At 35.6% G+C, this 72,089-nt stretch overlaps 1 long non-coding RNA gene across 1 annotated transcript; it reads left to right on the top strand.

The window, feature by feature from the left end:
* The first annotated feature begins 23,742 nt into the window (after nt 1-23,742).
* Nucleotides 23,743-58,559, top strand: LOC140614422 (uncharacterized). The gene is made up of 4 exons (XR_012015283.1): nt 23,743-23,965; nt 32,698-32,853; nt 35,302-35,441; nt 58,233-58,559. It is a non-coding gene; the product is annotated as an uncharacterized lncRNA (long non-coding RNA).
* Nucleotides 58,560-72,089: the final 13,530 nt, after the last annotated feature.

The following is a 72,089-nucleotide window of genomic DNA, read 5'->3' as shown; positions in this document are numbered from 1 at the left end:
ATGCCTCAGGACTTAACTTATTTTTGAGTTACTCTAGATAATATTACATTTCTAATTGACCTCCATGTATTGATCACTATGGTGTAGTAATGCACATAATTTTTGCATGTTAATTTTGTTACCTGAGAATTTACTGCGCTCACTTATAGGTTTAAGAGTTTTCTGGTAGACTCCTTAGAATTTTCTACGAGACAATCATATCATTTACAAATAGGCACCATTTTATTTCTTCCTTTACCATCTGTATATTAGTTATTTCTTCTCCTTGCCTTTTCACACTAGCTATAACTCTAGAACTGGGTCAGATAAAGTGGTGAGAATGGACATTTTTGTCTAATCCCTGGGCATAGTGGGGAAACTTTCAGTTTTTCACTATTAGATATAATATTAGCTGTAGGTTTTTTGGTAGATATTCTTTATCAAGTAGAAGTTTCTCTTTATTTTTATTTTTTCCGAGAGTTTAATCATGAGTAGGCTTTGAAATTTATCAAGAGCTTTTTCTGTATCAACAGCATAGTCATGTGAAATTTCTTCATTCCTTTTAATATGAGGGATTACACTAATTTTTTTTTTACAAATGTTGAACCAGCTTGCATCCCTGGAATAAACTCCACTTGGTCATGGTGCATAATTTTTATATATATTGATGAATACTATTTGCTAATATTCTGCTGAAGATTTTATTATGCCTACATTAATGAGGGATATTAGTCTTTAGTTTTCTTTTTTGTACTGATTTGATATCACAGCAGTATTTGTTTCATAAAATTGTTTTCCGTAATTACAGTCGAGTTCTTGGATAGTCTGTTTTGTTTCTTTTTTCTCTTTTTAGAAATTTCTATAGGCATGCTCACTGTTACCTTGCTCGTGTCCAATCATTCATGAACCTAATACAATCATTCTTCATTTCTCTTATAGTGTTTTTGAATTTAGGACCTAAACCGCTGAGCCACCCAGGCTGCCCTCTGTTCTTTTTTTAAACTAGTTTTAGCAGTTCAAAATTATAACTTTTATCGAATCACAATTTACCTACTTGTATTTTTTTTTCCTGGGAGAATGTCATGACACAGAGAGAAGATAGATATTAATCTTTGGGATTAGAAATCATGTAGTTCACAGTAAAGTTCACTGTTTGTTGGCCTGTTACTAGGGGCTCAGGTGTATGTGTATCTTGTCTGGTTCTTGAGTGTTTGGAACTTTGTTCGGAAGTGCTGGTTAAAGGACAAGAGTACGTTTTAGGGTCTGCAGTTGGGTCCACAGACAGTGGACCTGTTACTAGGTGTGTGTATGGTGTGACCCTGTAAAGTCCCCAAGAGGACTCCTGCTGGGCCACTGGGTAGGTCCCTGAGTCAGCAGAACTAGCCTTGAAGTTGCTGAGAGGGTCAGGAATTGAGTCCCAGGGCTGCTTCAGGATTAATAGCCAAGACCAAAGTCTATAGACCTGGCTTTAGGGGCACAAATGGGCATGTCTCCTGCCAGGTTCCTAGCTAACAAGACTACCCCTGACCACAGCAGGGAGGTCCTGAAGCTAAGTTATAAGACTGTTTCAGGATCTGCAATCAACCAAGGTTTGTGAGTGTATCTGCAAGGGCATAGCTGGGGAGTCTCTAAGGGAGCCAAATTGCTCAGGGATCACAGCTGAAAGTGGCTGGAGCTGAGTCACTGGCCATTTCAGGATCTGCTGTCATATGGAGGTTGGTTGGCTATTCTCCAGGGGCACCGTCGGAGGCCTCCCAGAGGGTCCCCAGGCTGGTAGGACTGCATATGGGCTATGGCTGGGAGGACCAGAGTCCAGTTACAAGGGCTATTTCAGAACCCAAAGTCAGATTGAGTTTTGTGGGCTTGCTTCCAGATCATAGTGGAGTGGGGCCAGAGCTGGGTCACAAAGTCACTTCATGATCCATAACACAGGCTAGCAACCACAAGTCTACTGCCTAAGACATGAACATGCTTGCCCCCTCCTCGGTTCCTCCAGCATAAGTCAGGATCAAAGGCAAATCAGGTTGTAGCTAGTCCACAGAGGGATGGAACTGTTTTCCAGTTTGTAACTGGAACCACAGTCATCAAGTCAGCCACTTGGGCACAGACCTGCCTTATCAAAAGAGCCCTCCATGATCTTGGACTCCACTAGTATTACAATCTCTTACCCATATTGCAGAGCTCCCACAAAGGCTTTTTAAAGGGACTTTTTGCTTTGTTTTGGTTTTCCTTTTGGTTTTGGTTTTTGGGTTTTTGGTGGATGGCTGACAAAATATCATTGTGCAGCGGGGATATGAGTAAGGAATATCTTATTCCATTATCTTGCTGACATCACTCCCTCTGGAGAAACTCAAATCTTAGTAAATGAAAGAGGCCAATCTGAAAAGCTGTATACTATATGATCCCAACTATATGACATTCTGGAAATGGAAAAACTATGGAAGGAGTAAATATATCAGAGGTTAAAAATTGCCAGAGGTTAGGGGAGAGGAAGGGATGAATAGGAGAAACTACCATGTATGATACCATAATGATGGATGCATGTCGTTATACACTTCTCCAAACCTATAGAATATATGACATAAGGAGTTTACCCTGATGCAAACTACAGACTCTAGATGATAATAATTGTGTCAGTGTAGGTTCATCAACTATAATCATTGTAGGCTCACTATCTGGTGGGGAGTTACCGTTGGGGAAGCTATACATTTCTGTGAGAAGAAGGATATATGGGAAACTCTGTACCTTCATTTTTGCTGTGAACCTGAAACTTCCTTAAAAATGAAAGTCTATTAAAAATAATCTAGTCTGAAAGTTTCTATAAAAAGTTCTTGCAAAAAAAAGTTCTTGTATATTTGTCAAGATGCTAATATATTGAAAAATTATGAAAATATAGATTTCCTAAATATTGCATCATCCTTGCATTTCTTTTTCAGAAAGCTCAACTAGGTGATGTTGAAATAATGATATTTTAATACATTTCTTGATTAATTCAAATTATTTCTATAGTTCTTGGACATTTTACTGAACAAAAATTAACTTTGTTTTCCTGGAGAAAGAATCAAATTATTGATTAATAAAAAGTGTGAATTTTTTATGTTTATCTATATGTAATTATGTACCAGAGTGTTTTTGAACTATCCTCCTTATAATTTATTATTTTGGTTTTGAAAATAAATGATGAACTTTTAATTTGTAAAAAAGTCTCTCAAAGAGCTTAAATAGATAAAAACTTGTGGTCTTTCAATGTTTGAAAGAACTTAGCCAGAACTTAGCCAACTCTGTGTCCAGTGCCTTGTGGAAGGTTTTTACTTGGTTTTGTTTTTTTTTGTTTTTTGTTTTTTTGTTTTTTGTTTTTTGTTTTATTTTTGTCAATTCCATCTATTATGGTGGTTTTTTTTCTACTGTTTTTTTTTAATGTCTTACTAAGGATTTAAGGTATTTTTAGGTATTTAAGGTATTTGTATTTTGCTACAAATATGGTCAATCTGCTTAACCACTGTGATCACATTTACTTAGGATATCCATGGTATTTCACCAAAGAGATGTTGACTGTACTGGAGTGAATAGGTGCCTCTTCCCTGGATCAGAGAGGAAGTCCAGTCTCATATGCTCTGCTTCCTGTGGTGGTGGGGAGGTGGTCTCTCAATATTGTGTCAAAAGCTAGAAGCAAAAACTAAAGACAGTGACATTGCACCAAATACAAAGGTTTGGACACCAACATGAGGGTCGTATAACCAAAATGAGGTATGGTGATAAAAGGCAGCATTGCCAGGCTTTTTAGATTTTTTTTTTTTAATTTATTGATTGCAAGAGAATACTAGCATTGTAACTGACATATTTGTTATTTTGAGCTATATTTGCCTTTCATTTACTCTGCACTCCATAATTCTAATTTTGGGGGCATTGAATAAGGGTTTGCCTTTACTGGCTTTGCTCATGCAGTCATATTTTAGAAGCTATAATTTGACAAGCAGTACTTCTGAGTAAGCTTCATTATGACTCCTATTTTATAGTGTGATAAAGCAGTGACTTAATCGTGCTTGCAATTCATATACAACCACTGTTCACAATAAGAGTACCTTTTGATTGTATTTCCTTCTTCTCTCTGTTGAAGTATATTTTTGGTTGCTGATAAGAGAAACTTAAAAACTTGGGACGGAAGGGTCTTCAAACCTGCCACATGGCAGTGTTGAGTGCTTAAGTGGTCATCAGATAGATCCTGTAACAGCGTCTTCCCCGGCTATGGAGAATTTGAATGCAACTAGAAGTTGAATGGAAAGAGACTCTGTCAATCAAGTCTGGAGGTCTAAAGTCATTGGAGATGAGGATCCATCCTAAGGGAATCACCTCAGCTTCCATGCCAACTGTGGATTACCTCAACCCCCATATCTCATCTTCACCAATTGACTGCAGCTGGTAAACCAGAGGAGCCAAAGTCCCATATATGAGTGCCACACAGATAGAGCTGCATATGTCACTGCACATTGTTTTAAGGACAGTAAGGATGCTTACCATCTCAAGTTAGTTGACATTTCCCTGAATACAAACCAGAGTTTATGAACTTCTATACTATTCTATTTACTTCCTTCAATGTTAGCCCATTCTATACTAAAATGGACTGCAAATTTGGCTTCTGACTGATGGCCTAAGAAGGAGAAGGCCAAAATGCAATTTTGAATAATGGGAACTTATCCTGTGGCCAAAAATCCCAGGAATTAACATAGACAAGTGAAGGTTCTTATTTTCCTAACTAGAAAATGACTGATTATAAGGATAAACATGTCAATAAATTCTTACCACACTACTAAATCAGGAAAATAAAAGTGCATCCTTCTCTTCATGTCGTTAGGACATATTTGTTTTATTTTAGCTAACATGTTGATATGATCACTGTAGCTAGATGATAAACAACAGACCAGGCAGCAAAATCATTTTAGGGAAGTGGTTATTTTTTTAAGTAGCAAAATATTTCTGGAATCTTTGCTGGCTATATCCAGAGCAAATTTAACAAAAATCGTGTTTATTAAAAGTCCCTTTGGTTTATCCCAGATTACTTTTCAAGATCTAGTATTTTACTCCCCTTATTATTTCCTCTTCACCATGTTTTCCCTCATTTTAAATTCTCCATTGAGACTGCTTACCAAGTCGATTATCCCCAAACTCTCACTTTATAAGTTAAAAAATAGTATATTCAATAATCCTAGAACAAATATAATTTATAAAAATAATAATTTGCAGTGCCAGTGCTTTGAAAGGATTTTTTTTTCCCTCCTCTGTGAATGTGTCTAATGAGAGAATGTGTATCAGGAGGGGAATATACCATTTGGGTTCCCAGATTGCTTGCCCTATTTAGCATTATTATTTTTTTTAAGTTGCAATTAGTATTAGCCTTAAGAAATGAATGAAAATTGGTGATGAATGAAAAAGTTAATAGATGTTGGTATTGTAATTAGCAAGGGTCTGATCTTGCAAGAGCCGTTTTACAACTGCAGTCTTTGGAGGACATGCAAGTCTCCAGCCTGTCTGCCTGGAGCTTTGCACCACATGTGAGGGAAGGGTTTCAGTGGAGAGAGAATGAATTGCCCTCCTCTGCCACCCATGATGATGAGGATGTAAGGAAATGATATGAAGCCTGAGCCTCACTCAGCCTCATAGACATAGTCCATCTTTTCCCCAGACAAGTGAGAACAGAATACAATAGAAACTTAAATGGGCTGTGGAAGTAGACATAATGCAATTGAGAAAATATTTTTATTTCAACACATACACAAAAAATGGGGCTGTTAGACTGAAGAAAAGAAGCATCTAAATATGTTGTAGAAAAGAGTGATCCTCTTACTTGAAAAAGTAGCAACCTGAATTTTTCTTTGTGCAATTTCCCTACCATTTGCCCAGGGGGCATCTTTATCCTTGGAGCCAGTCTTTTGTCTGAGTGGCACAGAAAACAAACTAAGTTTAGAGTAAAAAGTACTGGAAAAGATGTCTAAAGAAAAAGACAAACAACTGGGGATGAATAATGTAATTATTTGTGCTGAGATAAGTTTGACCATAAAATTTACTATTGGAAAATATATTTAAGACTAACAATACTCAACCTTAGTAAGGATGTCAAAAAAAAAATGACAGTTTACACATATTGCTTGTGGGCATGTAAATTGTTATAATGTTCATGGAGGGCCATTTGGCAGGCTACAAATGTAAAATATTAAACATAATTCTATTTGACACTGTAATTATAATGGAAAATAATCTATAATTAGGAAACAGTCATGGCTATAATAATGGATGTAAAACATATGGATATTCTTCCCAACACTGTCCAGAATTTTTTTTTAAAAAAGGAATTAAACCAAACAATCAAATAGCCAGTGGTAATGGGTAGTCTAAAAACTTATGATGCATTAATACCATGGGATACTGTGCAGTATTTTTAATAGAGTTTAAATACAGAGGAAATTATGAGAAGTCAAAACAGAATTACAGAAGAAGAAAGTCTTTCTAATTTAGTCACAGAGTACTTTTCACTACATTACAGTTAAAAAGCTTTGCCTACAGAAGCGGAAAGGAACTGCATCAATAAAGAAACTAATCTGAGAGAGACTAATTGTAACACATATGACATGCAAAAATATTGATTTACTTAATATGTAAAGAGCTCTTGTAAATCAATATGAAAATAATAATCACCCAATAATAAAACGAGAGATGTTCATAAACAGTCAATTTTCAGAAAGAAATGCAAGGTGTCAGTAGGGATGCTCAGCCTTATAATTTAAAAATTTTAGATAACAAGTAAATACAACTCTTTCACCTATTATATTGGAGGAGATTTTTCTTTTTAAATGGTATGCACAGTGTGGTGAGGGTAAAAGAATATAAATGGCTTCATTCTATTTTCCTCAATATGGAAAATGGTTACAAATTTGGAATCATATGTAATAGTTGTAAAAAAATTTAAATGTGCCTAAATTTTTACTCCACAGTTGCATTTCTGGGCATTTATCTCACAGAAATACTAGCACATATCTTACATTAATATGTAAGATATCTACTGCAATGCTGTTGGAAAAGCTAAAGATAAAAAATAAGCTAACAGTATACTTAAGAAACATAGTACCTTCTTTTAATGTGATGCCATATGGCCATCAAAAAGAGTGAAGTAGACTTATATTGCTCATGTTTGATCCTTTGAAAATCTGTAAATAAATGTATTATTAATGGGAAAAATGTCCAAACTTTGTTTATAGTATGTTACCATTCGTGTGAAGACCTGAAAAGATACAAGAGAATAACAGCCTGAGATGGGAAAATGATTAATTTTTCACTCTACATAATTTTGTTCTGTGTAATTTTGTTTTTATCATAATCATGAAAGTGTTTTTCAATATAAATTTTAGATTAGAATTAAAAATGGGTTTAAGTATAAAAATGGGTTTAAATTAAAAATGGTTTTAAAATGTTTACTGTAAAAACACGTCTAATTTTTATATATATTAAATATTTTATTGTATATTTTATCACATATAATATTAAATTATGTATTATATTGTATGCATAGTTAAGTACAGAAAATTTGAAGCAGATATAACAAATGTTAATAATTAGCATCTATGATGGAGTTATGAGTAAATTATATTTTGGTCTTTATATTCTTTAATTATTTTTATAATCAAACATTTATGTAAAGAAAGATTATTGGTAGATGTTGACATGACTAATTTTGACATTTTCAGTATGCTAATTTAAATCTTTATTTCACAAAAGTTTTCTTGAATTATATATGTAAATATTTCTTCTGTTCCACTGTTTTAGGTTATTTTCAATATTTATTTATGTTGTTAATCCCTTCCACTTCTCGTCTATAACAATCACTCTTTCTAAGACATTTAAGCTACTTAAAATTTCTGTTTAAGTTTGGTTACTTTTTAAATTCTTCTGTGCACTTTGCTGCATTTTACTTAATTCCCATTTTCCTTTGTTTTCCTCTCCTTTAAAAAAATTTCTTTTATATTCTTTTACATCATTTTCCTCTTAATCTTTTGGAACTTCTGGCAGGTCATGTTTCATTTTATTTTATTGTCTTTCCATTTACTCCCTGAATTTTTGCATTTCTACTTTGAGGTCTTCCTTCAAAGAAGCAATTGCTTCATTATTTTTTTTTTAAAAAGGGGGTAATTATTGCTTATATTTTTAATAAGCTGATTAACAACATTTTTCTGGTGAGTAGCCTTCATCTATTGGAAAGTTATACTACTTCTCTCTTTTCTTTTATAATGTTGGTGAGTTTTTAATCCAAGTTCTGGTAGTGTCTAATTTTTAAAGTCCATTGTTAAGTTAGTTGGGTTTTTTCTGGATCAGCCAGGGGCAAGAATTTCCTTTGAGAGAGACATAGCTTAGTAGTAACCCAGATGATTGGCTTTCTTTTTTATTTCCTTCTTTTTTAAAAAAAGATTTTTTTTATTTATTTGAGAGAGAGAGAACACAAGCCAGGAGGAGGAGCAGAAGGAGAGCGAAAGCTGCCCCCTCCAATGAGCAGGGAGCTGATGTGGGACTCTATCTCAGGACCCTGGGATCATGACCTGAGTTGAAGGCAGATGCTTAACTGACTGAGCCACCCAGGTGCCCAATGGTTGATTTTCATAATGCAAGTCTAAGTTCTCTGTTGTCCCACACTCTATGTCTATAAGATACTTCAAATAAATCCACCTTCTCTGTTTTTCTAAACCAAACCCAGTCTAGGGCTCAGTAGTTTACCTCTGTTCCTGGTCTTGCTGTTAAAAAAAAGAAATACAGATATTTCAACTTTGGTTATGCCTCTCATCTTCAGAAAGTATACATTTGCTACTGCTTCCGAAATCTATAATGACAGCCCTATCACAGTCCTTTTTCTCTCCTCTTCCTTCCATGAAGCTCTCTTATCACATTTTCAGACATCTCGAAACTGACTCAAGCTCATGACTGGAATTGAAAGAACTAACAGATTAATGTAATAGACATTGACCAAAAAATTATTGAGTAAGCGTCAATGCTCATCATTCATCCTTGTATTTCATTGGTTTGCAATGTGTCTAAGGCAGCTGGATCATTGTCCAATTACTAATAGCTTCAGGGAGAATATATGGATACTGTTCAGATCCTGCCTATTTAGGAATGCATATAATGGGTTTTATTTTCCCTGAAAATACAGAAGGCACTCTTTGTTGATTTCTTGTATTTAAAATGCAAGAGGGAGGGCACCTTGGGTGACTCAGTTGGTTAAGTGTCTGCCTTCAGCTCAGGTCATGATCTCCAGGTCCTGGGATCAAGCCCTGAGTCAGGCTGCCTGCTTGGTGGGGAGTCTGCTTTTCCCTCTACCCCTCCCACCTGCTCATCTCTCTCTCTCTCTCTCTCTCTGTCAAATAAATAAATAAATAAATAAATAAATAAATAAATAAATAAAATAAAATGCAAGGGCAAGATTTCTTAACACATAGAGAAATGTTTTAAACTCAAGATGTCTGTATTTATTAGTAGCCTAATTTATTCACCCATCACATTGTTGTTTTTAAAGATGGACAGATTAGAGTAATTATATTTAATATGATTCTATTGCTGATATATTCACAGAACTTTATCAAAATTTCCAATCTCCAGGACTTTTGCTGATTTTTACCCTATCATTGGAGTCATTGATTACATTGGTGATGATGTGGGTGGGGATCAGTAAATGCATACATTCTTAATGGTATACACCTGACATCTAGAAATGTATTCAGATGAGGATGCTAAACCTCAAAACATTTATGTAGCTTCTATTGTATAGTAACCATTTTTTATGATAGTTGAATTACCTGTGATTTTTTTCCCCAAACCACTGTGAATTTTCTAATTTTAATAAGAAAACAAAAAAGTTAGTAAAGAACTCAGGAAATCACATTTTAGTCCACGAAAAGGAATTTATGACAAAAATGTTCAGGAGATTTCATGTGTGACCAATAACCTTACTTTGAAACTATTTCCAAAAGAGGATTCTCAAATTTTCTTAATTGCTGCAATCATTATTGAAGTAAACATACACTATCTCAAGATTAGTCTCTTTACAAATAGCAGTTACGAGGGTTTTTATGTTCAAATATGCACCTAAAAATCAATCTCCATACTTGACAGTCAGATCTCAGGTAAAATTATACAGAAACAAATTATTTAATACTTATTGAATCAGATTCTTCTTCTAGTTCATACACTATTCACTGTTTCAGTGAAATAAATAGACTTCTAGTTGCCTGAGTTATTCAGCTTCCAAAGTGCTTGGCTTCTTCCCAGAAAGTAGTTTACACAGTGACACTTTACAAGCGTTAAAGAGATATGAAGAGGTACTTGTATACTCACAAGAGCATACATCTGCTAATAACTGGAATTGCCCTCAGAGCCTGAGGCTCTTTATTGACCGTCTTTGATAGTGCAAATTTTCATCTTTTTAGGGTAGGTCTGCTTTTTATGTAGCCAACTAAGAATTGTCCAATAGCATTGTCTGATGTCCAAAATTCACAGAAAATCATCTAGTAAACTAAAATTAAATGTATCTTACACTAAATTGCAACTTTATGATTTTACTGAAAATGCAAACTAAGAAACCATAGACATCTAGGAATATAGAGCAAATAATTCTTGGTGTTTGAATAAATTTCTAGAACATGATACAATATTTTAAATTGTAATAAATATTTATTTGCATCTTATCTAGTAATAGTTTTAATGCCTATGCCCCTATAAACTATATAGCCAGTCACAGTTAAAAATAATTGAATTGGAAGCAATTATGAAAGTACATATTCATATTTAAATTTAACTTTTTACCCTTTTTTGTTTACTAGTAAGTTGTGTCTTTTCTCTTTTAATTGGGTAAGCTATCCCTATTTACTCCTACTACTAAGCTCTTGATTCTTTTATTACTACCTTTCTTTTTTAGATACCTTTAATCCATTTCTCTCTCCTAGATCTTGTCTTCCCATGTTCAAGAGTGTAGACTTCTCTTTATCTTGAAATATCTTTCACTTGACTCAACTTTGAAGTTATTGCTTTTATGTCTTTTGGGGTTATAGACAGGTAGGAAAGAGACAAATCATTATTAGTTTTGAATGTTCTATTAAATATTTTAATCATTATTACAAAAATAATTAAACACTTAAAGTAGGAGCGATAAGGTGCTGACAATGGAAGACATTATATGATGAGTTTTGAATTTTCAAAAAGCATTCTTTCCATGTGCAGAGAATGAATTTGGTGGTAGGGGGAATAGATGGTTGGAGACACTTAGAAACAGAAATTGACAGGACTTAGTGATGGATTAGATATAGGATGACTTGAGTTTCTGACTTCAGGAACTGGATAGATGGTGTATCTATTTTCTGTAATTGGGAATTTAGGTTTTGGAAGTTAAGATTCTAGAAAATGCCATGAGTTGAAGTATGTTGGAAACATCTAGGTGGAGCTGTTTAGTAGGTAGCTGTGTTTACAGGCCTGAAGCTCAAAACTAAAGTGTAAGATAGAGATAAATATTTGGGATTCATTTGGGTATAATTAATTACATCATAGACAAAAATAAGATTTCATGGGAAGAGATTATAAAGTAACATGAGGGTAGGGCCTAAGCTCAAAAGAATAATTACATAGTGAATGGTCAGCATAGGAGGATGTCTGCAACAGAGAGTTACAAGTAGCCAGAGTTAGAACAATAGAAATGTTAGTGTAAATCAAACCCAGGGTAAATGAATTTCCAAGAAAAAAGTTTTCAACAGTCCCATATCTGGCTTAGAGTTCAAGAAAAATTAAAAACTTCCATTGAATATTGGAACATGGATATCCAGGTGGATCTCAGCCACAGCTATTTTGGTGGAGTGAATATCCAGTCTTACTAACTCTTGTAGATGGTCTTAGACTACTATGCAAAAATTTATTCATATTGGCTGACAATGACTTACTGGTCAAATTCAATTTCCTGTCTTTAGTCTTATTGCTACTGAACTCTGTTGATGATGTTGATTACCACCTTTTCCTTGGTTATTATTTCTTTTTAAGGCCTTATTGCCTGCTCTTCCTCCCTTGGTTCTTTTTTGGGGGGGTTCTAGGGTGTACTCCTCCATTTGACTGTTCTAGTCTCTTTTCCAGTTTTGCTTTGTATTTGCAGAGATACATTGAAAACCATACAAATTGCTTAGAACAGTACTGTCACGACAGGAGGGACACATACTAGTGGCAGGGCAACCAGTCTGACACTGATAATGTTTTTCTAAAAGTTTTAATTTTAGCCACAGGAATGTAGTTTTCATTTTATTTCTTATTAGTTAATGATTTGTGGATAAAATTGTAAATTGTTCTAACAAAAATCTTAATAACACGAGTCCAACTTTAAGAAGATCTAGTGTTCTAATCAACCAAGATAATTTATAAATTAGAATCCATGATTTAGAAAAATATTCCTTCAGATTTTCAATTATGACAACAAAGTTTGAAAACAGATGTAATATTGTATTTGGAGGGAATGTGAACAGAAAGAGTGACATTGAACTCGTAGTCTATGGCAGACTTTGTGCTAGCTTTTCTATGTGTTTTCTCATTTAGTTCTCAAAAACCTCTCTTTTAGGTAAATTTTATTATCCTTTTTCATTTCAATTCAGGAAATTGAGACTGGTTAATCACTTTTACTTGGGATATAAAGCTAATAGATGATAGAAACAGGATTTAAATTTAGGTCACTAAAACTTCTAATTACATGCTTTTCTCACCAAAATATCCAGTAGTGTTTTTCAAAGTTGTGCAATATCCCCAAAGACAAGAAAGTATAGATGGTCACATTTAGATCTTAATACTTTATTCAATAACTGAATTATAAAATAATTGCCATGAATCATAATTTTAAATAATTTAATTTTGTTATATATTTGGTAACCTTCTGGTATCTCTGTATACTTAGAAATGAAAATGCATGGTTTCCTTTTGAGGATGCAACTAACCATGGCTTTCACTGACTTTCAAATACAATGAAGTCATGCATCAAACTTTGGCTCTGAAATCACAATACAAATTATTCCATAAATAATCTTTTCCAGCTATCAAATTCTAAACATCAGTTTTAAACCTTTCAGTTTCATTAATGATAGACTCTTGAAAGACCAACCCTCTATTTGCCTGATTACAGTAGCTTGTTCATGGATAGTGACTAACTAATAAAATGGCCTTTTAAAATACACACATAAAAGAAAGGCTTGTGATGTCAAGTTTCCTTAGTTCATGATGCTTTTGTTAGATCAAGATTCTGTAAAAGTGAACTCATTATTATTATTTGAATCACTATTCCTGAAAATCAGGCATTATCAATAACTTGACAAATTCAGTTTATCCCTTAGAAGGGCAAAAATACACACATAACCTAAAGTAGATCAGAGTATTCAGTAGATATTATTTGAATATCTACCCTAAGTTTTAAAATTGTGTTTATAAATGCTGATTTTACTTCAAAAATAAAACAAAGAGACTGGTGCAATTGCACTTCTTTAGAAAAGACAATAGGTGAAATTTAGGACTGTTTGCTCTTTCTTTTGTCTTTTTTAAAGATTTTATTTATTTGATAGAGAGAGAGAGAGAGGGCATGAGCAGGGAGGAGGGGCAGAGGAAGAGAGAGAAGCAGACTCGGTGCTGAGCAGGGAGCCTGACCCAAGGCTGGATCCCAGAACCCTGAGATCATGACCTAAGCCAAGGACATACGTTTAACTGACTGAACCAAACAGGCACCCCACTTTTTGCTTTTTTAAAGACAAGTATTGTTATTGCTTCAAAAGTTTGATGATTCTTGCACCAATGTATACTTAGATTTTCCATATTTCCCTTATTTAATAGAAAATAAGTGTTTTCTAAAATTTACCAAGTGCCGAATTTAAAAGTTTATCTGTTTTAAAATGTGAAATAGACAAAATAATGAATCCATAAGCAATGCTTCCATGAGTGAAATCTATATTACCTTCCTGACACTACTGACTTCTTGAATAGCAATAAGTTGTTTCATTGTGTCTGTCTTCAGGAATTTGAATGATTCATCATTTTTTGGTCATAGGCATAAGAGGTCACTTAACATGTGTAATACATACAGTTTCCTCAGGGACAAACAATAATTATGTGTTTAAAGCAAATTATAAATTAGCACACATGTTTAAAATATACTTAGTTTCCATTTTTGCCATTTTAAAGTGAAACTAAATCTTTCAGGTTAAGAATGATTTTACATTTAGGGTCAATTACAATTTATGACTTCATTCCACTTCTTTGTTTTGCTTTTCTGTTCCCCAGTTACTTAAGGAATGTGAATCTCAGTAAGTTACATTTATTTTGAAATAAAAATATAATTCAAAACAAGTTTCACTGCCAGTGGAAATTTTCTAAAGGTGTCTGTATTTTTTTAGGAAGCTGTGATTTATTTACACATTCCCTCTCTGTAAGCCACTCTGTTCTATCATAATAAAACGTACAAATAAAGGATCAGCTCTATGGAGCAATGTTGATATAATACTGAGTACAAGCACAGTACTTGTTTATCAAGAGAGTGTCCAAAGATTATTTCATCAAAGTAAAAATATAACACTTAACAGTAATTTCCATTATACACTTGAAACTTTGAAAATATTCATGGAAGATTAAAATAATATACATTTTCTGGCATATCTAAGTAAACATTGCTATAGATCAGAAAAATTAATTTGTTGTAAGTGATAATGACCTTGAAAAATAACTTAGTTTTTTACCATTTTATTTTCTTATTGAATTCACTTCTTAAACCACTCATATTATTTTTTGCCATTTATCTAAATACTTAAATTTTATTTTCTGATTTGGAGAGAAAAATCATAGACCCAACTTCATTCTCTAATCCACATTACATACATATAATAATATGTATGTGTGTGTGTATGTATTTAAAACATGAGTAGTATAATAGGCTGATTGTTTTTATTCTGAACAAGAAATTAGCTAACTCCTATTCTTTTTAATCTGAGGAATATCAAAAGTAATTTTTTATAGTTGCTAGTTTATGATTAAAATTTTCAGCTCAACTAACAAATATTTCTTTTTATGTTTCATAAAACAATTATACATCACTCTTGGTGATTAAATTTATATCATTTTTAATGTGGTATTTGCACAAAATCTTTAGAAAATCTTTAGAAATCTATTTAGACTGATACTGATGAGTAAAGAAGGCAAAGAAAAATGTAAAATCTCCTTTTACAAACATAAATCATAGCAGAATGTGAAAATGTGAAGCTCTTTTATAAGGTTTGTTTGAGATGTGCAAGATTTTAAAGAGTCTGGGTAAAATATTAACAAAGAGAAGTTGAGAATCAAAGTGACATGGAAAATCACCTAGCACAAGAATCTGGAATATGGTAGCTCCTCAATAAATATTTGTTGAATCACTTGGAAAAAATCAGATTAGTAATGAAGGAGAAATATTTGTATGTATTTTGAATAGAGTAACTTGATATAGTTTTAATATGTTTGTATTTTGAGAGTTTCAGTGAAGGAGCTTCCTTTCATTTAATTTACTTAACTTTGCTTTAATTGATTTTTCAGAGAATTCCTTATGGTGGTGATGATTCCCCAGGGTGCCAATTTTGAATCATGCTATGCTTAATTTTTAAAAAAATAAACTGGCTCAGGCAAATGAATTTATCTAGAAAGAAAAATATTGAAATATTTCCTTTAGTCTGATCTAAATGCTGTAGCATTTTCTATTGCTGTTTTAATATTACTAATTATATATTATATGATCATATATCTTACAACTTAATATAGCTAATTAGATATTAAAATTTAAGCTTTAAAGAAGTTTTAGTATGATGTTCCTAGCATTTATATCTCATATAGTCATCAAAGGTGGAGTTAAAATTATTAATGAAGGCAATATTAAGTCGACTGATACTGAAATATGATGTGAGAGGTTATGCTTTTGGAGAATTAAATCTTTTCTAGATTGAGTTGTGTCTTATAGTGGGCTTTATTTATTTGTTTTTGTGTGTTTCTTTTTTTTGATATTTTCATCTATTTTCCCTACCTGACTCAGACAAAAGCAATAATCCATTGTATTGTGGCAAAGAAATCTATGTGTCGGAATGCCTGGATGGCTCAGTGGTTGAGCATCTGCCTTCAGCCCAGGGCGTGGGCGTGATCTTGGAGTCCTGGGATCGAGTCCCACATCAGGCTCCCTGTATAGAGCCTGCTTCTCCCTCTGCCTATGTCTCTGCCTCTCTCTGTGTCTTTCATGAATAAATAAATAAATTCTTAAAAAAAGAAATCTATGTGTAAACAAGTCATGACAAATAAATATAAAATGCTTTATATTTATATAGATAAGGATATATGTAGCTTGCAAAGTGCTTTGTTAAAAAAGAAATCAACGTAGGTGCTTTTGCCAGTATTATCTAATTAAATCTTCTTGCACTGTTGTCCTGGAGCCAGCTCCTCTTGGCTCACAGGAAACAATGGTTAAATTTACAAGACTACTGAGAGCTGAGTTGCTGAATGTAACTCTTAATATAAAAAAGTAAATTATAAAATTTTATCATGAAATAAATTATACCAAAAATGATACTATTCAAAATTCATTAATTCCTAATTATGATACAATATTTAACTAATGCCCCTGCTTTTGATGTTGTTTACAGTCATTGAATCCATATGGGGGAAATAATATCATGAAATGAAATAATATAATGAGAAACACTATAACATATATATATATATATATATATATATATATATATATATATATATATACTGCTTACCCAGAAAACCTTCAAATGATGTGCAGTTGTACATCTCTTCCCAACTCTGTGTTGGAAGCTTGAATTTGGCCTTTGTGGGAGAATTTACACCAAAGAAATCATCAAATGCAAATTAGATATTTATAAGCATTTACTACCATAGCATAGATTTTGTGCCTCTATCAAATATATAGACTATTTCATAGCACTAGAAATTTAAACTCAGAGAATTAGTTGATTTACCAAATGCCACTCCTCTTACAAGTGTTAGAATCAACATATTCTATCTGATTGTAAACCTGCATGTGTGTTTGGGGGGGGGGGGTGGGGACTGGTGATGCTTTGTTGTCTGGCAAATACTAATAACAGTATAAAGGCCAACTTTGTTGAACTCTTCCTGGATGCCAGTTTATCTGGTAGGTATTTGATAGGCCTTACTTTAATTGTTACAGAATAGTTATGACTCTCAGCCTTATTTGATAGATGAATGAAGGGTGACTTTGAGAATTTATTTATCTTTTCTAGAGTCAAGATATGAATGAACTCCAACCTTTCTAACTCTGAAGCTAGAACTCGACTCAAACTGCTTACCCAAAAACCCTTCAAATGTTGGTTTAAAACAATCAAAAAATGGATGGAGAAAGTATACACATGAACTTTTCTAATATTGACACCAGACTTGAGTCTACTTTTATTTTTACCTTACTTCTTACTTATTTTTAAATATTATAAAGTTGCTGTAAAATTCATCTACTAACTTTGTTTCTTTTTGATGTTGGTTAAAAGAAAAGAAAAGTAAATACTGCGTCTCCTCATCTTCCATTCTATAAGAGCAAAGACTTCTGCTCAGGATTTTTCAACTTAAATATGCCTGATGAAGAGGAAATCAAATTATTATAAATTCAGACATTAAATAGAGGCTTGAGTATGATTTCAGGAAGTATTTACAAGGGGCACAATATTATTTAAATATGAAATGTAAGTGTTTTTTACTCACTTTTCTAAGCTACTTAAAGTGGTCTCATTAAATATCGAGCTTAAATAATAAAGACTAACATGTGAACTTATCAATAATGTTATTAAAGATTGTTATTAAAGGAAGAGAGGCCCTAAGAAGATACCAAGGTTAGGCAAAAGAGAGACACAGAAATAAGAGAGATAAAATGCAATGATGGAAGGCGAACAAAATTACTTCAAGTAAATTAGTCTTGGCAAGAGAAAAAGAAAAGAGCATTAAAAGAAATGGGATCTCAGTCTGATAAGAGCAAAGAAGTGAAGATGATGTCTTTATAGTTTCCAAAAAGGCTATACCATCCAATGAAGATGTTGCTATTTTAACATATTTTAAGATATTTCAACATATTTAAGATATTCTTTTAAAATTACATATGCATTCACTTACAAATGAGCCAAATTCAAATATTTTCTGAAAATACATATTTACTCTTTGGTTGTTATCACATTCCTCAGCTATTTTATTCTGTTATTAAATGGAGTTCTATCAGTAGAAAAATTTCTATTTAAAGATAGCTTAATAATACTTAATTTAGCAATTTTTAACCCAAAGGTGGCCAGGATTTGAAAGCAACAAGATTATTATCTGATGGGAGATCTACTTTGCTTATTACTATCACTTTATATCAATAACCCTATGTAATTTTTAGAGTCGAAATTCAAATAACAGAATGTTGATTTTTCCACCCTTCAAGGCATTATTTTATTAATATGTCAGGAAATTTAAAGAAAATCTATGTTTTGTTTTGTTTTTCCCCTCAGATCTGATGGGAAAAGTCTTCATAAATAAACTGTGAAATCCCTATGAATATTTCACTTTAACCAACGCTTCACTAAAGACTGATATGTGAGATAATATAAAAAGCATCCAAACATTCAGAAACTTAGGTAGCAGTACTAAAAGAGAAGCAAGCCATTCTTTTAAAGCATGTATAAAATTTTGCAACAAAATGAATGAAACTGATTCTTGAAGCCCTAAAAAGATAGATAAATAAAATCCATTTTTTGTTTTTTTACAGCTTGAAAAATCTGTTCTTCAAATGCTGCAATGAAAATGGAAAACTTATTCAAGTTTTATATACTATGCTCTTTGTTTACTTGATTTTTAGATAGTACAAATGTAAGCAGAGTTATAAAGGGACTCCATTATTTCAACTTAAATTATGTTAAAAGAATGGCTTTCATATAAAACTGAGATTCTAACTTTTTTAACCATTCAAATGTTTTGGCTTATATGACGTACATCTCTGTTTAGAATATCATGAAGTCTGAAAATGCTACAAATAATACACTCATAAGTAGGAATATTTCTTTAAACGGAAAGTTGATTTCAGTAACATTTTCAAAGTTATAGTTTTATATTTAAAATTTTTCCATAAAAGTATTTTTAAATTGTCACCATTATGATTAAATCAAAATTAAGGTATGCTGTCTTCTCAGTAGATTTATTATTTATCTTTCCATACAAGTCCAAAATTTTTTTGTAGAATTTAAGTCCTAAGTTCTATTGAAAATAGTAAGCTGTGATGCAGATTCAAGGAACATTTTGAGTTTATAATTATGTCATTATTTTTTCTTACTTTGTTGCTTTAAAATATTTGATGACAGTAAGTTATTGGTATAATTTAAAATATGAAAAAGAAAAGATTTTAATTTTAAAAATTAAGATGATCTAGTCAAGAATTTTGATTACTTCATAACATTTTACTCAATCTTTATTAACAAATACTACCAATAACTAATAAGAGAATATGACAAGAGTCATCTTTCTAAAACATACATTATTAGACTAATTCTCCTTATGCTTTCTTAAACATTATAGGTTTTTTTTTTCCCATTTGGTGCAGTTATTACTATTAATGAAAAATGAATTATTCCTATCTTTTAAAAAATGATTGTACTAGGGTATGTATTTCAATTTTCATTAGTAGCTGAAGAAATAGAACCTGGATAAATATTGTAGAATTTTATATTCAGAAATTGGAATGAAAACATGTTGAAACTCTAGTCAGTAGAAGAAATGAGCCTCTTGAAGAGATAGAAAGAATTGTATATAATTGTATCAATCCAACATCTTTGGGAAGCTGTTTCTGTTCATGGAGTACTTTATTTGGCTGAAAACATTCTTCAGAAAACAATGCTAGTCGCCCTTATTCATATTATTCACAGATCTACTTGAAGATGACCACAATTGGTAAAAGAATAAATAGTGGATTCTGTAAAGTGGAAAGTGAATTTGACAAGCAGAAATTACCTCCCAGAATCACTCACTTTATAATAAATTTAGATATAGTATGATTGCTCTAAAAAGAATAAAAAGCATGATTTGAGAATCTGGAGGCAGGATGGGAGTGGAGAGGGGAAGGAAATATTCTCAATTGTCACTTGAACCAGATGACAACAACATATCAAATGAGTGTATTATTCATCAAAGATACTGTCTTTTTCTTATGGAATGTTCATTAATGGGTTTCCGTTTGTTGTTTATTTCCTGAGTGCAAAGGAGTAGTTAAAAATCCAAGATGACACAAAACCTTGCTGAATTAACTTAGTCCCAATCTGATGAACTCTTTTGCTACTCATTTGTCAAAAGTGAAAAGATTATAGTACTTAGAAAATACAACTGCCCGGATTCTTAATTTGGTACAGTAAATCTTAAGCAAAATGCTGCATATCTTATTGAATATTAATCATACTGTGAAAATCTTGTCAATTCTGTTATTTTTTCTTAATAAAAATAGTTGCTTTCAAAATATTAGACATTTATAAAAATTGAAAACCTTTTATGAATGTAACTGCCTTTTGGGATTGAAAGAGCCCTCAGAGGTTACCTAAACCTATCCCTACATTTTCCTGGACAGGGAACTGAGGCCATACAAATTAAATAATGTATCTAGATCGCATAGTCATGTAAAGGCACTTCGAGGATTTTCATCCCAAGAAATTTAGGGAAAAAATGATACAGTGCAGCACCCATTTCCTTTTACTTGTCTCATTAGAATTACTCTGAATCTGTAAAGCTACAAAACATCTAGGGTGACATAGATGTCCTTTTGGGGACAAAGCAGTGAAACTCAATGCATGTAAGTTTGTGTGTATGTGCATGCTTGTTTATCTTTGTGAATTACTGGACTTCTCCAATCGGTTTTCTCAGTCCCCTTGTTTACAGCTTCAAGTATAAGTGACAAGTATTAGTTTTTGTTGGCCTATTTTAAAGCTCAGCATACTTTTTGTTGGGGATTTGATTTTGATTCTTTTAGATAACTCTTTATCTGAGATAATATAAGAAACAAGAGGTTAAAAATAGAAAGGAGACATATACCCAATACGTTCTATAACAGAGCACTAGACCTATACTTCAGCTGTTCCAAGGATTGTGTTCCAAGACACAGAAAATCATCTCAGAGCAACGTGGTAAAACTTCATTGTATATTGTGATTCCCCTGTTGTAACCATCGCTGATGCCAACACATGTTCTGCATAAGTAGAGAAACACACATTGAACTCAAAATGCCCCGAGAGTATTGTCCTTCATAACACCCTGGTGTCTCGTGTGTAGCTGAATGAATAACAAATGACCGAGCTATTAAGATACTAAACAAAAGTCATCTAGGCCCATAATATTGATGTAACAGCATCTCAGCACTGTATTTGCTTTCATTAGTTTGTCTAGACTAAATCTTTCTATCTTAAAAAAAAAAAAAAAACACACGCACTGAGCTTGGTGGTAATTTGCTCCAGGAATTTTTAAAAAAGGGAATCCTGCTGCAGCTCTTTTTAGTAGTTGCACATGTTTAATATCACAGACATACCTACAAATGTGTGACTGCGCAGCTTCCAGGGATTTTGTTTTTGTTTTTTAAAAGGTCTAGTTCTCAATGTTGCCCTTTATAAGTTTATCTTCCTCATACACTGCCAAATATGCAATGAAAGTGGAATCTGCCCAAGAGTTGAAGTATATAGCATTCGTGGCTCTACACCTCTTCTCAGCATGATTAAAATCAAATTTTCAAATTGATTTGAGAGGGCATGAATCAAGGAAAGTCAAAGTTTGCCATATATGTATATACATACATATATGGCAAACTTCCTCCACAAAGCCAAGCGGGAGTTATCGTTGTCCCATTGTCCTTTCAAATGTGAGCTCCAGTCTAAGTGTGGCTCTTGTGCATATACACATGGGTCATACATGCTCACAGAGATATTAGAAAATGGGTCATGGTACTGTGCTTTCATTCATATTTCATCAATATCCAAATCAAGATCCAATAAATTGTAAATAAAGAACGTCCCATCGTCCAACATTTATAACAGTTCATCTAAGTTTTAACATAAGTGGCACTCTCTACCATGAATACTTCCTATAAAATAGTATTTGAGATGAATTAATGTGGCTAGTTTCTGAAAGCCCCAAGATAGCTGCCCAATTTCCAGAGTGCGGGCAGATGTGATGTGAGCACCCCATTATGTGCGTGTAATTTTATATACCTCCCGATCACCTTTTATACTGAAAGAAGCATCCTCTTTTTAAAATTACTTAATTATTACTTAGGTTCCATGTTCACTTTTTAAAATCTTTCTATCAAGGGGGGAAATATTTTTTCCCTCAACACAGATATAAAACAGACTACGGCGCATAAAGGCCATGGACGCATTTTGTGGGGGATAGGTTCTGGTTGAATGAGATCTGGGATGTGTGCCAAATTAATAGAAAAAAAAAATCCTGTTCTTCCTCTCCAATAGCCACAATGTTCATTATTAAGAAAAGCATATGAACCACAGGATTTGATTTTAATAACACCAATGTCTTCATTAATCTGTACATTCCATTTAGCCTCATTATTGGGCAAATGCTGAATTAATGCAGAACATATTATTGTCAGACTTCCCTTGGAAAACCTCTCTCCCTTCTTTTATCATTCATTCAAGGACCATCAGGTGTGTTATGTCATGTTTTTAAATAGGCCGGTGGCCCTCGACAGCTGTTTTCTTAGCTCAGGTCTAAGAGGAGACTTTACGCTTGGGGTGTCTACAAAGGGGTGTGGGAAACAGAACTGCGGATTCTCATTCAAAACCATCATTATTTTTCTGTCATTTTAATGCTGTCACGTCAAGAAGGCCTCTCCGTCACCTGCAACTGAGATGATGTTTCCTCGATGGTCTCCGGGCCTCCTTCTAAATCAAGAGTGGTGATAGCCAACACCGCTTTGTATCTGCGGAACAAATAGTGGCCTTTGTCCAGCACAAGTCCCTAAACAAACTTAATCTCTCTAACACGGTGACAGATGACATTTAGATGTCCTTGTTACCCTTAAAATGAGTTTTATTGACAATCAGAGAACAAAAAGAAGGCCCAGAGAAAGCCCAATGTTTTATAGGCTTGCTAACAACATCTTAGTGCAGAGGGTGAGGAGAAAGCCTGAAGTCGCCCCCATTTCCCCCTGCTTTGCTATATCACCATGACAACAGATATAGAAATCACTTAGTGACTCCTAGAAAGAAAACACAGTGACACAGTACCCCTTGTATGGCGAATCAAACTAAAGCCTGCATTCAAATAGCTATTCAGCTTGGGCATTCATGTAGAGGATAGGGTGGATTTTACACAGGTAACTACAAGGGAAAGGCCAGCAGAGCCTCCAGCCGCAGCATATGGCACAGTCTCTGTCTAATTAATGCATCCTCAATAGAATTGATCCATTTTAAATTTGTTTTCTTTTACTTGAAACATCATTAATGTAAAGGGCAACATTAATCAACATCGTGGAACTTAAAAGGGCATTAAAGAGTGATCTTTTTCCCTATGCAACAAGAATCTTTTCAAGTAGTTGTGTTAACCGCAGCGGATTCCAGGCTCATTCCAGAGTTCTCAGGCAGAAGGCAAATCTAGAGAGGCCTCTACTGGCGAGTCCCTCTCAGTGCACTTGTCCTATGGAACCGCCTTAGAGAAAAGCCCGCAAGAGGATGACTTCTAGCTCTGACCGGCAAGTTGCACACGAGGTGGATCACTGATGAACACACCGTACAAAACATTGAATAATGGCGTGTTCACACTTTTGAAGTGGTCATGTCTAACTGCTTCTTTTCAGGTAATAAAAAGAATCATAAAGCTCTGATGCATGAGCTGCTTGGACACTTTTGAGATATGTTCAGATTGTTCAACAAGGATATCACAGGTAATTTCTCTCTCTCTCTCTCTCTCTCTCTTTTTTTACTTTGTACATCAGAATCTCGTGCAAATGTGAGATTTAAAGCCATTCAAACAGGGAATTTTATTTCTTAACATTGTGTGCAAGGGGTGGTGGACGGGGCACCCTGCTGACACACATACTCCTACAATATTTCCCTCAATTTGCAAATTTAAGAAAAAGTTGAATCTTTAGATAGAACTAAAGTATCCAAAAATTACTTTTTGCTTAATTGCAAAGCAGAAGATTACTGCCAAGCTTTCCCACTTATAGTGAAGGAATATGGACCAAACATAGTCTCCCCAAGTGAGATTAAACATGAAAATATCATTGCAGCACGTTTTCATCAAATTAAGCCAAGAATAGACTCATTGCTCTTTCTAGAGGAAAAAACTTTGGGAGGAAAAAAGAGAGAAGATTTAATCTTCCCACCAGAAGCTTAAAATTATTTAGTATTTCTTAGGATAAGGATATATGTGATGTGTTTCTGCATGGGGAAACTTGGGGGTGTTTTTCTCTTTGAAAAAATCACCCGACTCCACAAGTGTCATTTAACTTTGAAAGTTTTCAAAAGACAAAACCCTCTTTTCTTGTTTTACAACATTTATATTTTTATATTCAATATTATTTGAAATGGGAGCATACCAAGAAAACACCTCAATTGCCTTTCAAAAATCCCATGGGTTATTTTTTGTTGCAATGACCAATCTCTTGAACCTTAGGATTTCTCCCTGCTTGCTTTCTGCAGGGTCATTTCATATTTCAAATCATTTCGTGTTTATTTGAGATAGAATTTTAGTCAAGCAATGTTTCGTAGGATAGTTTGGTGAGCACGTCAGTAAATTACCTTCTGGATTATACAGGTAATGCATGATCTTCTCTCAAGTAAATTTTGTTAGATGTCTTGGGATCGCTACCTTGTAGTCCCAATAGTGACACCTTCTGGTAGAAAGAGAACCAAAAATAGTTTTAGTTTTCTTTTTGCTTATTGTTTTGGAGAATGCTACCAGGGACTCTGCTGGTATAAATATACCTTTTCAACATGATCTTTTCAGGTCTTTTAAACCTAGAACTATACATTCCCAAACCTTGTGAGAGGAAAAGCTCAAGCAGTGTAATCTAAATTTTTATTTGTGAAAATGAAAAAAGTTACTAGCAGAGGAATGTTGTCTAAATTGCTATGGAATAGTGTATAGATACATAATTACAACCTTTTGGATTCTTATGTAACATAGAAAAGGAGAAGCCAAAATTTAGCAGTTGTCACTCTGGAAAGTGCCATGTTTCACAGAACTAGAAGGTGGATGGTCAGAATGCTTAACAGAAACCTTTAACATTTCTTTAAAGTTTCCTGAAATATTTATTAAACGTTTTACATTTAAGAAAGAGCAGAATTGATCCATGAACGGAGAGATCAGATCAAATACTTCACAGCAAACCTAATTGTCAACAATCTTTGGGGTTTTATCCTAGCTTAACTAGAATTGCTCCTAAACTAGAATTGCTTAACTAGAATTGGATTTTATTTTTTTCGCAAATCAGAATACTGGAATCACGTTGGAATGTGATAATTTCCTGACTGAGCTAGAAGCACATGGTTTGCAGAACATTGTATACAATAAATACATGCCCCGCCTGAGAGAGGATTGGATATTACAAACAAACTTTACCAAAGCAGAGTTAAAGCTTTGAGGAGAGATCTTCAGTTCCCTGTGAGGCTTCAGTGATGCTCTTCTCTAAATTATATCTGTTCTTAATTTTTAATATTATCACCTAGCACATCAGAGAATTTTCAGTTCTCCATACAACACAGGAAGACTGTGGTAAGAAAGCACTTTAGATAATTACCTGAAGACCCATGTAACACCTGTGTAAGTCTTGTTTTTTTTTTTTGTTTGTTTGTTTTTTGTTTGTTTTTTTTGACCAGGTAGCAATTTACTTGTTACACTATAAAACTATACTATCAATAATTCAAGGGCTTTGCAGTCACATAGATAAAAATGGCAAATTAGAAAGAAATCATTTCAACCCAGGATTAAATGGAGTGAGCGTTTCCCTGCAAAATGCGCCTGGTATTTCTTTCAGAAAACTTGGGATCTTTGTTGATATTTCAGATTACAAAGAAAATATGGCTATCAGTTCCCCCAAATATTGTTTTTCCTTGGGGATTGTGGTCAGCCATATGGTAAACCAGCGAATCGTTTAATCCCTGATACACATTTATGACTACTTTTGTGATATCACTGTGAGGAAACGTGAAAATGTCTCACAAATTATGCGGCAGACAGTTATATTGGTGTCTTTGAAACCATCTTTGGCTCTGCTGTGTGCCTTTGTTTGTACAACTTGAGCACATGCTTCAAAATGTCATCCAGATTACAAGCATGCAGGGAATGAAGTATTACTTCTGTATCAATATCAGAAGCACGCTACTTCGTTTCATTAAATAGTTCATCAACCCATGGCCCAGGGAATTCACGAAATTCTTTCTTTGCATTTTCTACAAGACTTCTTTCATAATGTTATTTATGATCTGAGAAAAAAAATCGTCAAAAATTATTTATGATGATGGATATGGGGGGAAACAAAGGACTTTTAAAAATCACATAAATTACAACATAAAAATCACAAAGCGCAGCATTTATACAAAATCATTTGGCCAACCCCCTGGCAATTAGGTTGGGATACAATGTGCTGAGAGGGAAAACAAGAACAGAAAGGAGAACAAAATACCCACAAGGACTGGAAAAGTTTGGGTTTGGGTTTTCCTGAGTACCTGCAATAGCAGTTCAGTTGATCATCAGGCACAACTATAAAGAAAGGCCCTATTTTGCCTTTGGAGAGTTCATCCAGAGATTGCACAAGGGATTTGCACAGAATAAAGCTTCACAAAACCCAAGGGCTGTCAGAGGGAAATGGTATCCAGGAGGACAGGGCAGGCCAAGCATCCCTTCAACAGCAAAGCCACACAAGAGAGCCAGAGGCAGCGCAGCGGCTGCCAACACAACTGCCTACCACGTCTGCCAAGGAGCCAGAAGCCGCTTGTGGGAAAATATCACTTACCCTTAGCATCTGGGTCCTGTGATTGTTATCCAAAGAGACAGAGTGGTAAGATATAGTGGGATAAACAGCATCCCATTAAACACACACACACACACACACACACACACACACACACACACGACATTCCGTCTCTGTGTACAGAGGGAGATAAGCCATACATGGCCTTGAATTAGAAAGGCTTTCTGTAGTTGGAATTCTGTGAAGCAAGATTCATTCTTAGTTATACATTCATACTTCATAATGAGGTGAGCTTTAGTAATTGCTTTTCACCAATAGCTCTGGTTTGCAAAAACCAGGAATTAGTTGCATTTGTGGATATTTGAGGGTGTGTATAGTCCACTATGAAATTGTAATTCCCTTGGAGTTGCTGGTTGTAGCTGGATGATGGGACTATTTAAAAATTAAATCTCGATGATACATAAACTGAAATGAAGTTTGATGTTAAACTCCCCCCCCCGCTTTTTTTGGTATTGTATCACTATTTTTAAGAGACCAAGTTCCAAATATTAAGTCATAAATAATTGGTAAATTCTTATTTAATATGTACTATATTATAAGCGTATAATATACAACTATAATTTGTATGTAATATAATATATATTTTTGCATATATATTTAAGTTTGACAGAATGTCTTCAAAAGTAATACACTTTCAGTTTACATCTGGATGAGTGTTTTTAAAGTTTCCAAATGTGACAGTGTGATCATATAGATTCACTTGGTATTGAGATATGGAACAGGGAAGGGAGTGAATCTGGAGGATTTAAAGATTGGAGACACCTTGTGGTTAGCACAAAGGCCTTTACTTCTTAGCAGTATAACCATTTCTTGAAGATCCTTATTATGGCAGAAAGTAAGTAGTGGCCTTTTTCTGAGTATTAGGTAAAGGGATGAGAAAAGGATTTTTCATTTTAAAGATTTTGCACTGACATCAAGAACAGAAAAGAGTGCTGTTTTAAGTGTCAATGGCAACACGATATACCCCAAAGACGATTTTTTTCATGCTTAAGTTCATTACAAGTCAATTCTATTACGCAGACTAATGGAGAACATTTGTGATCACAATCTTGCTTATTTACACAGCATGTTTATTATTAAAACCTTTTGATTTTTCATGAATGAAATTAAATTTTCAATTGTGCTTGGTTGACTAAAAAAAAAAAAAAATACATTTCAAGGCCATGAAATCCAGTTGCTTATTTATGCATGTTACATGAGATCATGTATAAGGGTCAGTTTATGCTGTAATATACATAATGACATGCATATAACTACTTATAAACATATTCCACATGTGCATAAACTTTATTATATGGACACTTAATTGTTTATTTGTATAAGTAGCAAAGTAATTTAAGAACGTCTACCATCTATGGTAGCATGAGGACAATGTTCCAGGGAGATGAAATCTTATGGAAGTGCAAACCCATGTAGTAAACAATTGATGCGTTTTTATTTTTGTTGTTTTTCCTTATCACACACACACAAAAGAAAAATGTTTCTGACTGGTAGTCTTTTGATTAATAGATTATTTCTTCTCTTGTACCAAAAATTCTCAAAAATCATTCAAGTTTAGTTTCATATTTGTAGCATTTGTATACAAATCAGAAAGTTATGGTCAAAACAGTTTCTTTTACGTTGCATATCTGTGTAGTTGTGGAGGAGCCTGTGAACTCAAAGCAATGTTCAGTTATGGAAAAAGGAAGAAGATGAAGGAACAGATCCTAATCATTTTACTTCATGTAAAAATTTTAAACGTTCAAAGCAAACGTGAAATACTCCAATCTTTAAAAGTACGTAACATAATTTATGAACACATGCAAAAGATAGATAAGAATTTATAAAAACTTCTTTTTGTGCTACATTTTCCATACAGGAAATAAATATCCTCAGAAAGCTGTACATGAAATCAGTCCTACTTTTTCTAGGTTGCTTAAATCATTATACTCTACAACTATAATATTTAAAGCAAGTATTTAATTTTGATTTTACTGTTAAATGTTTGTACACATTTATCACTTTCACTATATCTTTTCCTCAAAATTTTTGTTTCTATTTGCCTTTTTAAAAAATTTCATTTCCCATTGCCACAGTTTGCATTGAGCTGTTTCAATTTTCATTCTTTTAATTATATTTATACTATGCTTTTAATATTTAATAGTTTTTTTCCTCTTAAGGTAGGTGGTTTCTCAATCCACCAGTTTAATTAGATATTCTTTAATATCACATCATATTTCCTAGGATGTAGTTATACACAAAAACATTTCCCCAAATCCTAGTGTATTAAACCTGGTGAATTTCAACTTGTTATAATTGCATGTGGCATAATCATTTAACCCTTGATGATCTTAACGTTTTAAATTGTGAAAAGGAAGATCACACTCATTTACTAAAACCACAACAGTTTGCATACTTAACTAAATACATAGCCATGCTTCCCAGGGATTTTTTTTTTCCTCTGGAATATATACCAGCTGAAGCTGCAGAGGACAAGTTAGCCTCACATTCCCTGTATTCATCCTATATTCTTTACAACTGTCCAAATTGTATTAGAATTTGCTTATAATGATGTTATATGATGTCCTTGTTGTGATACCTGCGTTTGTAGAGAACTTAATATTGATTTACTGTGTCTTTTGCCCATCTTTGAGCAGCCTGGATAGCAATTACAGCTGTTGGTGGTATCTATTTTGTCTTTTCATAATTGTCATTTCTTGTTCTACTTAAGATTAAAATATGAAAATTGTACCACGTGCACATCAACAGTGCATTAGCCAAGTTATCAGCAATATCTGTGAAGAACCATCATTTTAACCATGGTTCTTTACATTGCCTCTTCATTTTATTTATGAAAATTGCATGCTACAATATCAACTTGAACAAGGAATGCATTCGAAGGTGAGCCTCCCTGACATCAAGTCTTCATCTGGACCATTACTATCTTCCTGAGAAATCACTAGGGCTTTCCCTATACCTGCCTGCCTCTGCCAAATGCTTTCTGCCCCCTCAGCCTGGGATTTCTGACAAGCAGGGGCTGCTTTGTTATTTTTCAACTCTTAACTGTAAAGAGCCCTCACAGTTTTTGAGCTCTCTCTACTATTCTCATTTCAATTCACATTTCATAAAGACTGTAGTATTTTCTACAAGGAAAGACATTTTTTTTATTAACAGAGCAGACTTGAAATGAGTTCTTCCTATCACCAATAGGTCTACCAGGTACAGATTTCTTAAAAACAAAACAAAACAAAATCTGTCTATAGCTGTTCCAAAATTCAAAAATGTCTCATTTGAAGACCAAATACACTTATGTGGGGAGAGGTAGAGGGTATCATTGCCTAGGATCCTCTCATTAGGCAATTTATCAAACAGAGGTTGTAAAAATAATTTTTAAATGGTGAAGGGAGGAAGGTTTTTTACAACTAATTTGGGATTTTTTTTCCTGGTCAATTTATATAAAACACACAGTTGAAATAACTGAAGCATTTTGATTCTGTCTTGACTCAACAAACCTTGAACTACTTCAGAAGGATTCTTTGTGTTGTACAATGAAAATATAAATATCACATTTCAAGATGAAACTGAATAAATATTTGAATACTATCCCCTACACACACACACACACACACACACACACACACACACTTTCCTATCAGCAGACTAAATTCAGCTAGTTCCTGAAAGGCATTCATTTTAAGAGTCACTATTGTTTTATCTTACTACATCTGTTTGGAGATGTTTAAAAAATGACTATGTACAAGGAAATAATAAATGCATCTGCAATCTCTAGCAGAGGCCCCTCCTCATGAGACGGTGGCGGGCGTTTGTGGGTGTTGTTATTGCCGTTGTTGCAATCTAGCTAATAAAGGCTTTCTCTTACACAAGAGAATTTTGACAGGGTTGACTCCAGACAGCTTTCCAGCTGAGGTCTGGGGCCTTGCTGAACCTTCAAAATTTTCCCATTTGAGCTGCATCAAAGTGAAGGAAATCCAAGGATCACTAACGTCTCAGATGGTAGCACTTGCCCTAACAACGAAGGTTCAGGAATTCTTTGGAGCAGGCTGAGGTCATTTTTCTCCCCTTTTCTCCTAATGCTTTTCTCTATTAATCAGAGCTCGGAGCTCAGATTGGTCTTCAACTTCCTCCCAATCCTTGCTAAGCCTGTCATTTCTAGCTATTATTTACTTTAATGGACTTTGGCTGATCCCTTATGAAGCTTTGGATCTGAGAATAATAAGGCTGGAGAGTAACGGGCATAGACATGGGTGTGGGTTTGCCTGCAGATTAACCGTGGCAGATGGGCTTTATTGCGGTTTCCTGTGTACTGAGTGTTGATTGAGAGGGTATAATGAGAGAGGTGGTGTCTACACAATGGTCACAGCCACTTCATTGCACTTTGCGTCTAAACAACCCCATTTTTCTAAATCTTTGGGTTGTGAAATTTTAGGAAGTCAGAGCACAAGAACAAATACAAAAACAACTGTAAATAACCATGAATGTTAATCCAACACTAATTGGTCCCTTCTTTCACTATGAGTCCATTTTGCTCAGTTTTTAAAATTCTGGGTAAATTAAATGGTTAAACAAAATGTTCCTGCATTAGGTAGTTTGGGATGAAATAGTGAGCAACGTGTATTTTCTGTGTGTTTTTTGTTTGCTTGGGGTCTTTTGTTTGTATTTTGTTAAATATATGCTCTGTTTGATTATTACCGCAGACAACAAAAGCTTAAGTTGTAATTATTTTCAGATGCTTTGGGAGTTATCATGTTGGGGACATTTTTCTGAATTAAACTAGAGTATATTAAAAAAATAACATCAGGGTCATTGTTTTATCCCTGGCATATAAAAGCAAAGATTTTTTTTTTTACCTTTCTCTATTTCCTGCATTTGATTTGAATGTTTGCTCAGTTGCAACTCACTATGCAATTAAAACATTTTTTTATAGGTGCTAGCTAAAAGTCTTTTACACATTTCTCATTTTTAAGATTTTACTTAATTCCTCCCTTTCACCAATGGATTAAATCACAACTATTGATTCCTTTCTTTCTTTGGGGCTTTACCCATCTGTCTTAACGCTTTCATCCTACACCCCTTGGTCTCAGAGGGGTGTTCAGAAAATGAACCGCCAAAACCTGGAGAAGACTCTAGGTCAAGTTTGTGTACAAGAGTTTAAATTTTTAGTGACAGTCCTCTCTCACGGCCGCCTGAAAGTTTCCACACAGTGCTGCACAAGCGAGCACCACCAATTATCCTCCTCCTTTGAAAACCATTATCAAGTTTTTCAAAACTTCTTTCATTTCACTGTTGTCATTCAGTGAAAAGGAAACTAACCACCATGTCAAGACAACTCCGCTGCCTAGCAACGCAGGGCCACATTTTAATTCTGACTTGCTTCTGGTCTTGACTAATAGAAAGTGACTATGTTAAGCCAGTCACAAGAGTTGTTTGTCACTTCTGAAATGCAAACAAAACTATATTGTTTTCCGAAGTATTGGGTGTGATTGATGTAAAGATTTACAGTAACATCATTCATTTTCCCTTGTGTTTTAGCGGGATTGATGTCATATCTTTTCATGCTTTATTAAATGCTTTAAAAGAGCTCAAAAAAAATGACGCTTTTTGTCCTTTAAAGAGTCTAAAGAGGGTTTTTTTTTTTCCAGTGAACTAGACTCCAACAACTTGTGAAATTTAATGAATCTATTCAACTAGTGTCAGCCACCTCCATAAATAATTTAATAAGAAACCATCATCCATGAAGGGGAATGCAAGTCAAACAATCAGAGAGGAACAGACCGGACCAAGGTCAACATTATGGGGTAGGGGAAAGAAAAGTGAAGCTTTTAAGTTGTGAGTCTTAGAGTGTGATTTATCAAATTTTCCCACAGCCCTGTGTTCTTGGCTTTTTGGTATGAAAAGCTGCAGTTTGCTGCCGGTGTGATTTTAATCGTAAATCTTTCCAGGAATATATGTTGAGAAGTCTACGGTAAAAACATGGCATATTTAAATTCACTAAATTCCTATAAAATGGTTATTTGAAGTGAGAGCTTGTAGCTGTGCTTAAGAATAACTCTGCTGCAACTGACTGGAAGTCAATTAATAAAATAGGAAGGTATTGCTATTATATTTTAAATGTTACCTAAGATCATTGATATTTCTACTATTTTGTGTAAGTAGCTGAGCTTCATCTACCAGACACTTTATACCAATTTGTGTGACTCGAGTATAAATAATCTAGAAAAAGGTAACATTCTTCCTCAAAATAAGATCTGAGCATAAAAGAGAAATTACAAGCATTAATTATAATTTCTCTGTGATATTTTAAAACTCTAAGCAGTAATATAATAATGTTAATCAGTAAACAAAATATTTATTAAAAAACTATAGCTTAGAAAGATCAGAATAACAAGTAATAAAATGAGGTGTCAGCATTATGGAAAGGCAGTAGAAAGGTCTCTTTCATTTCAATTCTGACTGGGAATCACTACCTTTCCCATAAAACCTTATTCATATTTGGAAATGGAATCTAGTTATTAAGTAGGACAAAAACATACAGTTAGAAAATTTTAAAATCATTATAGAAGTATTTTGAGATGAACAAAATATATTGCACATAAATAATAAAATCAGAGATTAAAGGAAAGAAGGTTATCTCGAAATTAAGTGAAAACTTTAAAAAGCTTTCATAAACTTTTAAAGGCTAATTCATTCATTAGCAATATTTTGTCCAATAGACCTATATTGACATGGAATATGGACTCAAAGAACATTAGCTTTCATTGAAACAGAAATGGTTTAGGTTCCATCTACGCAGAATATATGAAATTATTACATTATGGTAGCACTGTGATGTGCTTAAAATATGCCAGGCCTTGGGCATCAGATATGAGATTGTGTCCCATCTTTTCCCTCTTTGATTAAGGGCATTACCCATCCTTCCGGAGCCTTAGTTTTTTTCACCTATGAATAAGGATGATAACATATTTTTCACAGGGCCATCAGGGTGATGAGAGAGCATCTGGTTCATTGAGGGGCTCAAGATAAGTAGTAATAGCAGCAATAGAACGTGTTGCTTAAAAGCTCAAATTAGTCTGCAGTGGTTTAAATTCCACTTACTAACTCTATGACCTTGAGCAAATGGCTTATATCTTCTGATTCTCAATAACCTCATCTATAAAATGCAGTTAGTAATAGTACCTATATCTTTAGGTAATTATGGGCATTAAATAAAAGATTGTATGTGAAGTGCTTCAAACTTGGCCATAATGGTGCTCAGTAGGCAAAAGTTAGTTGTTCATATTATAATTATGTCTGTGTTAATGCTCTCTTTCCTCAGATATTAAAATAATACTAATAATTTGGCTCCTCACATATTTTTGTGGTAAATTAAAATCAAAGGCTTTGTGTACAGATTCATAAATAGACTACTTAGACTAACAAAGTCCATCCTGTAACAGAAAGATAAAAGTAAGCTTTTTAGATATTGATTGTTCTATCTGCATTTTTAATCAAATACCTTCATGAAATATAATTGAGCATTACTGTAGTATGTCTTGGCAAACCTCAGAGTATTCTTGTTCCAAATCAAGGATGTTTTGCCAACTAAGTTTAATTATTTCATGCAGCCAATCACCATGTGGTACCAGTAATGGCAGGAAACAATAGCAGACACGAAATCTGATATTTTGAAGCCCAGTCTTGGTTTTCTTAGAATTTCCAGCAGGAGGACATATTCATGGACCAAATGCAACACGTGGGCACGTTTTGTTTGTCCTACAAAGAGTTTTTTTATTATTAAATTACATCACCACATCCCAAGCTTAGATCTTGCATTAAAATCCAGATTTCCAGGTTCTCTCAAAAAAGCAGGACTGCCAAGATGGGCTGGATTTACTGGATTGGAGTGATGGCTGAGTGGCCATGGTGCCTTTCGTTGAGATCTCAACTCTCCACCTTACCCTGTTCACCCTTGCTCTCTCTCAAAGTATTTTCAGCCAGATTCACCTATTTTAAGCTAGGTGCCTGTTTCCCAAGGCATTTTAGATTTTTAGCATAAGAACTCAAATTAGAAATCATGAAAAATTCACTAGCTGAACCCAACATTACCTATAGCACTCTGGACCCCCTGCAATTTGTAATTTCATTACTTTTCCTCCAGTATCTTCATATTACATTTGGTTTAGTTATTCTTGAAAAGTGTTAGAGACAACTTCTTTACAGATTTGAAAATAAAATATCTTTTCTCGTTTCTCTTCCACTGCGTGCAGTTTTTCTCCTGGCTGGATAGAGCAGAAATGAAGTCCCCAGTTAGGAACTGAGATCAGACGGTGAACAACAAAGAGCCCTGAGGTCTATCTTATGGAATTGTGACAGCCTGCCCAGGATAGCACTCTTGGCCACAACAAAGGTGATGGTTTTTCTGTTTTTCCTACTCTGCTGCACCAGACACTTTATGCCAGATATTCAGAGGTGACACCATGTGAATTCTGACTGGTGACTCTTAGAGAATCTAACTGATAGCTTCTCTGGTAGTGATGAGGTTGGGCACATGAAATTATCTTGGCAAGAATACGAGCATATTTCTTCATACATATGTGTTTCCTTTATGGCTTTAAAAAATTATTTTAGGCTGACTTATAGTGATAAAGTAAATAATGTAACATTTAAATAATACTTTTAAACTTTTCCACATTCATTTCTAAATACCTGGCTATGCATTTGTTTGGTGATATTATTTATCCCAACTTTTAAAAGGAGGAAATAAAAAAAAAAAAGGAGGAAATATAGGCTATGAGAAACTGAGTATTTCAAGTTCCAGTTATTTCTTCAGATCAACATCATCAAATCTCATTTGCAACATGGTGGGTTTAACTAACCTGTTCATTAGCTAACTAATCAACCTACTACGTAAATAAAGGAACAATATGAAAGTAGACATTTCTGAGCTTCTTAGTATGGCTAAATCAGAATCCTTTACTATCATCAGTATAGAATACACTTTTGGTTGTTTTGTCCAAATGTAGCAATGAGCTGCTGAGGACATGGGAATGTGTGGTGTAGTTAAGTGGAATTTAGAGCATTGCCAATGGCTTTGGGTGGAATAGACTTTTCCTTGTCTTGCACTTGAGATTGTGGTCTCTTCCTTATTTGTGAAGGGCTTTAATCATCAGAGCAAATTTTCTGGCCCATACTACAAAATATGTTAAATAGCTCATTACCTCTTTAAAAGTAGACATTTGGTCATACGCAACTTGAATTATCAAAATTTCAAAACACAAGTAGTTAATAAAAACAGTCTCAGTTAAAAATAGTGTTTCTATCATCATTTGTTTGTTATGCCTTATTTATAGGTATTCTTATTTAACTCTATAACACTTTTTATTTACCAAGAAGTTTAAAATAAGTATCTGCACGAGGAAGTTTCCTCATGGGAAAATACACTACATTTTCATATGATGTCTAGCTGCATATTTTTTTAATGTTCTGTTCATTTCCTGTCACAAGATGTTAACCTCAAAGAAACATTTGGTATCACTGAAATAAAAGATTCTTTAATATTATTTTCAAACCACAGAAATTGTTTTTTGATACATGTGCCAGTTGAATCCCACTGCTAGAATATGATATGACAGCAACCCAGAAAGATAGTCTTGATATGAGAAAAAGGTTTAAGAGAGATTTTTAATATCTAGTCAAGAGTTTGGCTTTAAGTTGATACATACATAGTTCTAGGTGTATAATTTCTATTCCCAAATTTAATATAGACAGTTCTTTTAATGAAGCATTATGGGTCTGGCCAATTTCTCAATTAGAAAGACAAACAAGGAAACACATGAAAAGTATTTGTAAATGGGATTATTCTTCTAGGTGGAGGCTATTTGGGCACAAATAAAGAGTTATATGCGCTCTCAGACTCTAGGTTTGGAAGGGGTTTGGAAATCATATGGTGCAATTGCACAATGAGGAGATAGCTCTCTGCATCATTCCCCTGTCCCAGTGCACTGCTATCTGGCACCTTCCAAGAATGAGAAGCTCCTTTCTTTTTTGAGGAATCTCATTTCATTTGGACTGGTCCAGTCCTATTTTAGAGTGAGCCAATGTTCCCTTTCTCTGACTTCCTAGGTCTCTCTTCAAAACCATCTCACAAGGCAAGTGGACAAAAAGGTTTTCAGAGCCACTGAGCATAGCCATGATTGTAAATAGCTAATGTGGTGTTTCACACACAATATGTATTCAATAATTGTCAGTGAGCATTGATATCTGAACTAGATTCTTCTATATCTGGGACTTCTTTGTCTTAAGGTGATGATAATTGTGTCCTCCCTCCTCCCCCAACTCCCACTCAAAGAGGAGAAAGACAGCAGCAATCACAGAGAATGTCAAGTCCACATGCAACCACTTCTCTTTGCTTCAAAATCTAACCCTACTCCTTCAATATCCCCACATAGTCAGGCCCAGCATAGTTTTCCTTGGGGTGAGCCCAGATCTAGGTTTGTCCACTCACAGTGATGAAAGGAGAAATAAAGCATGTGCCTTTCTGTCTTTTCATCCCTTAGAGTGATACTGAGGCCACAGGAGTTGTCTGAGTCCTAGGCAGCCCTGTTCAGGACTTACTAAATGTAGCTATGCTCCTATTTTGTGTTGCTTTTTTCTTTGTCTTGTCAGGATGTTTTCAGGTCATTATTTATTTTAATGAACATTTCTAGAATGTCTAGTAGAGATTAGCCACTTCTGTAAGTACTGGAAATTCAGAGATGAATCTGACATCAACCCTGCCCTAAAGTTGCTCACGGTCTATTGAGAAAGATAGACATGAGGACAAATCTTTTCAATTAAAAGAACCCCAAAGAAAAAAAAAAAGAACCCCAAAGAGACACTGGCTTATTGCTTGTATATAGCAGCAAATAACTATGAGAGGTGGAGCTAAATGAAGGAAGGGTTCATAGGCTAGTGGAAGCTGTATTTTTTATTTTTATTTTTTAATTATTTTTTAATATATGTATTTTCATTGGAGTTCGATTTGCCAACATAGAGTATAACACCCAGTGCTCATCCTGTCAAGTGCCCCCTTCAATGCCCGTCACACAGTCACCCCATCCCCCTGCCCATTTCCCCTTCCATTATCCCTTGTTTGTTTCCCAGAGTTAGGAGTAGAAGCTTTAGTAGAGCAACTGAGTACAGTTCCAGGGCTATGAGAGGGAACTGCATTTTCAATAGTTGCTGGTATTTAAGGATAGTAAACTGGAGGAATAGCAAGCCATCTGCATGGTTCAAACACAGAGGCTGATTGAAAAATAAGGCAGGGATGATGGAAATTAGATTAGATTCAAAAGATAGTTTAGGGTTATTAACACAATGTGATTGCTTCCATTAGCAGCAAGATATTTTATCCAGACTGTAAATGCACTTTAGGAAAAATAAAATGAATTAATCAAAAAGGCTGGCTGAATTTGCTTCTTTCCATGAATATACTTTTGCCCAAGCAAGTTTTTATTTACATGTGAAGGAGGGACAATGCCAGAAGATTAACTCACTGGCAACACACATGTTTTATACAAATTTTAGTTGCATAAATAAACCTTGAGGTGTTTTTTCATAAAACTCTTTATCATCACTAGGGAGTTGGTGAAATGAATTTTGGATTATCCATACAATGAATACTATGGATTCAGTAAAATGAGGTTGTAGAAACTGGATTATATATAATCAATAGTTATTATATAGATTGCTAGGCGAATAGAAGCAGGTTTCAAAATTCACAGTGAGTTCCTAATTCTTTAAAAATAGACATCTATATAAATAGAAACACATATTGAAATATATACAAAAATATTAGTGGTAGTCATTTCAAGGTGGTAGGATTAGGGATGAGCTGAACTTTCTTTTTGGCAAACCCATTTAATTTCTTTCTACAATAAATATGTATTATTTATATAAGAAAGAATAATGGTTAGAGATCAATAGGGGAAAAATCCAAACTCTTTAGTTGTAACAAGCACCATTTCCAAACACTCATTCTCAGGTCAACCTCCATATATATAGATAAAGCAGTAGAATAATGCCAATATGTTTCAAGTAGTCCCTAGATCCAATAATCACTATGGCTATCTCCATGATGGTAGGATTGAGTGGGACTCAGCCCATAGAGTATCTGAGCCATTCTGTCCTGAAAGTTGGATGAATTTCTTCTACAAAACAAAAGCTGGTTGAAATTCAGTATAACCGTTCTACGACTAGCAGCATATATATAGTTTTAGGTATAACACTCTGTACCTAAATTTGCTTTGAAAATCATATAAATGAAGAAATATATACTTTAAGCATTTATCATCATGACAATTGCCCCAGTTGCATAGAGTGCCCTTCTATCATCTCTGCTTTTCCTTGAAGAGCTGGGAAAATATATTTCTGCCTTACTTTACCCGATTGTTTTTCTTTACCTTTGTCTCAGCTGAAAATTTTAGAATTTCCACTTAGCAAATAACCCAAATTAAGTGGCCAGAAATGTATCTACTTTATTACAAATGCAAAATTGTGCTTTAGAGTGACTTTGAAATGTTACTAATCGAAAGATTTCCCATTTCCCATAGATCTAAAAACAAGATTACTGAATATCAACTTTGATCTACTTCATCTATATGATTCTTTATCTTTTATTAGTGTTTTGAAAATGAGCATCAACATTTAGTGATAGCCAGAAGGATTACAATGTTGTTTCACTTTTGAGTAAGGAGTTCATTTTTGGACATTTATCAAAAAGACAGCCATAAATCATCATTGTATTCCTTCGTAAGCAAAAAGTAGAAGGAATACACAGTTTGTACACCAGCAGTTTCATCTTCTCTTCATGTTGTGGCAGATTAATACCAGCTTAGCCCAAACATCCAAAGTTATGCTGTTGGCAATGTAGCCATCTGTTTTTAATGAATATCTGGGGTCCATTTTTCAGTTAAGCTTCTCTTATTGTGTGTGTATGTTGCTTTTTCACAGCTATCTGCATAATTGCTTAAAGATTTTACTACAAAATTAATATCCTTGCTGTGAACAAGGGAACAGGGCAAAAACCAGGATGACAGAGCCTGAGATGAGGTGAAAAGCAAATCCAATTTTTCCTTGCACCATAGAAACCTCGTCAGGACTAGCTTTATCTGGTAATCCACGTTTAAACTTTAACCTGTAGGGGGGCTCTTTGTGTTAGATAATGTAAGCATAAAAGGAGGCTGAATCACTAATCAGATTAATCATATTTTGTAAGACTCAAAAGCTTCATTAAAAGGACCTGGTATCCAAGTTACACATTTTTGTTGTTGTTGTTGGCAGAGGAGGCATTTGTCTTAAAAAAAAAAAAAAAAAAAAAAAAAAGAATGACGTGGAAATGCTCAAATGTCTGTAACTTTTAATGAACCTATAGCAAACAAGACCAACAAACAATGTGATACCCTAATTCCTAAAATCCCAACTTCACAAGATCAGCACATATATTATCTCGTTTTCTTCACATTTAAACATGAGAAGGCAGAATTGGGTAAAGGTTATGGTTGCTACTCTAGTTTTCTCTTATTTTGAGCAGTAGTCTTCTTTTAATATATTTGTACTCTGCATCTATGAGCTACATACTACATTTACATGTTATTAAAAGTGTAATTTATGTTAAATGTATAAAGTCTACCAACTGATGATTTTTTTCTATGTCATTTCACAAAGCATTCTAAAGTTGATTGTTCAATTAAGGAGAAAAACATTTGGTAGAAATGGGACCCTTGAAAAGGGGTAAAGTGAAAAGGGAAGATGATTTTAGGTCCAGCATTTTATAAAATGTGATGTAAGGAGTTACAGTCACAAATTTCTTTTGTTTATTGAAAAAAAAAAAAAGGAAGGAAGAAAAATATGTCACTGAACTAAATCTTTGCAAGCAAAGCAAATCTTTCAAAAAAGAAGCAAATGAATTCTGTGGTTGACAGTCTGTAGCATGACTAGGTAATTGTGGAAAAATGCAATTGCATGTGTAACTTTATGCACACCAAAATCTCTTCTTTGAAAACTCAGCCCTTATACTTTAAATCAACAAATAGTTTTCAGCATATGGTCTGTTACACAAATGCTTCCTAACAAAACTGCTCCAGTAATAATCTTGGTGAAAGAGCATGCCAAGTAATAGCTATCGCAAATTGTTTCATGCTACCTTGCGAAGGATACCATCTAATTCTGATGTCTAATTGGGAGTACAAAAGCATTATAACAGTTTATTTTTCTCAGCACAACATATATCATCCTCAGGAAAGATCAATTTATCAGATTATATATTCGCATCTGTGGAACTCTACATCTTAAAATCAGCTATACAAAATTGCTAATCAAAATGTACAAGTCTTTATAAGCAAGTCATTTCAGATGAGGAAACTCAACCAAATGAAATGACAGTACGTTAGCAGGAACAACACCAAATAGGAAACAAAAGCAACATAAATGACTTTCTTAGTATGTGATGAGACTACATATACATTGAAATTATTCAATACTTTATAAATTGTAGTATGCAAGATTTAAGTCTACCAACAAATTTGTAGTTTGAGTGATAGAAATAATAGTTCCTGAATGAACCATTGGTAAGTCTGATGTATGATGTCTCAGCAGTATAGATTGATAACTGACAATTATAGAATGTACAAATCGAGAATTTCTGCACTAATAAATATATAATATGTATCTATTATTTATTATTATTATAAAAGTATATATCTAACCTATCCCCAATATTTCAATACTGCTGCTCAGCATGAAATACAAATACCACCTTTACACACACAAGTTCTTTGTGGAGGTGGAATTTGCATAGCTTGTTTTACTTTTATCCCAAAAGAATGAAATATTCTAAATAACCACTCTGAAAAACACTGTTTAATAAATTCTATTTTAGATTTTTTTAAATGCCTTTTGACTATAATTTTGAATTATAGAGACGTTGAATATCACATTAATTCTCACAAAGAAGTAGACTATTTCATTGTATAAGCACTCCTTCTACACAAGTATTTTGACTGTCTCCTAAAACAAACAAACAAAAACCATGTGCATGCACCAAAAAAAAAGTGAGAAAGGTAACAATAACTCCTCTTTCTTTTAAAAAGCTAACCCTCAGAGATCTTTAGCAATTTTAACCTCAGATGTGCTAAAGCCGGTGAGGGACAATGTATGTGGTGCTGGTGACCTGTTTACCAGGATATTGGGCATCTGGTTCTTCCAGAGTACCAGACCAGCTCTGTAGTTTGTGTAAGTCATGTTAGGGCCCCGATTATCACTGTGCAATTTATAAAATGAGGAAAATGATCTTAACTCTCTATAAGGCCACTTATAGTTTGAATAGTCATTAAGCTAAATATATAGATGACATTTGAAGGAAAGACCTTCCCCTATATACAAATATAATTATTTAGAGGTTTCTAGAATAATGCAGACAAAAACATGAGGTTATCTCAGTTTCACTCTGTTGAATTCTGGTCATCTCTACTACACAAAGAAAATCAAGAAGTTCATAGACCAAGTGGAAACAGATAATACAGGCAGTAATCAGAATCATTTACTTCCCACAAGCCTCAGGCTATTCTCAAGTTGACAATTTTGCCTAAACCAGGCATTTATTTAACTGATTTTTCTTTTCTTTCTGCCCTGAATGAACTGTGACAATTGTTACCTTGTCTTACCAATATCAACTCAGTCGTAGAGATAGGAAGCAAGAGATTCAACTTTTGGATAATTATAGTTCGTGGGCCTCCAGGATGGAAAGCATTTAGCAGGATTCAAAGAATGAACAGAAATACAGACCGTGTTTTATTTTCAGATCTTGATGCAATTCTTAAGGCCATCTTTTCAGGTAAGATAATTTTTTTCTCCCAACGGAGGGAAAAATCTTTACAAGGCTTTAAATAAAAATAAAACAAACACAAAACACAACAAAAAAACCTTACATGACTGCTTCTAAGGAAAAAAAAAAATTCCCCTTTGGAATCGAGAGCAGCTGTGGAGACATCTGTGGACTGAACAGAGTCCTAAAAGAACAATTGCGCATACATCTGTGGAGATAAAATAAGTGATGGATAAAATGTGAATTAAGAGCTCACATTCTGTAGATACTATTATAAATGTATAAGAATCAAATGAGACTCATAAAGCATCTTTTTTCCTTCACCATCAACTACGTTGAATTAAGATGCAACCATAAAAGAGTAAAATAAGGGCTGGATTAAGAAAGGTCAGCTGAAGGGGCATGGAGCTGCTCAGTGTTTTCTTTTTGTAGGGTAGACCTAAGGGCACATTCACCTTCTTGCAGTGAATACCATGTATTTTCATTTGACCATCTGCACGGGGAGAAATTTCAGCAGTATCCAGCATAACACAAGTGTCTTATGCCACTATCTATGCGTTCATTCCTCGATAGCCTAGAATATTTCTTCAAGCTTCACAATGCAGCTCTGTAAAATTGGAAGTGGACAAAAAATGATAAAATACAGTAAGACACTGTAAAAAATCAAAGGTTTTGTAAAATGACATAAAAAAAATTATTTAGGTGTCATCAATCTCCATCTTACTTTCGGAATAAAATTTCCAAGTCCAGCGCAGCCAAGAAACTTGGCCCAAATCAGAGAGATAGTGACAGAACCTGGACAAGGACTTAAGTAGCATGGCTTTCGATCTAAAGTTCTTTTTTTCATTTTTTAAAATTTAAATTCAATTAATTAACATATAATGTATTATTGGTTTCAGAGGTAGAGGTCCGTGATTCTTCAGTCTTATACATCACCCAGTGCTCGTTACATCACGTGCCCTCCTTCATGCCCATCACCCGGTTACTCCATCCTCCCACCCCCTCCCCCAATCTAAAATTGTTTACACCATACTGCTAGTTAGTCACCTTGGAAATATTTTATAAGTTTCATAAAATAACATTATGTCTAAAGAATGCCAATTAAATTATAGACATCTTGAGATCAGTATGCACATGTGAGTGGAGTTATGTCACACCTTAATTCTGACCATTTTCAAGGCTACTTAAATTGTTCTAGACCACAGGAAAAGATGGAAATCTTCCTGAAACTTAGTGTACCTTCAAATTCCTTTTGCCCAGTCTAAGCAAGACATCACACAAAGAACATAACTAAATCACACTTATGCTTGAAGTTACAAAATCCTTCTATAAACTATGAGCAAATCAAATTGAGCAATATATGTATAAAATAACCAAGAAAGTTTTATTCCCAGGTATTGGAAAAAGAAGTCCAAGATTTGAAAGAAAAAAAGAGATGTGAACTTTGTAAATGAAGGTGATAGAATTCAATCTTCATTTCTTTTCTGAACTGTTGAGAAACCAAAAATATTTCTTTAACATAATAAAGACTATCTCAAGACAACAGACAACATAATTTTTTAAATTACTTATTTGATACAGAGAAAGAGACATGAGCAGTGGAGAGAGGCAGAAGGAGAGGGAGAAGCAGACTCCCTGCAGAGCAAGGAACCAGAGGCAGGGATCCATCCCAGGATCCTGGGATCATGACCTGATCCAAAGGCAGATGCTTAACTACCTGAGCCACCCAGGCACCCCAACAGAATTTTTTTAATTGTGAAATTCTGGAATCACTTCTATTATTCAACACTTATAAACATTCACTTAATTGTTATAAGATATGACCATATTTTAGGTGTAATTATTTCAAAAGGAGGGATAAAAACAGAACTACTTATACATCATATGCTTTATATTTGGAAAACCTAAGATAATCTCCTGAATCAATTGAAATATTATGAGCCATAATATAATAAGGAAAACAGTCACAGAAGTAATCAAGAATCAATAGCTCAATGACAATTTAGATTTAAAACCTGTCAGAGAGAAGAAAATCTTATTCAAAATAACAAAGAAAAGTATGATACATGAGAGAAAATAATTAACTGCAGTGCTAACCTAAATATAGAAAATCGAAAGCTTTACTAAGATAGTAAATGACATCTCGCACATATGTAAAGTCTTATTATGGTCCTGGATTAAAGGATTTAATAACATAAAGAGATGCATTTTCCCAGAATTAATCTATAATTTTGTATAAGTTATTCAATATATCAAAGTCAAAGGGATTTTTTTTTTTCAGAATTTTGCAAAATGGTTCTTAAGTTAATTTGGAGCACAATAGCAGAAAATATGAGAATTGCAAAAACATTATTGAAAAAATAATGAGAGAGCTGGCTGTATAAAATATTAACTTACATTCTAAAGATATACTAATTAAAACAGTATGATACTGACACAAGCATCAGTGTAACAAAATATAAAAGTCAGAAACAGGGCAGCCCGGGTGGCTCAGCGGTTTAGCGCCGCCTTCAGCCCAGGGCCTGATCCTGGAGACCTGGGATCGAGTCCCACGTCGGGCTCCCTACATGGAGCCTGTTTCTCCTTCTGCCTGTGTCTCTGCCTCTCTCTCTCTCTCTGTGTCTCTCATGAATAAATAAATAAAATCTTAAAAAAAAAAGTCAGAAACATTCCCAAGGATATGTATTAAGTACATGATAAAGGAAGTAGGTCAGTTAAAAAAGTAATAAAATTTTTAATAAATGGTATTGATATAGCGTATGACAGAATATAATAAAGTTAAAAATGAGTTCCTAAAAGCACTACGATAAAACATAGATTGAGACTTACAAACTTGGATTGGAGATGACTTTACAAGTACACCACCAAAAATAGAACCATAACAGCAAAATTTAATAGATTTGACTCCTTTTCACCTCTATACTACCCCCACACCACTACCCCCTTCACCACACTTCCCCAGCTAACGTGTCCCATAGGAGTTTCAACATGGGTGTTCTTAAATCCTAGAAGCAGACAAGTTAGGAAAAGGGTACTCAGTATCTGAGAACTTGAGAGAAAAACAGTAAGAAAGTGGGATAAGGGGACGCCTGGATGGCCCAGTGGTTGAGCGCTTGCCTTTGGCCCAGGGCATGACCCTGGAGTCCTGGGATCGAGTCTCACATCAGGCTCTCTGTGTGGAGTCTGCTTCTCTCTCTGCCTCTCTCTCTCTTTCTCTCTCCCTCTCCCTCTCTCTGTGTCTCTCATGAATACATAAATAAAATCTTAAAAAAAAAAAAGTGGAGTAAGTGTTCAGAAAAAATAATGGTAGTTTTCCAGTGAAAATATTTCTTAATTTGTTGTGCCTACAGAGTGTAAAGACAATATAAAAAGACAACTCACTAGTATAAAAACTATAATGATTATTATTTAAAATAAATCAATATCATTATATTATTTCTTCCACACATGTGTTCCACTCATATCAGTATTTAGAATTTAGAATTTATACTTTCCTTAACTGCATTGTAAGCAGCACTGAGTTTTTAAAGTGATCTGAAAATCTAATATTCCGCTAAACATATGAGTCTATAGGAAAAAGCATTTTTTCCTCAAGTGACCGACTTTTAAATGGACCTTGGAGGGACGCCTGGGTGGCTCAGCGGTTGAGCGTCCACCTTCAGCTCAGGGTGTGATCCCGAAGTCCCAGGATCAAGTCCCACATCGGGCTCCCTGCAGGGACCTTGCTTCTCCCTCTGCCTGTGTCTCTGCCTCTCTCTGTGTCTCTCATGAATAAATAAATAAATAAATAAATAAATAAATAAATAAATAAATAAATAAATCTTTAAAAAATAAATAGATCTTGGAAATACAAATATTAATAAAGCGTAGGATACCAACATATTTTCCTTTTTGTATAGATATCATACGTATACACACATGTTACTATGTTACTTTTTGAAGGTTCTTTTTATTTCAGCATTTATTTTTGTTTTAGCTTTGTCATTTCCTACAGAAGCAATAGAAAATAAGTCTTAGCAAGAGGTCTAAAATTGAATATTTGAACAGAAAATCTGTAAACATTATCATTTATAGCAATTTTACATGGTAAACTAACTGTAAAAAAAAAAAACCTACTCTCTCTAAATCCCTCTGCTCCCTAAATTCATGGGGGTAAACCTACTCTCTCTAAATCCCTCTGCTCCCTAAATTCATGGGGGTATTATAGATAAAGAACCTACTTACCGCTGTTTGTAAGTACCAAATTAAGACTGTGTAACTTACATAAAATCCATTACTTGACAGCTCAGTGTCTTTGACTATACGGTGCTTTGTATGAAAAAAAAAAAAAAAACCCTAACCTTGACATATTGACAAAAAATAAGATGTGATTGCAGTGTGGAATGGGTGGCTAGGAAAGACCTCTGAAAAGTGATATTCAAGCTGAGATCTAAATGACAAGGAAGCAAGGATGAGAAAATCTGGGTGAAATCATTACAGAAACAGGAAAGAGCTAGTGAAAAGATCTTAAGCTAGTGGTCCAAAAGCCAAGAGGAAAAAGAAGAGCAGTATCAACTGTGTTGTATATTCCGGAGAATTCCAGGAAGATGAGAGAAAAGGAACTATTGAAATTGGCAACGGGAAGCCGTTAGAAGGTCTTATCAGAGTGGGCAGAGGGGAGACGTTAAAGTGAAGAGGTGGAGACTTCAGCTATGGACAGTTTTTTCAGTACATTTTGCTATAAAATGGACAGAGAAATCAGATAATAACTAAACTACAGGGTGATATGAGGTCTTTTGTTTTGTTTTAAAGGAAATACTAAAGCATCTTGTCTACTGATGGAATGATCTGTAGAGGGAAACATGATGATTCAGGAAAAAGTGAGGATAGTCAGAACAAAGCCTCCTCCCTCCCCTCGCCCCCAACCACCACGAAGTAGGCAAGAGAGGATGGGTCTAGAAGCTGTGCGGAGAACTTGGTTTTTGTTCTGAGCGGATAAAGACGCCCATCCAGAGTAATGGGAGGGAAGGTCAAGAGAAGGCTCGGATGCTAATTTGTCAGCTGGAATCCCTGTAGTAGGAAGAGCAGCAAGTTCATCTTTCTTCTTTTTTTTTTTTAATAATAAATTTATTTTTTATTGGTGTTCAATTTGCCAACACATAGAATAACACCCAGTGCTCATCCCGTCAAGTGCCCTCCTCAGTGCCCGTCACCCATTCACCCCCACCCCCCGCCCTCCTCCCCTTCCACCACCCCTAGTTCGTTTCCCAGAGTTAGGAGTCTTTACGTTCTGTCTCCCTTTCTGATATTTCCCACTTATTTTTTCTCCTTTCCCCTTTATTCCCTTTCACTATTTTTTATATTCCCCAAATGAATGAGACCATATAATGTTTGTCCTTCTCCGATTGACTCATTTCACTCAGCATAATACCCTCCAGTTCCATCCACGTCGAAGCAAATGGTGGGTATTTGTCCTTTCTAAAGGCTGAGGAATATTCCATTGTACACATAGACCACATCTTCTTTATCCATTCATCTTTCGATGGACACCGAGGCACAGTTTGGCTATCGTGGCCATTGCTGCTAGAAACATCGGGGTGCAGGTGTCCCGGCGTTTCATTGCATCTGAATCTTTGGGGTAAATCCCCAGCAGTGCAATTGCTGGGTCGTAGGGCAGATCTATTTTTAACTCTTTGAGGAACCTCCACACAGTTTTCCAGAGTGGCTGCACCAGTTCACATTCCCACCAACAGTGCAAGAGTTCATCTTTCATTGCTGCTATTTTCTCAAGCACATGAGACATGTTGTTATGTGACAAGAGAGATGGTGTAGAAAATTTGAGATGAGGAGAAGATAACTTGAAAAGTTTGGTAACTTTTGGTGACTCCAGGTCTAGGCATGCATTTCTAGTATCTTCGAATGGTTATCTTGACTACAACTTCCTGAGGACAAAAGGATTTGCTAAGAACAAACGAGTTCTTTCTGCAAAAAGAATGAACCGTAATATACCATTCTAATATTCTCTCTCTGTGTGTGTATATACACATGTACTGTACAAACACATACAAAATATATTCAGTGAATATTAATGCACTTTGACAATGTGAGGGAGGTTATCAGCCACATTAACAAGAAGAGCCTTTCTTAATTGGGGCCCAAACTTAAAATAGCTCTTTAGCTTGGGGAGCGGCAAAACCCTTCCTGTGCAACATCATTAACACCCAGGCAATTATCGATTCAGATACTGAGTTTGAATCATTTCGCAAGACACAACGAAAAGCAGAATAAATAAATTATCCATCGTTCACACTGTGGCCAATAGTCAACACCAGACTTTTTTGTCCTCCTTTTAAAAATGGGCTGCCTTTTTATCCCCAAGTCTCCCAAAGGACATCTTCAAGGAAACCAAAAAACATATGAAGAAAAAAGCCTTTTTGCATAAATGCTATGTCTTCTCTTTGCCAAGAGGAAGACAGTGACAGTAGCATCGGTAGCAACTCAGTGTTCAGGCTCACTGAGAAACCACAGGCATATTCTGGGTAGCCTGTTTGCTCTAACAGCATCTCTCCTGTTCTTGTTCACACTCCAAGCACGGATAGCTCAGCTTTTCTGCTTCTCCAGATCCATGGCTCGAAATCTGTGTCTCTCTTGGCCTGAAAGAAACAACATGCCCAAAACACTCCATTGGTTAATGGAGCTATAGTAATGATCGTTTCAGAATGTGCAAGCTGTCCTGACTCAAAGTGAATAACTGAAAATCTAAAGAAAAACAAATCAGATTCAGGATCCAGAGTTGTGTTCTAAGTAAGAGTAAAACCGTAGTTAGATAAGAGCTGGCCTAGCCAGCAGCCCAGCTGGGGTTAGTGCAAAAAGACACATCTTTCCTGTCTTGTACTGAATTTCTAGCACAGGATTTAGAATAAGAGATGGCAAGTCAGGGTTAGATGCCGATAAAAATATGCCTACATTAGACTGCATCAGAGTAGGCATCGGAGATAGGATGACAGATCTTTGGTCTATCATGTGATCAACAGACTTGAGAGAGTTCTTTCCCATTCTATGTTTCTGATGGCCTCTTTGGAAAGAGCTTGGAGACCTGTCCTGTGTCAGGCTGGGCGTGAGGAGACAGGCCCAGAAACAAAGTCAGATTAAGTGATAACCCACCAGCCTGCCTCGAAACACTGTCAGTGTAAAGAGAGGACAGGAAGTTTGATCCCACTAAGAAAAGATGATGATAAACCAAAGCAAAGCGTTACTCCAAACAAGCATCAGGGACAGAATAATGATTGCAAGTGTAAGGAACATTGGCTTATACTTAACAGAAACATTATAACTCCAGAAGACAAAAAAAAAAAAAAAAAAAAAGGAGCCACTGTAGGGATGACATTTTCTATAAAACGGTTGCTAATGGTTTATTCTGTAGCACAAACTGTAAAGTCGATTTGGTGAGCCTCTGGCTTTTTAAGCTCAGATAAGCAGTATGGCTGCAATGCCTCACAAAGACAATGCACACCTTGTGGAGAAAGAAGAGAAAGGGATGCTTCTTTTTGAAGTGAAGATTATTAGGGACATTATTGGTAGCTTAATTAAGAAGCTTGTTGCTGACTGTGTTAATAAATTGGCACAATTTCAATTCAGAATGACAGTGCTCATGGGAAAGTCTCCCTCTCTCATTCTCTCTCTCTCCTTTCCTTTCTCTTCTTTCTTCCTTGTATATAAGATATGACATAAAATACATGGGCAAGTGCTTGATGTCACTCATGTGGGGAGCAAACATAGAAATTCAAAATCTCAAAACCAATCTTAGAGACTTTGTTCAGAAACGGAACAGATTGAAATGACCTCTAGCAACAGATTGTGTCAGAGGAAAAGGGAAAGAGGCCATTCCTATAAGGCAGCAAAATAATATGAAATGACAGGACCTGATGCTTTAACGGTTTACGTATGTCACAGACAAATTGAAATGGTGGAGGCATTTGTATAGACCAAGTAAGCCAGCGGTAAATCAAATTAATCAAGTCGATCAAATTAATTTCAACAACCAAAGATGCGGGATAAAGAAAAATGTTTTAAAATGAAGACTTAATCGGACCACAAATTTAAAATAATGTATCACAACCCATTACTCTGTCACAATATATGGCTTTTCTGTAAAACTTCTGTGCAAGTTCTATGAGAGCATTTCCTGGGTTACCAGCAAATAAAACTATGTCTTCCTGGGACAGTGTTGTCTCTTATTATCCCCTTTTGGAGCTTGAATCCTGTACATGGGCTCACACGTTATGATCATATCATTAAGGCATTGCATAGTCCATGGCAAAATTCTTGAGATTCTAATTATTTGCATTTTTAGTTGACATAAAATGTCATTTCACTTGCATGAGAGTAGTGCAAAAATCGCATTCATCATTACTGAAAGCTGGCTAATGTGGCTTGAAATTTACCACGGAATCAAAAATCTCAGAACTGAATGGAAACTCAAAATCTGTTTAGTCCAAAGGACATTACAGAAAAGAAAATTGTGGCTCAGAGGAATGCAAAGGGTTACCTAGTAGCCATAGGTAATTTAGGATAGAGTGGAAAAGATTGCACTCAGGTCTCCTCTGTGCGCGTGAAGGACTTTTCATGGGAACAGAACATGGGTCTAAAGCAGCCACTTTAATCATGTTACTAAAGTGGAAATAGTCACTTAAAGTGTTAATAATAAAAGTGATTAAAACCCACGTAGACTTTTCACAATGAAATCCTTTTTAAGGCTTGAATTTATAAAATTATACAGTGCTGAATGAACGAAACATAATAGCTCAAATTCTAAACAGATAAATCGCAGGTTCTCTGATTTTTTCTTCCTTCCTTCCTTCCTTCCTTCCTTCCTTCCTTCCTTCCTTCCTTCCTTCCTTCCTTCCTTCCTTCCTCACTTGGTTCCTTTCTTCTTTGCCTTTGCCTCTTCTTCCTACTTGTCCCCACATTCTTCTTCTTTTGGTATTACTGCAGCTTGTGAATGTCCATCAGTTCTTCGACCCTCTTCCTTCTAGAAATGGGGCCTAATTTCTCAATGGGCTAGACTTGATTACTCTCTTCTAATGAATAAAATGTGGGGGAGGTAACCATATATAACATCTGACACCGGATCATAAAAGGCATTGCAATTTTCCCCTTGCTCTAATTTTTTGGATCACTCGTCTTGGAAGAAGCCAGTGGCCATGGCAGGTGGACATTCAAGCAGCCCTCTGTGGAGCCCTCGTGGTGAGGAGCTGAAGCCCCCTGCCAGGAGCCATGTGGGTGGAAAGGGACACCGTGGCTCCTAGGCTCTCAGAGGAGTGCAACCCCAGATGCTCTCCTGACTGCCACTTCATGACAAATTCCGAGCCAGAACAACCCAGATAAGCTGCCCAGGATGGCCTGACCTGCAGAAACAGGGAGATAATAAAATATTTGTCCCTTGAAGCCTCTAAGTTAGAGATAAATTTTAATAGTAGATAAGTAACACAGCCAGGTATGCTACCTTTAGCATGTCAAATTTTATGACAGTCTTCTTAAAATTAATTAGCAGCCTTTCTGTTTTGAGAAAAGTGTTATGAATTTTCCATACAAAAATAGAGAATTCAAATAAGCAGATAGGAATTAAAAAACACTTAAAATGGAAGTATGCCAGGTAACAACTATTCACGTTTTAATGTAGATCTTTGAAGACTTTTGCTAAGCATTTTGGTTTGGAAAAGCCACCAGGTTGCTCATAGTAAAAGAGTAAGAACATAAACTTTGGAGCTGTACTGCCCGGATTTGAATCCTTGCCCTTCCACTACCTAGTTGTGTCACCTTGAATAGGCTACTTCCCTTTGCTTCAGTTTTTGCATCTTTAAAATAGGGATAATAAAAGTATACCTGTCTCCCAGGCTTGTTGGGAGGTTTAGCTGAATGGAATTAATATACATAAAAGCATCAGAGTTGCACTGGAATCATGGAAATCATTCTGTATATTTGTGCTATCATTATTACGTCATCCTATGTGAGGAAGGATATTGATTTAGTTAGTTAGTTAAAAGATTTTATCTATTTTCCCCTATTTTTATTTATTTATTTTAAAGAGCTATCTTTATTTATTTATTTTAAAGATTTTATTTATTTATCGGACAGAGAGAGCACAAGTAGGCGGGGCACAGGCTAAGGGAGAGGCAGAAGCAGGTTCCCCACTGAGCAGGGATTCCCTAAACGGGGCTCAATCCCAGGACCCTGAGATCATGACCCAAGCCAAATGCAGACCCTTAACCAACTGAGCCCCCAGGTGCCCCAAACCATTCCTGTTCTACCATTGTTGTCTCAGCAGTCTTTGACATAGTTGATTAGGCCCTCCCGAATATCTCCCCTGTTGCTACTTGCTCCCAGAAAGTCTTGGATTTCTTCCCCCATAACCAGGTGTTCTTTATCAGTTATTTTTACCTGTTTGTCTCCCTCTCACTCTAAGATCTGGAACACCCCAATATCTGTCTTTGGATCTTTTTTTTTTTTTTTTTTTTTTTTTTCAGATTCTGCCCAAGGGATTTTTTGGAGGGTGATCTGCTGCTCTTTATTTACCCAGGCCCTGCCCCATTCTGCTTGGGAATACCGGGTATCCCTGAGAGCTCACCCAGGTGGAGAGTGGATGACCCCTCTCCAAGAAGCCAACCTAAGTGCCCTCCCCCATTTTCCCTACTGACCAGTTGATCCAGCTTTCCACACAGATGTTGCTGCCTATTGTGGTGCCTTCTTTCAGGTTAGGAGCTCTCAGCTGTCCCTGACTTCTCCCTCCCTCTTTGAATTGCTCCTCCCTCAAGATGCTCTCCCCCTTCCCTCCAAAGAAGGAGCCACAGAATCCTGAGAAGATGAATGTGCCCTAACCTACCCCCATGTGCCCAGGTCTTATGCATTCACTGACTGGCTCAGCCCCACCCCCCCTTCCCAGGCTCCTGAGGGACCTTTCCTACCCCCATCAGCATCAATAAAACCTCTTGTCTCCAGTGGGGGGGGGAGCGGAAGCCATCTTTTTCCTCCTTCACTGCATCCCAGTCACAGTGGCCTCCTCTCTGCTCCCCAAGCAGAGGAACCCCCTGGTGCCTCGAAGCCCCTGCATGTGCCATTCCCTATGCCTTCCTCCAGCCCTCTGCATGGCTTGTTCTCATTCTCTACTGTAGAAAAGGCCTTTCTGCCAACCCCTCTTTTTTTTTTTTTCTTTGCAAAAATCTGCAGGTCACCTGAGGCCAGCAAAAATTTATTGATTGATTTTTTTTTTCCTTGTCTGTCTTTCACCAAGTGGCTTTTTCTTGCAAAATGCCTAACGTAACACCAAGGGGAATGTGGGAGTGAGGTCACCTGAAGTGGCAGCCCTGGAACTTCAATACAAGCTGGAGGGCAGGGTGTGGGTGGGACAGGCAAGAGCACAAGGGACCTGGCTTCTCAGGTAGAGATCAGAGGTTCGTGTTTCTGCAGGAATAAGTTAAGCCAAAGAGCAGAGGCTAGGAACTCTGAGTGGGAGAAGTTGGGGGGGGGGGGTCTGGATTACACCCACATTCCCCAGAGGAGAAGCAACACTAAGGTGTGAGGATCTGTCCTTATGAAGCTCCAAGGGACAGAAGAGAAACAACAGACCAGATGTGCTGTGTCAAGGCAAATTCTCTTCTAGTTAGTCCTTCTATGCAATATAATTATTGTACGTTATGTTATGTTGGTTATGTTATATGTTATGTTATTCAGTTGTGTCACACACACATACTTCTGAGTGCCTACGATACGACATGTAATGTTCTAAGTACTGATATCAGTGAAGAAAATAGCCATGACCTGAGCCCTTGTAGTGTCTACATTCTAGTTTTGATAAACAGTAACCAAAAGACACAATCCATGCGTATATTATATATTACAAAGGTGGTAAGTGCCATGGCTTTGAAGAAAAGGGGAAGAGGAAGAGCAGGGTATGGAGTTGGTTGGAGGTCAGGGACGGGACAGAGTTGCTGTATGAAATATGGTATCAGGGTAGCCCCCTTGGGTCTGGTGAGATTGAGCAAATTCTTTTTTTTTTTTTAAGTATTTTATTTATTCATGAGAGACACAGAGGGAGAGGCAGAGACATAGGCAGAGGGAGAAGCAGGCTTCATGCAGGGAGTCCGGTGTGGAACTGGATCCCCAGGCCTCCAGGATCATGCCCTGAGCCAAAGGCAGATGCTCAACCGCTGAGCCACCCAGGCGTCCTAAATTTGAGCAAATTCTTGAAGTCAGTGAGAAATATATCATGTGCTATTTGGGGGAAGACTGTTCCAGACAGGAGGACGGTGGTGTGGGATCATGCCTGATTGCCCACAAACTACTGGGTAGCTGAGCAAAACAGAACAGAAAGAAGAAAAGCCAGAGAAGGAAGGGGGGTAGGGAGAGAAAATCAATGGGGAACAGTAGGTCATTTTAAAGGCAAGATGCTTTTTTACTCCTTTATATTTTACCTTGTTTTAAAAGTGTATTGATTGATAAAATTTAACAGTCCGACCAGCATGTTTTCTTAGGCTCCTTTCATTAATTCCATCTGGTAGCCAATAAGACGATCAATCTACACGTCCAGAGTTGTTGGACTAAAGTACGTTAGTCTCATGAAAAGCTTCTTTAATTTAGAACTGAGTTTCTGATTCTGTTATATTTATCCAGATTTACTTATTAGGAATTCCACTTACCTGTATCTTGATATCCAAACTCTATTTTAAACCATTGTGTTCCCTGTCATTGTTTTTGTCTTTTCTCCTTCTTCCTTTGCAGTCTGGCAAAGTTCTTAAATGTACCTTCTAAATCAGGATTTAGCTTTGTGAAATTCCAGTTCTGTTTTTTCCTGCTTTGAATGCAGATCCCATATTGTGATAATGCAGTATCACAGTATTACTCACCTTTCATTCTTTCTTTACCGCAGCCGGAAGTCTTTCATATCAATTGGCTATATTAAAAACTGCTTTCATCTCTTGTCCTCCCCCAATTCCAAGGCATATTTTGATGGAGAAGGTAACATACCTTTCTAAAACTACTTCTGTTTCCCATAATGTTTTCTTAATAAACATTCCTATTTTGGCTTCTAAAGTGATCGTCCATTTTAATTTTATGGTACATAATCGCTTCCATGTGTACATTTGTTTCTTTTTGTATATCCTTGAATAAAGAACATTCTATGCATGCTTGGTATTGAATAAAACTCCATTTGAATGGATTTCCCTTGTAACTCTTTAATGAAAAAATAAAAGTCAGATATCTCTCCTATCTTAACTGCCAGGGTTGGGGAACTTAAGTGTCCAATACCAGGTCAGTGAACTGCAATCGAATGGGGGAGGAAACTCAGTCACCCCAACAGGGAGACTTCACATCTGTGATTCCTGCTCTGGATTTGACAAAGTTGTGGTACCACCAGTCATTCGTCTCCTGTGGTTTTCTTTTTGGTCCAGCCTCTGCTCCAGGGACATGGCATTGTGGTTTATTCCCTGATACATTCCACACACCGTATCTGGAAAAAAACCCAGATTTGTTGGATGCTCTCTGAATTTCTCACCTGTGTGACTGATAGCATGTGGCTACCCTCCCCCAGTGGTGGGCCTGCAATGGTAGAAAACCTCACCCATGAAGTGTACCTAGAGGCTCTTTGTTGACATCAGCCTTCCAAATTTGTGCTCTTTTCTCAGAAAAGAGAAAACCTTAGCTTGCTGCTTTCTCAGAAGTGGATATTGCTGTTAATCTTTGAAGTTAGCTATTCCTCTGGTCTTATACTAGTGGACCCCTTTACCTGGTAAATGATTAAGTGAACTTAGCAAAGAGGCCTTGTTTCCAAATGTGTACGTATAAAGCAGATGAGGAGGCAATTCTCCACTTCCTTTTCTCTTCCACAGTGCTCAAAATCTCCTGTCATATGTGGAATTTAAGAAACAAAAGAGAAGATCACAGGGGAAGGGAGCGAAAAATAAAATAAGACGAAATCAAACCATAAGAAACTCAACTATAGGAAAAACAAACTGAGGGTTGCTGGAGGGGAGGTGCTGGGGGAACTGGGTGATGGGCATTAAGGAGGGCACGTGATGTAATGAGCACTGGATATTATATGCAACCTGATGAATCACTGACCTCTAAGTTAGAAACTATTGATATATTACATGTTAACTAATTGAATTTAAATAAAGTACGTTTAAAGAGAAAAAAAATCTCCTGTAAGAGGAAGAATACAGACTGCTTCCTTGAATTTTTGCCTTTTCCCAACCAATTGGGTCATGTACAGAAAAATCATTTTTCCTTTACATTTATTATGTCCCAGGCATCTAGAGAATTACCAAACACAAACTTGTGATATGGATGGAAAACCTTCTTTATCTTGTCATTGGGAAATGAGTTATAACTCAACATTTACATTCAGTCCAGTCAGCCTCTGAATCATTAAAACTGATTCAAGTTCAAAAGAAATGGTGTCAATCACACATTCTAGGGCGATTTTCGCTCCCATGTGTTGCCTTGAGGTAAAAGACAAGTGAAGAGAATGCAAGTAAAGCTATGTTGAGATTTCAGATAGGCCCTTCACAATTTCGTCTCCAAATTGTCAGTGTTTGCTCTCTAAATTTGAGAGAAAGAAAAGGCAGCAAGAAATTCATCCTGAAAAGGTAATTGCCATTAAGAGTAAGAAGAAATTCATACCCTATGTTAAATTTAACTTAAATCAACTGAGGGGAATTGGAAATCTCATGAAGGTAATACATTAAGGGGCTGGACTAATACAAAACTCCAATGGTCCTGTGACTGCTAAGTCCATTTTTCAAACAATCATATATTAATTACATTTTACATTTGTCTGAACCCCAACTATTTGACAATTGATACAGCTGAGACAAGAAGCAAACCATTTTGCGCACTCCTGATTTCATTATATTTCTGTTGTTAACGAGAGTTGTTGTCAGGAGATACAGCTTTGTGAAGAAAATGCATCTTGTTTTATTTTAACTGTGTAGATTTGTGCCGTTTGTACAGAATGATTATATAATCGATGTCGATTAAGCACTGATGCTTGTGCATCATTAATGTCATACCCTTTCCTTTGTCACTGCATTTAGCTATAACACTGTAAGACAAACACGCCTCTTCTCGTCTTCCTATTATACTGCATGCCATTAAAAGTGAAAAGAAATGCTATATTTATCTTGATATATATTAAAAAATAATGAAGAGGATAATTATCAAGGCTGCATTGCAATTTCACGGCATGGCTGTCAGTTACGAACTGCTTGATCCGCACTCTTTTAGTTCATAATGTCAGAAAAAAAATCTTGTGATTGAAATACAATGATTTAATTAATTTCTCTCTATTATTTCTTCCAGGGCTATTCTTGTGATTTGAGCTCAGGGATGGGAAATTCAAGTTTGGAAAAATAGAAGACTATGAAAGTTGGTCAGTCTGTTTTTGTTTTATTGGGATATTTAATCCCTTAACACTGAGTGGCAGAAGCAAAGAAATGCCACAGATTTTTAAATATTCAACTTATAGTTATGTGTTAACGAAAGGCAAGATTGACAGACTGGTTTTGTATTTGCTGGTTCTTAACTACAAGAGCTTTTTGATGTAATGACATTCTCTTCAATAGTACATGATAAATAAAGCAATAAACAATCAAGAAGCCATGAGAATGCTACTTTACCATTTTTCAGATGAATTTTTTTTGCTACCAAGGCTCTTATTACACATGAAACACAAGATCAACTTTCCTTTTTCTTTGATAGATCAAAATAACCACATATGGGAGAGTTGTCTTTTAGAAATATTAATCATTAACAAATATGCTACTGGATTTATGAAGCACCCTTCATAAAGGTTTAAGATAATCACCAAATGTAAAGTCCTCTGACCTCTATCATCATGAGGAGTCCTTATACTCACAGTTTTCTAACTTCTGATGCAATAGAAATTTTGTATTATGGTCATGAAATCTTCATCAGATGGTTAATTGGTAAGAATATAGATATAAATGATTTGGCAGAAAAAAGTATAAGAAAAATTCGTATAAAAAAGATTGAGAAAAAAGATAGTGGAAATTTGAAGGCATAAAACTGAGTACAGGCAAGTTGTATGATAGCATCTTACTCTTTCTTATACATTGCTTGGCTATCACCAACTAAGCTAGTTAAGTCCAATTTGCCTTCTACTTGTAGGTCTTGTTTCTATAGATTATCATTAACATGATTTTTAAAGAATTTCCTAACAAAGTTTATCACTGAGGTTTGTATTTTATCTCTTGATTAACTTAAGCATTAGAGGGGAGGAGTCTTGAGGGCAGAGTCCATGTACCAAGCACTTTTTTATCTCCATTGTCTAAAACAACACTTTAAGTTAGTTGCCAAATAACAATTTCTCATACAAAATTAAGGAAAAATAGGGCAGCCCCGGTGGCCCAGCGGTTTAGCACCTGCCTTTGGCCCAGGGCCTGATCCTGGAGACCTGGGATCGAGTCCCATGTCAGGCTCCCTGCATGGAGCCTGCTTCTCTCTCTGCCTGTGTCTCTGCCTCTCTCTCTCTCTCTCTGTGTCTTTAAAAAAAATTAAGGAAAAATAATGAGATTAACGTTTCATTAATAGTTGCTCTCTGTTTTTATCAGAGTGCTATTTTACAGCATATTTAGCTGTTTCCACTATTCAGATATTTCTATTGTTATGATTTCCCATATAATTTGGCATCGTAGCCATTTTAGCATCATCACAAGAACTTTGAAGTGTACCTCCTTTCTAGGTGTGTCATGTTCTCATTATTATCTGTTTTAAACCTTAACTAATTTAGCTTAAAAAAATCCCTTTAAATCTTTCCAAATCTCAGCTAAAGTGGAAAATTGACCACAACGATCCTTCTGAAATATTTTAGGGCAGATTAGCTTGAATTTTGTTATATTTTTGCCCATAGTTGTTACATAATATCACTCTTTTGGGGCTTCATTTGATGTTCAGTGCCTTCTGGAAGAAAACGAAATTTTGGGATATATATGATTTTTAGTAGGGTAGCTCGCCAACCTGGCCAAGAAACATGCTTTATTTTATTTTATTTTTTTACAGTCAATGGAAAAGAGGTAGAGCCAACAAAGAAAGGGGACATCCAGAGGTTTCAAGTATTTTACTGTTTGTTTTCCTGCTTTATATATGATGGCACAATAGGCTATTGATGGGCAAATTCAGGATAATGAGAAGAGTCCACAAGTAGGAGGGGGAAAAGAGGAAGAAAGAAACAAAAAACGCTGAGTCCTATGTTTCAAAAAGCTTTAATCGGAAAAAGGAAGAAACAGCTGTATGGTTTGACATTCCTGGTGAACTGATCAACGGAAACTGGGAAACAAGAGTTCTCATGAAAAAGTTACTGCAGAGAGCATCTGACATTATTGGATGTGATATTGGCTCTGGCTTTTAAAAAATTCTTAGCTTGGGAAAGAGGGAATTTCACCTCAAACTGTACATTCTATCTTTAAAAATGAGCAACTGACCATTAACATTTTCTTACTGATAGGATTAGGTATCATGTCTGTGCTACTTGAAGGCAGAGCCCAAGAATTAATCAACCGTTTTCACTAAATGGTCTTTTTCAGTTCTTCAAAATGTAAAACAATGTATTTCCCCTTGAACATGGAATATTTATCATGTTATAGAAACAATTGACTGAAGTTTTAGAGGAAAGCAAAGAAAACACTCTACTCAGCACCTTTCACCAAAATGTATGATGGCTGCATCAAATCTTTAAGTAGAAAAAGAAAATGTGGTTGAGTATTCTTATACCCTTGGGACATAAATTCTATTTCTAATCATGTTCCTCCAATCATGAAATATAAAGAGCTGTCAAGTTTGACCAGATAAAATTCAAAACATCTCGATAAAAACAACAAAAAAAAGATTTACTATTTAAAGGTGGTTGACAAACAGAAAAATAGGAAAATTATTCTTAAATAATATAGGCAAAAGTTCATAAGCATAACAATAAAATAGGAAGCACTTTTAAAAAACAGATATGAAAGAGTTCATAGCAATAGAAGAATTGCCAGGGTTAAAATATAATCAATATACATAAAGAAAAATAAAAGCATATGAAAAGAACTTCAAGTTTAATAATATTAAAATACATGAAAATTCAAACAACATTGATATGTCATTTTCTTTCTCTTATATAGAAAAAATACAAAATATTTCTTAACACCTAAATGAGAGTAATAGGCATTCTCATACCTGCTGATGGGTTTGTTAATTTGTACAATCTCTCAAAGGCTGAGTGTCAATGTGTATCATGGGGTAAATTATGCATTTGCTTCAACTCGGAAATCTAATTTCTAGAAATGCACCCGAGTCAATCACACAAGCATCAACCCCTGTGTTCACAAGGATATTCAACAGAGCATTATCTATAATCTAGAAACTGGAAATGGCAAATATATATATACCATATATCATAAATATACAATTATTTTTGTGAATTTGTTTATAAATATCTAGATTACCTCGTATAAAATGCATTGAATAAGTCTGTCAAAATATTGTCATTAATATGACTGTCACGATTCAAGGTGATTGTTCCCTTATTTATAATTTTGTATTTTAAAATTTGGGTTAGCTTTGTTTTTGTTTTATATGATTCTGCACTTGAAAGGTGCTAATATCATATTATCTTAAATAAACTAAAATATTTTCTGTCCACATTTAGGTGTCCAAGAAATGCTTGTTTTTAAAACATTTCCTAATTGGCACACTTTGGTAAAAAACAAAAACAAAAACAAAAACAAAACAAAACAAAACAAAACTTTGAATTGGCAGTACTATGGAAATAAAATCTTAGTCTAATACTTTATCCAAAAGTTTATTACTAGCTTTAATTTAGAATATGATGTATAATTTTGTTCAATAACTACTGTCACTCATTAAAATCATTATAATCAAATACTACAGCAGTTTCTATATCGAAATACTACAGCAGTTTCTATATCCAGGTATCTTAGTGGAATAAAAAAAAAGATTTTTTTAGTTATCATTAAAAATTAAATGGAGGGGCTCCTGGGTGGCTCAGTTGGTTAAGCATCTGCCTTGGGCTCAGGTTGTGATCCTAGGGTCCTGGGATGGAGCCCTGTACCAGGTTCCCTGCTCAGTGGGGAGTCTGCTTCTTTCTCTGACCCTCCCCCCTCACATGCCCTCTCTCTCAAATAAATAAAATCATTAAAAAAAAAAACTAGTCATCTAAATCTGTTGAAAATTGATAATTTGATCATTGTTTCCTTTTAAGGAGAGATACAGAGTAAAACAGTATAGGATATAAGAATGTAGGATGTATTGCCCAAATTTCATGAGACCTTACTAGAATCTCAGTTGTACATTTTTTTCTTTTTTTTTTACATTTTTTATTTAAATCTTATTTTTGCGTACCAGATTCAAGAACAAAAATTGTTTCAAACTTTCAAGAAACATTCTTTTCAATTATGACCAGTTTCTACAAGACTCTGAAAAGTGAGTTTTAAAACATTCAGTAAATGTTTGATATTTATCTGAAAATTCATTTTCTTCACTCTGAAATCTTACCTTAAAGCTACTTTTCTGTGGAGGCAGAAGAGAACCTATATGTACCTCATCCAAGCATGTAGAAAATTTGTATTTTCATGATATAATTATAAGGCATGTCTAATGTTCTCTAAAGTGAGATCAGACACGTGGGTGTGATGATCACATCCATAACATTTAACTTTTCTAGAGGACACAGCCATCATAGGGTGCTATGTTGGTAATTATATTGACACAGGAATGTGCAATGTATGCAGAGCATTTATTTACCAGACTAGTTGCCTGGTTTATCTTACTTCAAACCATCTGCTCTTTCCTTTTTATTGTAGCCCATGGATTTCGGACAGAATATTTTCAAGGGTTAGTTATCTCAGGTTTCAATTCTAGGAGTTTCTTGACCCCCTTCTCTTTTCAGTATCCAGTGGAAAAAACTAATGTTACTCCTCAGGTTCTCTACCTCTATAACTGGGGAAACACCACCAGCATGGCTCACTGGGGTGTGGTGACAGTTATTTTTTCTTAATTAGTCAAAATGTGCAATGTGCTAATTACTTGATTCACAAGGAAAAAAATCATTAAGTAAAAATCACATTTGACTGGTTTTAGCATATTAGGGCATATATTTTTATTTAAATGCAGAGAGCATCTGAATGTTAAATAAGCCACAAAATATGTTCATGGTGAAACTAATTAACACTACAACCATGAACACAATTCCCTTATGGGTTAATTTCTCAATGAAACTCAAAGATACTTTTTGACCTACTATAATGCTCCTTCTGCCAAGGTTAAGAGAAAGATATCACCATAATTGGAGCATATGAGTCTGTATTAACCTGATTTAGGTTGGGGAATCAAAGATTTGCACAAGGAAGGAATTCATAATAATTAGGGTGTAAAACATGCAAGCATAGGGGCTTAAACACAGCATGAATTAATTATTCAGTGTTGTTCAGTCCATTTGGACTTATAAATTACAAAAGGTCATAGCGAGAAGATTGTAACCCTTATTCCCTTTCCAGTCTAATAGCCTAAGACTTCTTAAACCTCATCCTTGCAGAGTATGGACAAGTATATTTAAAATTATGAAGTAATAATATACAAAGAAAAGATAGGTAGGTACATAAAACAAAAGTGAGGTATGTGAGGACGAACAAAAATCATGTACACTTTGTTAAGCAATCCCAGGAATCAAGAATGTTTCGATTCCACATGTCATTCAAATAGTTGTCATTTCCACTATTGTAATCTGTATTATAATAAATTGATGATTTGCATAATTTTATTTAATTGATAAAGTTGGTATTATCCTTACTTGGTGATACAGGTTTTAGTAAATATAGTAAATTATTTTATGATGTTTATTTATAATTCTTATTAGGAAGACCCACGAACTATCAAAGACAGAAACAAAATAAACCTGAAGACTGTGGTAGGCTGAATAATGGCCCTCAAAAATGTCCACATCCTCATCCTGCAACCTGCGAACATGTTACCTTGCATGGAAAAAGGAACTTTGCAGATGTGATTAAGTTAAGGATCTCAAAATTGAGAGATTATACTGGATTTTTCAGGTGGCCCAATGTAACCAGAGGAGTTGTGAAAAGAGAGTCAGGGCGTAGAAGCCAGAGTCCAGGCCATGCAAGGATAGAAACAGAGGTAGAGAAGATGATGTGATGTGGGACAAGGATCCAAGGAATGTGGACAGCCTCTAGAAACTGGAAATGGTAAGGAATTGACTATTCTCTAGAGTCTCCAGAAGGAATGCAATCCTGCCAGCACCCTAAATTTTGGTGATACTGATTTTGGCTTCTGATCTATGGGAGTATATGATAATAAATTTGTGTCGATTTAAACCATAATAGTTAATGATATTTTCAAGCAACAGCAATAGAAAACTAAAACAAAGACTATAAAAAGCCAACAAAACACAATGAATCTCCAAAACCTGCGTTAATGTGTAATGAATGATATCATCCCCCAAAATAATCAATGTGAATATAAGAGCTAGTAGATTTTATATAATTTTAAAGACTCCATGTCTTTGTTATTAGGGAAATACCTAAACTAAACAACTATTTTTTTTTTTCCTCAGAGGGTTAGCATTAACTTAATTCAATCAACAAAAATATATAAGGGACTTTTTTTAAAATAAAGAACTTCTTGTGACAAATGCATAATCTCTTGAATCACCAAAGAGGATAAAATCATGGAAGAGTACATTTTTCTGCCTTAAAGCAGCTTGCAGTTCAGAAGGGAGAGCTGCAAAATTCATGCAAAATAGGAAATGACACATGAGATTCGTATTTACTTATTTACTTATTTTTAAAGATTTCATTTATTTATTCATGAGAAACACAGAGAGAGCAGCAGAGACATAGGCAGAGGGAGAAAGCAGGCTGCATGCGGGGAGCCTGCTGTGGGACTCGATCCCAGAACCCTGGGATCACTCCCTGAGCCAAAGGCAGGCACGCACTCAACCACTGAACCACCCAGGCACCCAAGGATTTGTGTTTAAATAAAATGCTGAGAGTTTAATGGATGAGAATCTCATTGACTGAGAAAGGGTTTAGCATGATGGTTGTTAGGTGGTACAGTAGGAAAGGAGCAGGTAAAGACAGGAAGGATGCTGAAAATCAGATCAGAGGTAGCTAAAGAGTGGTAAGGAGTGAGGAAGTGGTGACATATATATATATAGTCTCATATATATAGTTTCAATTCGTTTTATTGAATATTTGGGAAAACCTTTACTCTAGAATTTCATGCATCTTGCAAACATGCTGCAGTCACTCCCAGTCATGAAGCCTCTGTCTCTTTCTCCCCTCAGCACGTCCGTCATGACCTTACATTTCTCTTCTGATCGTGAGCAGCCCTTTAGAGAGAATAGTCAACAATGAGTGCCACCAATTTCTTTCTTTTCACTTTCCCTGAGGCTCACTGTAAATCTGGTTTTAGCTCCAGGCATCACTCTGAAACTGCCCTAGCCGAAGATCATTCCACAGGTAATGAACACTCTCATGGCCTCCATTTATTGGACTTAAATCAGGAGTTAAACCCTAATCCTCTCTCCTCTTTCTGGCCCTTCCAGGTCTCTTCCTACTTTCTTAGTTTCGTTCTTTGCCTCAGAGTTCTGTACTGGACCCACTGCTTATTCCATTACCTCGGATGATCTCAAAGCCCACCATGTGACAAGTATGTGGGTTCATTGTCCTTACCTTCTCATAGTTCCTTCTTGTAGGTTCTTTGCATTCATTTCTTGGCTTCTGTGTTGCTTTGCTCCTTATGGGTTGTCATTTACACTTTTCTTCAGAAGACTTTCCTAAGGCTATTGAAATCTTTTTGGCCTATTGTACAGAGATCCAAAAGTACCTGATGATGTATGTAACCCTGGGGTAGCCCATAGCCAAGACTGACTGATCTAGAAGTAAGATCATCTGGCTTTCTTGATTTTGGGTGAGACAAATGCTGAGGTATCATTTAAGCTTCAAATCTCCCCCATGGGACACAGGTCAGTACTTTGCCTAAAACTGTACCCTCATTTGGTTACTTCCCTTTCCCCAGCCTGCTTCTCCTTCTCCCATATGGATTTCCCCTCAGAGCACTTTCTCAATAAATATGAATTGCATATGAATCTTCATCTGTTTCTGAGGGATTTTCCCTAAGACCTTTCACACACTATTGATTAAGTCACACTATGTCATGTTAACTCTTAAGAAATGTCTTTAGTCCAGACCGCCTCGCTGAAGAAGCTGTGGATTAGGGATCCAAGTATCTAGGCGATATCTCCACCTGGGCATATTTCACAATGATGACACTACCTGCCAGTACCACAAAAGGATCTTTTTTAGATCCTCACAGTGAGAACCCAGTGGGGTTCATGGAGGTAAAGGCTAAGAAATTATACGGGTTTCTTAAAAGACTGTAGATTGTAGATTCCAGGAGTTTCTCCCTCTCGTGCTAGTTCATATTCAGCCTCTAACAATTTGTCAAAATTACAATATAAGTATCCCTATCTGTGGCTCCTACAACTTCTGCTTCAGGTAAGCACAATGTAGCTGTTGTGTCTTTCTGGATGAATTTCTCTCTAAAATTCCAAGTGGTGATTTGCCCTGTGTAGGAGCCAAAGGCAGGCTGCCCCAAGATGAGCTGCTTTGGAATGTTGACTATTTTAAATAAAAGTTACTTGAGAGCTTAGGCAAGAAGGACACTCAGACTCCCCTCTGTCCTCCTGCAAGTGGGAAATAAAGCTCCCATGTGAATGGCAAGCTCTCTGTGCCAGGAAGTAAAGACACATCCTCATCACCAGAGATTGCAAGTTTAGAGTCCAGAAGGCTGTATAAATGGCCTGTGTTACGTTTTGCTAATTTACTACCCCAGCTCAAATTCTTTGTTCCATCAATTCCTCAGAGATTTATTGTCTCTTTGTCTAAAAAAGTATAAAATCTGCCTGCCTTGTCATTTCTCTGGGTCTCAATTTTAAAATTGGGCTTCTGTGCACATGTAAGAAAATGGTTTTTTTCTCTCCTGTTAATCTGTTTCATGTAAATTCAATTTTAGTCCAGCTGGAAGACCTCAGGGGCAGAAAATAATTTTTCCTTACCTTCACCTGCAACCTTGGTTCTCTGATAGGTCCCAGTTCTACCCAATTCGTTCAGCTTTTTCTTAGAATAAGGATAGGAAGGAAGGTTTCCAAGCTCCTTACACGTTGGAATTGAAACAAGAAGTCCTTTACCTGACTTTTTAAACTTTAAGACATCAATTTGCAATTTTAAATGAGGTAGTAAAAACTGTTTCTACTAAGACGGTAATGTTTCTGAGTAAAGAGTCTAAATAGAATGACAATGAAAGTCTAGGGCAGATCTGGGAATGAATGTTCAGGAAAGAAGCAATGGCATATGCAAAGACTGCGAGGCAAGGAGGCCAGTGTGGCCAGAGCAGAGTGAATGGACCACGGTAGGACATGGTAGATTGACCCAGAGAAGCGATGAGAAGAGTATTGGCCCCTTAGGCAATTGTTAAGATTTTTGGCTTACACTCTATGAGAAATGGAGTCTCTGGAAGGTTTTCAACCAAGTGATGGCATGGTCTGATGGGTTCTAAAAGTACTCTGGCTCCTGCAGTGATTAGATTAGATGGGAGCAAGTGAGAAGTGGGGAGACCAGCTGGGGTATACCTGCAGTACTCGTTGGGTGGGGTAATAATTTGGACCACATGGAAGTGGTTGTCATAGTGAGAACTCCTCACGTTCTGGACATGAGATTAAGGTCAATAAGATTTGCTGGACCGGGCTAGACTACGACCGGAAGCTTAGAGTAAGGCAGGATTCCATATATGTTTTCTTTGAGTAACTGAAAGAATTGATTTACCCTGATGACAAGATGGCTTTCTAAATGATATATCTGACGACATCTCACCAACGATTGAAGTCTTTGACCACCTCTCCACTGTGTTCAGGCCAGCTTCTTCAACAGGGCCCTCAGGTGCTCTCCTGCCCACCAGGCCTTGGCATTTGGTGTCTGTGTAATGCTCCAGCCCCATGCCCATAACTCCTTGAGACGTTTGTATCATTCATGCCGAAGTGTTTGAGATTCTACTGAAATGCCATGCTGTCTCGGGTTTCAGCATACTTATACCATCATTTCTTTGATTCAGAATCCCTTTTTTTCCCGTTCCTTTCAGATAGCTTATTCCCGCTGATACTTAAAAATTCAGTTCAAATATTACATCCTCTGTAAACCATAAATCAGACTCTTAAGTATAGAGAACAAACTGAGGGTTGCTGGAGGGAAGGGGGTATGGGCTAGATGGGGGTGGGATGGGGATTAAGGAGGGCATTTGCTGTGATGAGCACTGGGAGTTGGATGGAAATGCTGAATCACTAAATTCTATGCCCGAAACTAGTATTACACTCAATGTTAACTAACTGGGATTTAAATACAAATCTGAAACAAAGAAAGCAAGAAAATTACACCCTCAAACCATTCCTCTGTGTTTACCTGTCCCAAGTCTGGGAAAGCTGCCTGTGTCACTGAGGCTCTGTGATGGTCTGTGATTCTGTGCTATTTCATTTATGAGTGTCTGGCTACATGGTGGCTCCCCACATGACCATCTTTGGGGTTTAGGTGAGCAGAGACCCTATAATATCCACCTATCTGTGGTCACAGCCACTCCCAGTCTATGTGCCCAATCTGCATTAGTGGGCTACAAACTGATACTGTTTATTTTTTGGTTTTCGTAATTTTGTTCTGTTTTAAATTTTGGAGTCTAGAGAGCTCAGTAAGTTTTGGAAAGTGCTTGCAGCATGTAAAGGAAAATTTTTTCCCGTATTCCATGGGGAAAAATAAAGGTCAATAAATCACTACTCGCACTGGCCGCACGTGTCGCTTAACAATAGAGAGTCACTTTGAGCTTGAAGAAAGAGAAACTCACAGGTGTGTAGTCTTTATAACAACTGAAATCTTAAGAAACATTTTTAGTAGATAAAAATCGGTAGGCACATGTTATACCACATTTTTAGTTGTTTTTTTCCTTAAATGTTAATGGGGCATTTTATTTTGGACAATTTAATTCACTGGTATTGCTCTTACACTCATAGTTGAAGATAAATAACCATAACCAATCCAGGGTTTCCCTTAGAATTTTACATTCTAATGTTTTTCTTGGATTCAAATAATCTTCTGAAACAATGGAGGATTGTATAGAAAGGCCAAGTCCATGACATATTCGCTGAAAAATAATGTGGATCAGTGACTTGGAGAAAGAACTGCTATTGGCTTCTTTGACAATATTCACTAAAGAGAAAACTATAAGATAAAATTTGTCTGTAAAGACCACAACCTAGAACCAGCAATATCAAAATTATGATTAAGTTTCAAAATAAAAAGTCCAGAAAATGGCTAAATTGGCTAGCAGTTTAGGACAAGACTCTGGTGTTGGAAATAAAATCCAAAGGAAAGACCTACAAATGTGAAAAATAGAGCAATTTTGAAAGAAACTATACCTTAATTAAAAAACATAAACATACTGTATAATAAATGTTAAGGCCAAATATGTTTCATCAGTTTATATCAATAGCTACTCTGTTGTTTCATAAACAAGGTAATTTTTTTCCTTTGTAGTTATAAGACCTCAGAAGAGAATTTCAATATATTGGAATGCAATGTTCTATGTTCAAAATCAATGTGAACTTCAGGGATTCTGATTTTGCAGTGAAATTGTGAGTGTCAGGGATTGAGTTTCTTTTGAGAGGAGAAAATATATCTTTTTTTTTTTTTTCCTCATAAGAAAGACTGAGAAAAAGGGAGGGGGACTCTGACATGGAATGTCTTTGAAACCTGAACATTTTGATGTTACCCATACAATTCAGGACATATATTGTTCTATTTTCCAATACTTCCTTTTGAGGAAATGGGGACAAATTTGGAAGATAATCTACAAAGATGTACTCATGAAGCCGATCTTTCGAGCCCTTCTTTTCCTTTAGTGCCCTGGCACCAGTCAATCCTTAGATAGCTCTGGAGCTAAGGGAAGTTGTTGGTTGGGTAGAAAGACATATGTGAGACTTTGTTTGTTCTACACATTCCTTGACTGTGTCCCCTGATGCTGTATACCAAGGCAGACACCTTGCATCCAAGGTAACTGGCGCCGTGACCTGGGTAATTTGGATATACCCAATCCAAAAACATAGAGGTATATCCCTTTTTGCACTTCTAAGGAATTAATAACAGAGCGCATTAGATTTTTTGACAAATGGAGAACTTGCACAAAATTAAATACACGTTTAATGTCTAACAGACAAGTTCAGTGTTTGCATATAAATAGAATCTAGTATATTAACTTGTTTAGAGGATGATCTATAAAATGCGTATACATTTAATGTAATTTATTTTCTTTTGAATTACATAAAGAAAACAAGAGTTTGTTCTTAGTGTAATGTTTAATCAATATAGATTAAGGGCTCCTTTTGATTCTCGCCCTACATGCAGCCCCAGAGCAGAAGTAAGCATTAGCACTTTTTACACACACATAAGAATACATATAAAATATATACTCTGTGCATTTTTTATGATTGACATCACTCAGTACACATTAGTCTTCAACTTGCTTTTTTTCTTCTTCTACATGGTTGAAAAGATCTTTCCATGTCAGAGAATATAGACACAGGTTATGCTTTGTCGCTCAACCACTTAGTAGTATTGTGTGCATTGCATTACCTACAAGTCACTTAAACATTGCTCTGTTGGTGGCTATTTAAATATTTAGGTAAATTTTCTCTTCTTTCCCTTTTTTTTTTTCTTTTTCTCCTCTTTTTTCTTCCTCTATTACCACCATGTCTCTCCATAATAGAGCTGTAAGAAAAAAATTTCTAGACTGAAGGATATACACATTTACATTTTCATAGATATTCCTAATTACCCTCCAAAAATCTACATTGAATGATAGCTCCATCAGCGACATATAGGAATGCTAATTCCTCCCACCTTTAAGGCCACTCGGGTGTTATTAAGCACCCAATGGATGAACTATGTACCTCATGTTCTCTACATTTTACTCCGTCCTCATGAATAGTAAAGCTGAGTATCTTTTCATATGTTTATTGGCCATTTGTACTTTCTTGACACTGTATAAATATTAAATAAATGAATGATTAAATTACTGAATGAAGCAATACATTTAGAGTGCTAGAGAAATGAAAGTTAATCACTGCCATCCAGGAAAATGAAAATGTTTCCCTGGCATTATGATTACAATCTTATTATGCCAAACACAGAAATTAAATAGCTCCACTTTATTTTTTATTATGCACAGAGAGATCATATATGATTCCTGGTTAACAACTGGACTACATTTAATATGAGTTTACAAGTCCACTAGGTATCAAACTCATCCTGGTTGGGTTTATTTTCCTTTTTTGTGTGTGGCATTCTCGATTTAGCACCTTCCTTTAGTGTATTGTACCACGGCTTATTATATTTAGCTATAAATTCGGCTCATGGGTGGGGTGTGTGTGTGTGTGTGTGTGTGTGTGTGTTTATGCATGCTAAATTTATTTTTAATCTGAAAGAATTGTGTGAAAGTTCACATTTGGGGTCTTCCTTTTCCCCTTCATTCCTCAGTTTCCCCATTTCCTTTTCTCCTCTGGAGCATAGTTTCTTTTTCTCATTTCTTCACCTCCCTGGGACATGTGTTCAAAATCATCACTTACCCCAAGGACTTCGAGTATTACCTCTCCCAACAGAACTTTATTCTAACAGTAATCGAAGTCTAAGCCAAATGACAGAAATTCCAAGTGACACAATTGCTGAAATCAGCTAATTAGAGGGGAAGGTAGTGTACTTCTGATCAGCAGAGACAGTCCTGAAGTGAATGTCTGAAACATTACATAGGCTGTTATCCAGTGTTGGATTAATTGAATTTGGCCACTTAATTGCCATGGGCGTGGCTAACGGACTATGTGTGAGGTTCTCTTTATGTGTGAAGTTTTAGTTTAATCCTCATGGTATCCCTGTGCTCCTTTTTTAAGATATAGGAGACTGAGATTTAAGCACATACACAGAAAGGAAAATATGAATGAAATGTGCACCCTTTAGGTAACGTAGAGCTAATTTTCAAAGCTAACCTTTGTGGGTAGTTATGTATAGTATCAGGACCCTGCAGATGGTCAGG

The sequence above is a fragment of the Canis lupus genome, chromosome 22 (assembly GCF_048164855.1).
Source record: "Canis lupus baileyi chromosome 22, mCanLup2.hap1, whole genome shotgun sequence".
NCBI lineage: Eukaryota > Metazoa > Chordata > Mammalia > Carnivora > Canidae > Canis > Canis lupus.
The sequence above is the reverse complement of the archived record's forward strand: the minus strand, read 5'-3'. Positions and strand labels throughout refer to the sequence as shown.